The 72089-nt window shown below is 42.6% G+C and overlaps 3 protein-coding genes and 1 long non-coding RNA gene across 5 annotated transcripts; 3 read left to right on the top strand and 1 right to left on the bottom strand.

Annotated features, from left to right (window-relative positions):
* Window positions 1-3394: 3394 nt before the first annotated feature.
* Window positions 3395-4834, top strand: LOC124660975 (small ubiquitin-related modifier 1-like). Its single transcript, XM_047198830.1, has 3 exons — window positions 3395-3561; window positions 4289-4438; window positions 4553-4834. The coding sequence occupies exons 1-3, from the start codon at window positions 3484-3486 to the stop codon at window positions 4622-4624; spliced, it is 300 nt and encodes a 99-aa protein (XP_047054786.1). The 5' UTR covers window positions 3395-3483; the 3' UTR covers window positions 4625-4834.
* Window positions 4835-11226: 6392 nt separating this feature from the next.
* LOC124666781 (small ubiquitin-related modifier 1) lies at window positions 11227-13982 on the top strand. 2 transcript variants are annotated; one of them, XR_006991027.1, is made up of 4 exons: window positions 11227-11332; window positions 13447-13596; window positions 13690-13832; window positions 13882-13982. XR_006991027.1 is itself a non-coding variant. In XM_047204111.1 (3 exons), exons 1-3 carry the CDS (start codon window positions 11249-11251, stop codon window positions 13762-13764), a joined length of 309 nt encoding a protein of 102 aa, XP_047060067.1. In that variant the 5' UTR covers window positions 11227-11248; the 3' UTR covers window positions 13765-13982. The 2 variants fall into 2 exon arrangements, 1 of the variants encoding a protein (XP_047060067.1); XM_047204111.1 differs by having other exon boundaries at window positions 13690-13982.
* Window positions 13983-27949: 13967 nt separating this feature from the next.
* Window positions 27950-31390, top strand: LOC124666923 (protein XRI1-like). The gene is made up of 9 exons (XM_047204254.1): window positions 27950-28100; window positions 29153-29208; window positions 29284-29406; window positions 29935-30023; window positions 30158-30218; window positions 30298-30400; window positions 30516-30556; window positions 30643-30723; window positions 30854-31390. Exons 1-9 carry the CDS (start codon window positions 28066-28068, stop codon window positions 31126-31128), a joined length of 864 nt encoding a protein of 287 aa, XP_047060210.1. The 5' UTR covers window positions 27950-28065; the 3' UTR covers window positions 31129-31390.
* A 21487-nt stretch (window positions 31391-52877) lies between these two features.
* LOC124667065 lies at window positions 52878-56903 on the bottom strand. Its single transcript, XR_006991144.1, has 3 exons — window positions 56361-56903; window positions 54045-54164; window positions 52878-53291 (listed from the first exon to the last, which is right to left on the bottom strand). It is a non-coding gene; the product is annotated as an uncharacterized LOC124667065 (long non-coding RNA).
* Window positions 56904-72089: the final 15186 nt, after the last annotated feature.

The following is a 72089-nucleotide window of genomic DNA, read 5'->3' on the forward strand; positions in this document are numbered from 1 at the left end:
AGTTTTGGACATATATCCTCAATCTCATATGAGAATAATAATTGTTGCCACATGCTTATGCATTAAAGAGGAGTCCATTATCTCGTTGTCCATGTTGTCCCGGTATGGATGTCTAAGTTGAGAATAATCAAAAGCGAGAAATCCAAAATGCGAGCTTTCTCCTTAGACCTTTGTACAGAGCGGCATGGAGGTACCCCATTGTGACACTTGGTTAAAACATGTGCATTGCAAAGATCCGGTAGTCCAAGCTAATTAGGACAAGGTGCGGGCACTATTAGTATACTATGCATGAGACTTGCAACTTGTAAGATATAACTTTCATAACTCATATGCTTTATTACTACCGTTGACAAAATTGTTTCATGTTTTCAAAATAAAAGCTCTAGCACAAATATAGCAATCGATGCTTTCCTCTTTGAAGGACCATTCTTTTTACTTTTATGTTGAGTTAGTTCACCTATTTCTCTCCACCTCAAGAAGCAAACACTTGTGTGAACTGTGCATTGACTCCTACATACTTGCATATTGTACTTGTTATATTACTCTATGTTGACAATTATCCATGAGATATACATGTTACAAGTTGAAAGCAACCGCTGAAACTTTATCTTCCTTTGTGTTGCTTCAATACCTTTACTTTGATTTATTGCTTTATGAGTTAACTCTTATGCAAGACTTATTAATACTTGTCTTGAAGTACTATTAATGAAAAGTCTTTGCTTTATGATTCACTTGTTTACTCATGACATTACCATTGTTTTGATCGCTGCATTCACTACATATGTTTACAAATAGTATGATCAAGGTTATGATGGCATATCACTTCGGAAATTATCTTTGTTATCGTTTTACCCGCTCGGGACGAGCGTAATTAAGCTTGGGGATGCTTGATACGTCTCCGACGTATCGATAATTTCTTATGTTCTATGCCATATTATTGATGATACCTACATGTTTTATGCACACTTTATGTCATATTCGTGCATTTTCCGGAACTAACCTATTAACAAGATGCCGAAGTGCCGCTTCTCGTTTTCTCGCTGTTTTTGGTTTCAGAAATCCTAGTAACGAAATATTCTCGGAATTGGACGAAACGAAGACCCAGGGGCCTATTTTGCCACGAACCTTCCAGAAGACCGAAGAGCATACGAAGTGGGGCCACGAGGTGGTGACACCACATGGCGGCGCGGCCAAGGGGGGGGCCGCGCCGCCCTGTGGTGTGGGCCCCTCGTCAGCCCCCCGACTCTGCCCTTCCGCCTACTTAAAGCCTCCGTCGCGAAACCCCTGAGGCGAAGAACCACGATACGGAAAACCTTCCAGAGCCGCCGCCATCGCGAAGCCAAGATCTGGGGGACAGGAGTCTCTCGTTCCGGCACCCGCCGGAGCGGGGAAGTGCCCCCGAAGGCTTCTCCATCGACACCGCTGCCATCTCCACCGCCATCTTCATCACCGCCGTTGCTCCCATGAGGAGGGAGTAGTTCTCCATCGAGGCTCGGGCTGTACCGGTAGCTATGTGGTTCATCTCTCTCCTATGTACTTCAATACAATAATCTCATGAGCTGCCTTACATGATTGAGATTCATATGATGATGCTTGTAATCTAGATGTCATTGTGCTAGTCAAGTGAGTTTTACTTATGTGATCTCCGGAGACTCCTTGTCCCACGTGTGTAAAGGTGACGAGTGTGTGCATCGTGTGGGTCTCTTAGGCTATATTTCACGAATACTTACTCACCGTTATGAATGGCGTAGTGAAGTGCTTATTTATATCTCTTTATGATTGCAATGTGTTTTGTATCACAATTTATCTATGTGCTACTCTAGTGATGTGTTATTAAAGTAGTTTTATTCCTCCTGCACGGTGTAATGGTGACAGTGTGTGCATCCGTGTTAGTACTTGGCGTATGCTATGATTATGATCTCTTGTAGATTGTGAAGTTAACTATTGCTATGATAGTATTGATATGATCTATTCCTCCTACGTGGCGTGAAGGTGACAAGTGTGCATGCTATGTTAGTACTTGGTTTAGTCGTGTTGATCTTTCTTGCACTCTAAGGTTATTTAAATATGAACATTGAATTGTGGAGCTTGTTAACTCCGACATTGAGGGTTCGTGTAATCCTACGCAATGTGTTCATCATCCAACAAGAGTGTAGAGTATGCATTTATCTATTCTCGTTATGTGATCAATGTTGAGAGTGTCCACTAGTGAAAGTCTAATCCCTAGGCCTTGTTCCTAAATATCGCTATCGCCGCTTGTTTACTCGTTTTATCGCGTTACTACTGCCGTGTTACTACTGCTGCGTTACTATCGCTTGTTTATCGTCCCGGGCAAATCACTTTTCCGGTGCCGTTGCTACTTCTTATTTATACCACCCGTATTTCACTATCTCTTCGCCGAACTAGTGCACCTATTAGGTGTGTTGGGGACACAAGAGACTTCTTGCTTTGTGGTTGCAGTGGTTGCATGAGAGGGATATCTTTGACCTCTTCCTCCCTGAGATCGATAAACCTTGGGTAATCCACTTAAGGGAAACTTGCTGCTGTTCTACAAACCTCTGCTCTTGGAGGCCCAACACTGTCTACAAGAATAGAAGCTCCCGTAGACATCAACGACGAAGAGGCTGAGGACACTGACGAGGAGGAGGACTCAACTTCCTCCGACGAGGAGGTGACGAGCCGGAAGCGTCGCCGCGACGACGATGAGGCGGGGCCACGTAGGAAGAAGAAGTAGTTTAAGTTTGTTTTAAAGTTTTTATATGTAATTTTTATGTTTATTCGAATTATATTCGAAATATATATAATCTATCTATGTTGCACCACTTGAGATTTCAAAGCTTTCGTTCGACGAGGGTATTGCCGTAGATCGGGAAGACGAGGGTATTGCCGTAGATGGCCATTGTCGCCGACAAGTTGGGGCCACGCGCGCTTTCGTTTCGTCCGGAGTCCCGCAGGCGCTCCCGGGGCCGGGGATGGCGTGGGATCGCCGGATGAATTTAGGCCCAAATCCGGACGAAAACGAGGAACCGGGGGCGCGACTGGACCGAATTACGTCGTTCGGATGGAAAAAACGCTCGCCGGGGGCCTGTTCCTGGGGACGAGTGAAGATGCTCTGAACGCAGCATTTGTTCGGACGAGCGGGAGAGCTTTTCAAAACGGAAACGGCCGTGACCAGGTCGGCGTGCAAAATACGCGAGCAATTTACGCGGGCCCACCGCGAACCGCACCGCCACCGCACGCGATCCGTCTCCCGAGCACGCCCGTAGGCCGCTCTCGGTTTTCATGCGGGCCACAGGGTTCCCGCGCAGGGAGGATCCGGACGCCACGCGACTATCCAACCGGGCTCTGGGTCGCCGCGCTATAAGCTTGGGCTGGCCCTCAGGTCCGCAGGGACTACTCGAGTCGTCTTCCTCTCCTCCGCGGCGTCCACAGCACACGGCACAACTCGTCGGATCGCGCTTCGCGGGGGGTCGAGAGTAGGAGATGTCGGGCGTGACGGCGGACGAGGACAAGAAGCCCGCCGACGGCGGCGTCCACATCAACCTCAAGGTCAAGGGACAGGTCCGATCCTTATCTTTCCCCCTATCGCTCTGCAAACTTACTACGGTACTCTTTTGTCTCTTTGCGGCGGAGATTTTGGTTCATCTACCGGTAGTACTGATGTAGTACGATTTGGGGATTGAGATCGCTAGGATTAGGTTCGCACTGATTTGTATTGCTGATTAGAAGTTCGCAGCTTTCTGAGCTGATGCCTAGATTTATTGCGCTCTACTGATTCTCGGCGATTGCTGCGGTAGAGGTGCTGTATTTCTAATGTAGTTTGCTTTACTTTGATGGCTGGAATCACCAACATGGTCGATATAAATTAGCGTCCTTGTTATCTCTGCTCCTGGCATCATAACAAATGTTCAGCTATCAGTTGCCTGTAGGCATGCCTAGATGTTCTTGTCAGGTTTCCCCGTTATGCTTCATCTGTTTGTGTTGCTGCTGGTGATTAATTGCTTGCCAAAACTGATTAATGGGGCGATTTTTTTCATGTCCTAATGTATTTCCTTGTTTGTAGTGTGACTAATTGCTTGGCAAAACTGATTATATGTGGCGATTCTTTATGTGCCCCCAATGTATTGTCTTGTTTGACAGTTCTTATTGTAGTGTGATCTTAAGATAAAAGGTCCCATAAACTTCCCCTGTTAGACATCAAGCTTGAATGTGATGCATGCAGAGTGCCTGCTATTTGTGTGCCTGCTAATGCCTGGTTCTCAAAACACTTTCCCCCTTCGCTTTGCAGGATGGCAACGAGGTTTTCTTCCGCATCAAGAGGTCCACACAGCTCAAGAAGCTGATGAACGCCTACTGCGACCGCCAGTCCGTGGATCTCAATTCCATCGCGTTTCTGTTTGACGGTCGTAGGCTCAGGGGTGATCAGACCCCTGATGAGGTATGTCGGTTTACTTTCCCTTCCAACTTAATCAACCATAGAACCTTTTAGCATTCCTTCAGTACATAAGAAGATTTGTGTTCTGTTCCTCATCCCCTTTGTGAATTCTTTCAGCTTGAGATGGAGGAAGGCGACGAGATCGATGCGATGCTCCATCAGACTGGAGGGTGCCTGCCTCCTCCTTAGGAGCTTCCTGCAGCCTCAAATGTTCTGCGTCTTGCGCTACTACCTAGACTAGAGTTAAATGTAAGAAGTGAAACAACTTGTGAAGCTCTGGTCTTGTGCCATAGCTGAGGGGGTTAGGAGCTCTGCCGCCTGGCTGCATTTCAGAACTGTTACTGTCGTGACTCGGACTATCCATCGCCTAATATATCCATCCTTGTTGTTGCCAGTTCAGTTATTTGCAAACTGTTTTTGGTTGCTCATAGCTAGCCCAAACTGTTTTAGATTGTTCATTTTCTGAAGCTCGTGGTCCTTGTATCACCAAGATGTTCATATCTGTTGCCCAGCCATTGATTTAGCATTCCCAGTTTGTGCAATGGATACATCGCTCAAGCTTCACAAAAATAGTGTTTGTTCTCCAGCCTAAACACTTCGTATCAGTGCCAAAATTTGTTCGGCAACAAGCTAAGAGCATCTCCACAGGGACGTTTGCACTCGTTCCTGCCGTATTAGGAGGAGCTGCCCCTACCTGCGTTCCCAATACTAATCCCAAAAAAACTTCAAGAACTGAATACAAACAAGCTTGAAATTTTTCATTCAACTTAGATCTGGCTAAAGTCTAGGGGCTGTCTGCCACCACCACCATCGTCTCTGCCACTGTCCTAGAAGAACGACGAGAAGACACTCCTGGTTCACTGTCGATGTGGATGATGAAGTTGTTTGGCGACACAAATTAGGCTGGTGCCAATGCACCGCCCCGCTCTAGCCTCGCCACGTCAGCTTTTTCCTCACTCTCACCCCACCTTGCCAATGCATGGGCTATAGTGAGAGCTCTCACTTCTCTCTCCTCCACATCAGCTTTTCTCTCTCCTCGACATTAGCTTTTCTTTTTCAGATTACAACATTAATAATAATGCAAGGAAATTATTTTATTGAACTAAAATTGTTACCGATTACATCATAAAAAGAAATTACATAAAAATTTGAAAAAATTACATAAATAGTTGAAAAAATTACATAATCTAGGCATTATGAGCCCACACATGCTCCATCAAATCATGCTGGAGCTGTGTATACATCGGTGACTCCCTCATTTCGGTGTCCATCTAAATCCTGGCTGCTAGGCTTGGTGGTGCATGGTGGTGTATTGCAGGGCCGACATTTGAAGCAACTGTCTCATAGATGTTGTCCAAATTTTGTCCACGCTCATCGTCGATGATCATGTTGTGCAGAATGACACATGCACGCATGATCAATCCAAGAGTACGCCCGGAGTAGGAGCGTCCCGGAACTCGCTAGAATGTTGAACCTAGCCTTCAACACTCCAAAGGCACACTCAACATCTTTGCGATGCGCCGATTGAGCGAAGTGAACACTCGCCGCTTTTCATTTTGTGGAAGAGTAACACCTTTCATGAACACCGGCCGAGAGGGGTAGATGCCGTCGGCAAGGTAGTAACATAGTGGTACTCGTGTCCATTCACCGTGAAGTTCACTACGGTGCTTCTCCCCTAAGCACATCGCTGAACAACGGCGACCGGTTGAGTACATTGAGGTCGTTGTTGGACCCGGCCACTCCAAAAAGGCATGCCGCATCCAACGATCATACGACGCAACGGCTTCTAAGATTATGGTAGGGTGTTTGATGTCTCCCCTTGTGAATTGGCCAAGCATGAGCCACTCGGCGCTTCCTCCACCGCCAATGCATGCAATCGATGCTCCCTAACATGCCCGGAAAGCCACGCTCCTCGGCTTTCGCTAACGCACCGCCGAGTATCCTCCACAGTTGGGTGACAAGCAAACGTCTCCCCGTAACACTCAATGATGCCTTCACAGAATCTATCTAGACAATCCGATGAAGTTTGTCTAGCTAACTTAAGCCACTCATCTATTGTATCCGCAGCGGCTCCATAAGCTAACAGCGCAAAGCCGCAGTACACTTTTGCGGGGAGAGAAACCAGCACGGTTGAGAGCATCATTTCTTTGGGTGAAATACGGAGAGTATTCACCCAATCTAGCCACAATGGTCGAGAAGAGGGATCGTCTCATCCGATACCTTCGCCGAAAGTAGCTCGGAGGATAGTTGCGGCCGTCGGCGAAGTAGTCCTCGAAGAGCCGATCGTGGGCACCCGGACGATCACGCCCGATGAACTCTCGGCGGCGCCGACGTCTTCGCACCACCTCCTCGGCTTGCATCTCCTCCTCATACTCCTCCCGGAATGCGACGATGAAATCACCCTCCACTCCGTCGCTCGAACTGCTGCTGGACGAAGACATGGTGTAGAGTGGAGTGGAAATGGAGAGTGGAGGTGTGGAATGACTGAAAACATATGTGGGTATTTATAGGGTTTTTTGAACCAGCAACGGCTAGCTGACGTGGCGCGACGCGATTCGCCCGCTCTCGCCCGCTTCTCGCCCGCATAACGCCCGCCTCCCACCCCACTCTCGCCCGCCCTAACGCCCGCCACCCTCTCGCCCCACCCCGCCATCGCGCCGCCCCGCCTCTCGCCCCTCTCCCGCCTCCCTCTCGCCGCCAACGCGGGCGCCAGCCGGGCGGGAGCGGGCGCTAGCGCCGGCGCCCCCGCCGGCGCCCTCCCTCTCGTCCCGCCCGCCTCCCGCCCCTCTCCCGCCCCAAGCCGGGCGGTACCGCCCGCCACCCGCCCGCGTTGGCACCGGCCTTATCCCATTTAGTGAAAATCCTGGCGATTTACACAAAAATAACCCTTTTATGAAACTATAGCACAGACTGACCCTCCGGGCAAACTATTTCACTCATCTAACCCTTTTTTGTGGCGCCTATGCGAGCGGCGCCACACTTCACTGTGTGGCGCCCATGCGATGGGCGCCACACATCTTGCCTGCGTGGCTTGCATGCGCGTGCGTGGCCTATAGCTGCCAACGTGGAAGCATGTGTGGCGCCCATGGCAAAGGCGCCACACTACTCTTTATAAATAAATTTTGTCTAGGGTTGATAGAACATAGTGGTAGCTCAGCTGGGTCAAGCCTTTGGTGCAAATTTGTAGGTCTTGAGTTCAAACCTCCAAAATACATGATTTTATTTTATTTTTTAAAATTGTGCTAGACATTGTAGTATGTTCTAAAATATAGAACCCAGCTCCGTATTGTTTTTAAAACTTTTTATCATTTTTTAAATCATTGTAGGAGTCCAAAATGAAACATACTGCCTCCTATTTGTTTTAATTGATATGCATATACATAGCGTGGCCGATCTGCTTATTATGAAACTACATTTGAGACAAACAATAGTTGATGAGTAGTAACCATGAGTGAGCACTGGTCTGTAGACTGTAGAAGCATCAAAACCTAATCCTACAAAGCATCAAAATACATGATTTTATTTTAATTTTTAAAATTGTGCTAGACATTGTAGTATGTTCTAAAATATAGAACCCAGCTCCGTATTGTTTTTAAAACTTTTTTATCATTTTCTAAATCATTGTAGGAGTCCAAAATGAAACATACTGCCTCCTATTTGTTTTAATTGATACACATATACATAGCGTGGCCAATCTGCTTATTATGAAACTACATTTGAGACAAACAGTAGTTGATGAGTAGTAACCATGAGTGAGCACTGGTCTGTAGACTGTAGAAGCATCAAAACCTAATCCTACAAAGCATCAAAATACATGATTTTATTTTAATTTTTAAAATTGTGCTAGACATTGTAGTATGTTCTAAAATATAGAACCCAGCTCCGTATTGTTTTTAAAACTTTTTATCATTTTTTAAATCATTGTAGGAGTCCAAAATGAAACATACTGCCTCCTATTTGTTTTAATTGATACGCATATACATAGCGTGGCCGATCTGCTTATTATGAAACTACATTTGAGACAAACAATAGTTGATGAGTAGTAACCATGAGTGAGCACTGGTCTGTAGACTGTAGAAGCATCAAAACCTAATCCTACAAAGGCCAGAAGTGGTTGCAATACACTAATCACTGAATTTCCAAGATTGACTGATTCGAGCAATACAGTACTCTGGAGAAGTGATATACCACATTCAAATAATGTCTTAACCGGCGCTGCAAAAAAAATCACCGGGTGACGGTGGTTTCTGCATTGAAATTTGATCTTCCATGTCCTGCACTACAGTAGGATGCAGACTGGCAGACGGTGAATCAACTGATCGATAGTGGCCACCATTTGCTTTCTATTCTCGCTGAATCAAAGCATTTCATGGACCTGTAGAATATATTTGGTTAAGGACTTAATCACTCATGCATTGGAATCTAAATCAATGGCCCCAAAATAAGTCCATTTCATGGGCCTGTAGACTATATTTGGTTAAGGTCTTAATCACTCATGCATTGGAATCTAAATCAATGGCCCCAAAATAAGTCCATGTTTACGTTATTTTTAGAATACAGAAAGTGAGACTATTTTACAACATAAAAGTATACTGCACAATTTATCTAATGTTTAATTATGGGATATCTTTTAGAACAGATGGCAATAAGAACATCTAGTTTAATTGCGGGGTACCATCTAGTTTCTCTAATAAGCAGATCGGCCACGCTATGTACATGCGTATCAATTAAAACAAATAGGAGGCAGTATGTTTCATTTTAGACTCCTACAATGATTTTAAAAATGATAAAAAGTTTTAAAAATAATACGGAGCTGGGTTCTATATTTTAGAACATACTACAATGTCTAGCACAATTTTAAAAAGTAAAAATAAAATCATGTATTTTGGAGGTTTGAACTCAAGACCTACAGATTTGCACCAAAGGATTCACCCAGCTGAGCTACCACTATGTTCTGTCAACTCTAGACAAAGTTTATTTATAAAGCCCAGTGTGGCGCCTTTGCCATGGGCGCCACACATGCTTCCACGTTGGCAGCTGTAGGCCACGCACGCGCATGCATGCCACGCAGGCAAAATGTGTGGCGCCCATCGCATGGGCGCCACACATGGAAGTGTGGCGCCGCTCGCATAGGTGCCACAAAAGGGTTAGATGAGTGAAATAGTTTGCCCGAAGGGTCAGTCTGTGCTATAGTTTCATAAAAGGGTTATTTTTGTGTAAATCGCCGAAAATCCTATCAAAATGTCCCACTGAAGAAAAAGTAATTACCATGGTTTTGCCCCATTTAGCATTCAATACATGGTGTTGGATAAGTTCTACATGTTCAATTGATGGGGCACGACGAAATACGTAAAAATCAGAGGGTTTTGTAGGCGATCATGTCGACTCTTCTCTTCATCATACTCCGTGTCCTGTTCCTCTTTGTTGTTCTAATAATTTTGAGCCTCAATCATCACCTCGCACCTTGCGTAGCTGACTTGAATTAGAAAAGGAGGGTTTTCTAATTATGCATATTTGAAATATCTTGTGTTGCCCACAGTACAAATAGTTTGTGATTGAGATTTTTCATGCTTGCAGGTGCATCATTGACTATATCCTGATCTAATTTAAGATTTTCTGAATTATAACTATGTTTTCTGAATATTTAAGAAGTAAAAAGATCACTTGGCCTTTGGAGGTAAAGACTTTTCGTTCTTCTTGTTGCAAACATAGCAATGCCATTAGATTAGCCCAACACCTCGTATGGCAAGATAGTGTCCGTGAGTCCGGGGAATCTACACTCGTATGATGATTTACATGAAAGAAAAACCATGTATCTAGAATACGGGTTATTCAATGAACTCCAGTCAAATTTCGTGTATAGAAGATAAATGGGGCCACAAATATGTTTTGCTAAAGCTCCACGTAAGTAGAGTACTTTCACATACACTTTGAGATAGTGTCCATCAAATATAGAAGAACTTCCAAATTTGTCAACATTTATCTCATGGATTTTTTTTTGAGAAATTTATCTCATGGACCTATGTAAGTCTATCTCATGGAATAAAACACCTACGCAAAGCCACGGATATTGATTAACCATTACACGTAGGCCAGCATTAAGAAAAGGGAAAAAAGTATCCAAATAAACCGTTTCGAGTTCAGGTTTAAAAGAAGGAGTTGGAATTTGAGTGTGGAATATGAAGCATATATATACACGGCTGCATACGCGCTCCTCGTCTCTGTTCCCGGCAGTAAACCGGATAGGCAGCATAGAGGAGAGGGGAAGTCTCCAAATACACACACACCGTTTCAAGTTCAAATTTGAGTTCATCAAGAGAGACAAAAAAGTTGGGAATTTGATCGTAGAATACGAACCATACACGGCTCGCTCATCGTTTTTTTTTTTTTGAGGGACGGCTCGCTCATCGTTTCTGTTTCACACAAGGCAGGAGGGGGAGGCGACACGGCAGCAAACCGGATAAGCAGAGCCCAAAAGGCACACGGGGGAGGTGGTGGGACCCACCGACGGTATCTGTTCGTTTCCGCGTGCGTCTCACGCACGCCACGGCCCACGAGGAGGCGGATCCGGAGACCGAACCGTCCCGCGCGCGGCCCACTGCCCCACGCTCGCGGACGGACGTGACGCCCCGTTATCAAATCCGGCTCTGGGTAGCCGCCCTATAAGTTCCGCCGGGTCCGCCTCCCCTCCGCCGGCACAAGCGCGACAAACTCCACCCCAGCTGCGATCGATCGCCGGGAAACCCTGCTCGCTCCAGGCGGCGCGCGCTGCGGATTGATCTCTGGCCAGCGAGCTAGCCAGCGCCTGCGGAGATGTCGTCGGCGGGCGGGGAGGAGGACAAGAAGCCGGCCGGCGGCGACGGCGGCATCCACATCAACCTCAAGGTCAAGGGCCAGGTCTGCACCCGCTCCCCACCCTCTCTACCACTTCCAAGGTTGCGCCATCGCCCTTAATCGCCACACCATAATCGTCCAATCAGTGTCTTGTGGCGTCGATTTGACTAGGATGGCCGGCTGCTGTTGTTCTAGGTTTTGATTACTAGATGTTTCATACGCCTACGGGATGACAAGATTAAACTGCGAATAATGTGTACAAAAATCAAGATTTCACCACTTCTCGCATCTGGATGCTGAATTCCTGTTAGAGGTAGACAATGGTGAACATTAGCTGATTAGCAACATAAAACACTGGAATCTGCGTGCTAGCCTCATGCTTTCACTATGCCTTGAAGTACGACGCGCCTGTTGTGCCGACCTTTTGTCTGCTAAACTGTGCCGGAGGCACATTTGGCACAACATGGTGATCCTGCCTGCCAGCACAAGTTCTAATTATCTGAGCTAGTTTTGGCCAGTTAATGTGAGTCGGTTGATCTGTGCGAGGTTCACATGAATCCAACCATTGTAGCTCTCTGTAGGTTGTGTTGCTTATTCATGTATTTGGTTATCGCAAGGTGGGATTTGTTGTTTAGCAATTACGATCTGATGTTTATGTTTTTTATCAATGTCATCAAGTCAAGCATAATTGTAAGTCACGCCGTGCTTTTACTTCCTCGTTGTCAGATAATAAGCCTATTAAATGCAGCATGTGGTCGGGAAAATAGGTCTCATGTGAACAACTTTGTTATTGTGCACATACATGGTACACGGTTAACTGGTCACATAAAAACGAAAGTGATATGTCGTTTGTCACTGTTATTAGTAGCTGTGTATCTTGAAGTCAGACGCAAATTGTGACGAATTGTATTTATTTAACTATTCTGATAATAGTTAGATAAATTTATGGCGCTTCTGTTAACTCAATATCTGCAGTGTTAATTCAGGCACTGGTCAGTACTTGTTGTGACCAAGACTTCCAACCGAAATAGTGAGACTTTTGTTTCAACACAATACCTTATCAGTATGCATGTATAATGATCGAGCCCTCTAAATGAATAATGAGATTGTTTTGTCTGAACTAAGTCTTACTAATATACATAGATATTTGCTGATTTGTCAATGTCCTTGTATATTTACTGATTTTACAGTAGTATTCAGAAACAGAGTTCTTGTAGCGACCTAGCCCTAAAAACAAAGTAATGAGATTGTATGGTTTGAACTATGTACTATCAATATATATTTATATTTGCTGATTTATGAATATGAGTGCATATTTGTTCATCTTTAAGTAGTATTCCCCTCGTCTATAAAAATTACCGAAGGTTTGTCCAAACTTAGATGTATCTGTACACAAAAAAGTGTCTAGATACATCTGACTTTAGACAAACTTTTGACATCCTTTTATGGACAGAAGTAGTATTCAAGAACTGATTGAGTGCTTCTAATGACCAAAACCTCCCAATGAAATAGTGATATTGTATGTTTTGAACTAAGTCTTATCAATATTCATTTATTTTTGCTGATTTCCCAATGTGAGTGCATATTTGCTTATATTTAAGGTAGTATTCAGAAACTGGTTGAGTGGTTGTAGTGACTAAACACGCCAAATGGAACAATGAGATGTATGGTTTGAATTAAGTGTTATGAATATACATTTATATTTTCTTATTTATCAATATGTGTGTATGTTTGCTGATTTTTAGGTTGTATTCTGGAACTGATTGAGTGTTCGTAGTCACCAAACTCTCCAAATGAAAGTCAGATTGTTTGGTTTGAACAATCTCTTGTGAATATGCATGTGCATTTGCTGATTTATCAACAGGTGTTTGTATATTTAGTGATTTTAAGTTATTCATAAACAAAGAACATCATAGTGCTTTTTTTGTTGTATATTGTTTGTTGTAGTGGTACACTTTGAAAACACGCTCTCTTATTATGTTGTAAAAGTTTAGATAAGGTAATGTTGAAGACCCTTGCCCTAGGAATAGTACTGATTGTATGAACTGCTTTCAGTTTGTGAACTTTTTCTTGCTAACAGTTGTGAATTCACCAAGTTATTTTATATGTGTATTTAGTGATTTGCTTAGTTTATTACCTCAATGCCTAGTCTTACATATCTGACCAATTATCTGTAGGATGGCAATGAGGTGTTCTTTCGTATCAAGCGGTCCACCCAGCTAAAGAAGCTGATGAACGCCTACTGCGATCGCCAGTCCGTTGATATGAATGCCATTGCATTCCTGTTTGATGGCCGTAGGCTTCGTGCTGAGCAGACCCCTGATGAGGTATGCGCTATTATTTTCCTGCAAATTCCTGAACTAAAAACGCTGCACTATAACCGAGAGTCCCTATAACTTCTTGCATGTTTGCTGTTTCAGCTTGAGATGGAAGATGGTGACGAGATCGACGCCATGCTTCACCAGACCGGAGGCTGCCTGCCTCTAATTGCGTAAAGAAGATGCCGCAGCCTCTTCATTCTTGGCCTAGGAAGACTCTAATCTATCTTCAGAGCTTATGAATGGAAGTCTAAAAAGAACTTGTGAAGCTTTGGTCCTGTCCCTTAGCTGAAGGACATTAGGGAAGCTTTGTCTTTTTAGTAGTAAGATGATGAGTACTTGAGCCTGTCATGACTTGTTTATCCACCACTTAATATATCCATCCATTTATCCAATGTCTTCCAATCTGTTGGCTTTTTTTTGTCAATCAAAGCTTCTTTGTTTTGTTTCGTGTTGCTTTGTTACCATCCTGTCTGCCCTGAGGATGTTGGGCACATTGGATGTAGCTGATTGAGCCCTTGGCTAGTCACTCAGTGTCCTGTTCCAGGCAAAGAACACACAGCGGTCGTGAAACTGCAATTCAGTGTAGTTATCTGTGCACAGCTTAAGAGCAGAAGAATTTGGTATGTGTATCACAGTGTACAAACTGTACTAGGTGTCTCATTGTCCTGTTCCAGGCGAAGATCACACAGTGGTCGTGAAACTGCAATTCAGTGCAATTAGCAAATCCTGCAGCTTAAGAGCAGAGAATTGTGTATGTGGATCACACAGTGTACAAGGTTTCCATAACTTCAGGAATTGATCTGGTGAAGCAAGGTGCCCAAAGGGACACATTGGGTTCCCAAGATGGAGCTCATTCCCCCATTTTTTTTTTTTTTTTTGGAATATAGCAGACAACTGCTTAAGTTCATTGCTAAAAGAACATACTGGTCACCAAATGAAAAGAGAAAAGGGAGGAAGACCTTGTTCCAGGAAACTACGGCTTACTCTAGCACTAGCAGCATGAAGTGCCTTAGCACTTGCCAGCTTCCAGTCAGCAATCTCATCGTCCACTAGGGTCATCATTGGTGTTCATTGCTCGTTTATCCACCCTCTAATATATCTATCTGCCCAGTGTCTAGATGCTCCCAGTGATCTGAAGATTGTTTTTGTCCATCATGGGTTCTTTGTTTTGTTTTGTATTACTTTGCTTTGTTGACTGTCCGTTCTGCCTGTGAACGTCGAGCACACGGAGATGTACGAGAGTAGTTTCGTGTGGCTGCATTGGAATTCGAGTGGCTACTGTTGAGATTTTGTAGGATAACCCTACTGCCTGGGTTTCTTATTATAAACCTGTAATTATGTTATTGGAATACTTCCTCCTTGTCGAGATGTCTGGATGTAGCTCTATGCCTGTTGCTGCTTTGCAGGCCGCCTGGGGGAATCTCTCATGCGAGTCGTTTAAGAGTGAGCTTGGTTCTTCCTCCGCCTATGGCTGGACAACATATTAGCTGAGACCGTTTTGAATTGAAGGATTTTCGTTTGTCCTTTGGAATCAGATAGATCATAGACGAGACCCCCGAAATTAATGGATTAAACTTTTGCTGTAGTTGGGATAATTATAACGTTGTATTTTTCAATAGGGTGTCAAGGTGGGATCTCACTATTAATGTATTTTATCTTTTCTAGTTTTAAATTTTGTGTCAAAATTTACACTAGAAAAAGCAAAATATACTACAAGTGAGACTTAGTTGGGATTCCACTTAACATCCTATTTTTCAACAATTTCAGAAAATTACAAGTGTTGTACTAGTATTGCAATTTTTACAAAACTTTTCAGCTGAAGGACACCAGGGGAGGTTTGTTTACTAAGATCCGTGTACTTTGGCTCCTGATGATTCACGCATACCTCGCTTACCATGCCCTAACATATCCATCCATCCCATCATCCTCCTGTAACTCTCAATGATCTAACAAGATTGTTTTAGTTCATCGAAGCTTAAGTGCTTTGTTTTGCTTTGGTGACCCTCTATTCTGCCTGTCCTGTCTACGTCGAGGATACGGAGATAGAGACTACTTATTTTGTGTTGTGTTTAAAGGGAAAGTTCTAGATCTAGGTATTCCTGAGCCTGATATTATTTTGTTTGTGATTAATCTTCTCTTTCTTAATAGATGGTTCCATTTTGCTGGTCTCACAGCGAGCCACGTCATCGTTTTTACCCCACGTACATACAACGTTGTAACCCACCACGTCTCCGTCGTTCCCTCCTTGACCCGGGTCAGTGCACGAGTCTAATTCAGTTTTGTTCCGAGCCACCATGGCACCATCAGGTTCACATGCAGCTCATTAATACAACAGCCCATTACTTCCCCCATAATATTTTCTCTTACTAATCTGTATTGACCTAGGCAACATCGCTTTCGTCTTCTCCATAAATCTCTGTAACAACGCAATCTCTTTCTCTTCCCCATGATCTCCACAAACCATTGCCATTCCACCATTCAAGACCTCTAATTTTCCTGGTGGTCTACTTAATCCGTCCACTCCACATCTCCAAATCTCCCACTCCGCCCTCTGCTTCCTCTTCCAAATTTTGATCCATCTCATTACCCCAATTTCATCGGCAGCATGCCCTCTCCCGACAGTTCAGCTGCTCCAGCAAAGAATGTATATGCAGATTTTCCTATCAACGAGGGTGGTTATTCTGACCTTGACCTACTTCGTCTCGGTCCGGGTATGTTTACATGGTATGCAGAATCCCAATGCTCAAGTCTTACAGAAGGGTGAAGATGTTCGGTACTGTTTCGAAAAGCACAAGAGTACCTACTTGCCCATTGTTTTCTATCCTTCTATCCTCATCCAGATATATGAATGCAGGTGATTCTTTTGAATGTTGTGGCGAGATTTTTTTTTCATCTTACACATCTATTCCAGCCATGTACAGATTCACATCCATGCTTCCTACACCATGCCCTGGCATGACCTCATTGTGCTTCTGCTTCTCTGTTGATTTGATTTTCATCTCTTTCTTAATAGATGGTCCCATTTTGCTGGTCTCACAGCGAGCCACGTCATCGTTTTTACCCCACGTACATACAACATTGTAACCCACCACGTCTCTGTCGTTCCCTCCTTGACCCGGGTCAGTGCACGAGTCTAATTCAGTTTTGTTCCGAGCCACCATGGCACCATCAGGTTCACATGCAGCTCATTAATACAGCAGCCCATTACTTCCCCCATAATATTTTCTCTTACTAATCTGTATTGACCTAGGCAACATCGCTTTCGTCTTCTCCATAAATCTCTGTAACAGCGCAATCTCTTTCTCTTCCCCATGATCTCCACAAACCATTGCCATTCCACCATTCAAGACCTCTAATTTTCCTGGTGGTCTACTTAATCCGTCCACACTCCACATCTCCAAATCTCCCACTCCGCCCTCTGCTTCCTCTTCCAAATTTTGATCCATCTCATTACCCCAATTTCATCGGCAGCATGCCCTCTCCCGACAGTTCAGCTGCTCCAGCAAAGAATGTATATGCAGATTTTCCTATCAACGAGGGTGGTTATTCTGACCTTGACCTACTTCGTCAGCTTTCGGTCCGGGTATGTTTACATGGTATGCAGAATCCCAATGGTCAAGTCTTACAGAAGGGTGAAGATGTTCGGTACTGTTTCGAAAAGCACAAGAGTATCTACTTGCCCATTGTTTTCTATCGTTCTATCCTCATCCAGATATATGAATGCAGGTGATTCTTTTGAATGTTGTGGCGAGATTTTTTTTCATCTTACACATCTATTCCAACCATGTACAGATTCTCATCCATGCTTCCTACACCATGCCCTGGCATGACCTCATGGTGCTTCTGCTTCTCTGTAGATTTGATTTTCACAATATGCAGGCTAACGCATGTTCGTGGTGAATTTGTGAGTAGATTTGCAGAGCCAAAGGAATAGGTGCACAACTTCACATCACGTGGGTCAGATTGATATTACTACGCTGCAAACCATTTTACAGTGGAATGGAATATTTTTGTGTGTTCTCGAATGATTGTCATGTAGAAAATTAAATATCCAAATCTTATATGCATCCGAGACTGGAACATGCCCTCATGTAATTGTTGTTATATTGTCTGTTTTTATTGATTTAGAAGTGCTTAGGTCCTAGATCTTTGATCAATTACGTACATTTGGTTTGCATAATCGTTAAGATTCACTTCACTTATCAGCTTCCGTTGTCATAGTGGTAAATGGTTGTCTTTGGGACTGTCTAGCATGTTTTTCGGCAATCTAAGTATTTATACCGTGTTACTGGCAATACAATCATCGTATTATTATACTGGAATTTCAATAATTCATTTAATATTTAGTCAATTTGTATCACTAATTTATTTAATCATGGAAACTTATGGTCGTAGAGTTTGATAGTGGTGGTAAAAGTATGGCAGAGACTCATTTTGTATTCTTTTTTTACGGGTTGGCATGGTTCATAGATAATTGTTGGCAGCACCACTTAATGTTGTGCAATTTTTGGCATCACGTCAGGTCTCTAAGTTGAATATCTAACTCCACTATTGATGATATTTTCATATATTGGATTTAAAAAACAAGGTTGTTAATGCAAGCTCAGTTGATATGTCCATATCTGATGAAGAAAAGTATGCGCTGGATAAATATTATGGGGTCTCATTTGACGCAGTAAATCAACTTCAATGTTGAAATGCTCGATCGCATGTATGAAAAGATTACATGCATCTGTCTTTCTATATTTCTATGGCACACATTTGCACTGCGCCAATGCCTCCAATATTGATGGAGTACATATTTATATTGTTTCATGTATAATTTGTTCTGATCAGTTGGGTTAGTCTACAAATATATGTTGACATTATATTTCCTATTTTTTAGCAAGGCCAAAGGACTTGGCTCAAACATTTATATACGATATGGCACTGATATTGTATTAGAAACACTTCAACATGCAGTGTAGTATTTTTTCTCACCCCTCTCATAAGTCATAAATCCCTTGCATCGGCAATGATCCAATTTGCACACCCGCCATAGCTGTTGATTTGTTCTAATTCCTACTTTTAGTGCACACGCCTTATATTTCTTTCAGATCTTTCATTGATGAATCTCATGAAATATTGTATATTTTGCTAACGATGACCAAGGTATATCATATTCACCCTTTTCTTCCACAAATTCTGCCGCAACGCGCGGGGTATCATCTAGTTTACATAATGTATCAACCCCTAAGTTATATATAGGTCGGGAGCGGAAGCTTCATTCAGACGGTTTATTAGAAGCTTGTTTTTTTGCCTAAGCTAAGTATTTTTAAAATTAGGTATAAAAAATGGCACGCATGAACATGCATGCATCCTTTATATACGAAAATTTTAATTTAGAATTTTTGGAGGCATAGAAATAAGGATTTTAGGCCATTTACCAGGTACACCCAGGACCAAGTACATGTTTTTGTGTTGTGTTGCTCGGACTTTGCGTATTTTACTGCTAAGATTTTCTATGACAATATTGTCTTGTCAATAAGATCAAAGGGGCTATTGGAATATTTCGGTTTTGCTGTGATGCATGTTTTGCTTGGGGAATCTCTAGCGGCTTCACCTATTTCAACATGAGGTGTATTCGTTTTAATTCGTTTGGGTCGGACAACAAATATAAAAAGCTCTCTCGCTACATGTGCCCGTTTGGGTCGGGAGCTGATATGTTTTTCCCCAACTTCACGAAATAGACCAATATGTTGTAAAGAGGCAATGGAAACTAAAAATATACCCAAAAATAGCTACTTCAGAAAATTAAGTAGTTTACTTGCCGAATTCATCAAAAAGGACGCAAGTTGCAACGTAAAATAGACAAAATACGATAGAGATATAGATGTGGGATCACACATCTCGTTGGAGCATGATAGTTCGTTTCTTCTAAAACCAAATCTTTTATCCGGCTTCATGACGCTTAAATCGGAGAGCATGATACGGCTCTTTACAAGCAACTTGTCATAAATCTTGTGAAACTTTGTCATACGCATGCCATAGCTGAAGGACACCAGTGGGGTTTGTTTAGTAAGATATGTGTACTTTGGCTTCTGAAGCACTTTTACCTCGCTTATCCATCCGCTAACATATCCGTCCATCCCATCAACCTCTTGTTACTCCCAATGATCTAAACATGATTGTTTTAGTTCATCGAAGCTTTAGCGCTTTGTTTCACTTTCGTGACCCACCTCTATTCGCCTTGTAACGTCGAGCACACGGAGATGGAGACGACTTGTTTTGTGTTGTGTTGAGGAGCATCGGACTTTGCGGTTTTACTGTTGAGATTTGCTATGAGAAGTTTGTTTTGTCGTTACCGCCCAAGAGGGTATTGAAATATTTCGGCTCTGTCGTGATGTCTGCTCTGTTTAGGTCTTTAGCCGGTAGTGTACTGGTGATGACTGTTAAGCCTGTATGAAGGGAATCGTTGTAGTCTCTATCTGATGAAGTACGAGTCAGTGATTTTGACTTTGCCTACTTCCTGCTTTTGGTTGGTATGGCAAGCCTACTTTTTCCGTTGTTGGACACTTGGACTATTGATGCGAAACAGTATACGATTATTATACGTGCAGCTTATGCCTGATCTGAATGTCGAAAACATTCGAGTAGCTAAAGCTTCCGAAGCTTCAAAATAAATAAATAAACACAATAATATGATAAGAATCCAAAACAAAGGGTTAAGAAAACACAATAATATCTTATACTAAAAAAAACATTGAATCCTAATAAACATGATTAAATTGAAATCAAACCACATGAAAAGCAAATTATAGTTAGAATGCAATATGCCACTAAAGATATCAGTCTTGTTCTTTTTCTTCTTTGCATAAGAATTTCAAAAAAGAAGTCTACATACAACGTTTTCCCTTTCAAACCGAGATTTTTTTCTAAGAACTAATTTGTGATTGGATGGTTAGGACAATGCCCATCAAAGTTCCAATCCCAGGTTTGACACTTTGTTATCCCATAAAGGGGTAATATTCGTTTAGTGAGAGGCGACATTCTCGTAGATATAGCGAGACACATGTGGTGACTTCGGCAATCTTAGGACCGGCCGGATCAGTTTCGGAGGTGCTCATTGGGAGGGTCTACATGTGTGCTTTCATATGAGTGAGCGTATGTACAATTTTGTGATAGTTCTACATGTGAGTAGTTAAAGCTTAAAAACTTTGTACGATCACTCAGAAACGATATGTCCTTTTAGCGCTCTTTAAATTTGAAATCATGAATCTTTTTGCACAGTTTTCTACACCAGTAGTTATTAACTATGTGTAGTCGGCGCGGGTCATGTACATCTCTTCTCCAGAGCTTGTAATCAAAATCGAAGCTATCAGTTTTTTGTGCGAAGGGTCGACCGTTTGGCATGGACCAACGTGGGCTTCACAAGGCCGCCACGGCGAGAACCTCTCAGGTGTGGTCGTTGTTCGATGAAGTCGGAGTCGCTAGCTCGTGGAGGAGTGATGACGATGACATCGGTGGACAACCTTGACGATGGACCTTGTTTTGGAGGTGTTTGTGGTTTGTGCTTGTAGCCAGGTGGCTGGGTGTGCCCTCAAAACAGCCGTTTCTTGATGGCCGGTGAGGGGTAGTTGTGACGTTTTTTGCGTGGTTTATCGCTAATAAACTGGTCAATGTTCTCCTTAATTAACGAGACGAGTCAAAAATTGTTTGCCTCCGTTTAAAAAAAAGCTTCAACACTCTGGACGGTCACACCCAGAGACGACATGTCTTTTCTAGTGCTCTTTAAATTCGAGATCATGAATCATTTTGCGCCCTTTTTGCTGTGCACAGTTTCCACACCAATATAGTTTCTCACGTCCTTCACTCTCGAGTGTAGAACTATCACAAAACGTCCAAGACACGATGTGAGCTACCCGACGTGTCTTTGTCGATGGATAAGATACGTCCGAAACAAAGTGTAAGCTAGTAACTACGTGTAGTCGCCTACTCACACGAATCACGAGGGGGAGTATAAACTACCGGTACAGTGATGCAATGAGGCAGGTCGCGACGAGCATGCTGGTCCAAACTCTAACCGCCTTGCTCTTCACACAGATCTGTAGTTAGCGAGTAGATCAAGATCTAAATCTCACCGGACTGATCGCATCTACTGCAGAGTTTTTTCTTTACAAAGGTCTCCGTCACGACCGCTGAGACGGGTCACCGCTCGGGCTAGTCTTTTAGCTAGACCCAGTGTTAACCATGCTGGCCTCGTCGCGTAAATGAGCATATCCCAATCGGACGAATCAGAAGGCTGACATTCTCTGATTATTTTTTATCTCTTTCTGTCCTCCATGTGGAAGTCTAGCATTTTCCCTGCTGGCCTGGCTTCACCTTCAGTCACCGCTTAAATTTCTATACCTACCTACGCTTGTGGCTTTGGATAAGATACGGGAATCTACCCGACATGTGGGTCACAGCCAAGATTGTGTCCCAGGTGTCAATGGGTGAGGGAGCCTTCACTCAATATGCCACGAGTCACATGAAGCCTCAGGTCCTGTAGTTTATTGATCTCGATGCGTCTACCGAGTTAATGCATTTATTGATCTTCATGTTATTTTCGCTGAACAATTACGCCAATAGATGTTGTATTTCACGCCATTACCAAGCACTCCCGGGAGCAGAGTTTTTCTCAAGACGCAGACGGCGGACTGCAGCTCGGGAGCGTAAGCTCTCGGGAGCACATCCTTATCATTATTCATATTATAGATGAGAAAAATGTTAGGAGCACATACTTCCCAGCTCTGTTTTGCATTTCCGCCACGTCTTTCTTTCTCTTAGAGAAAAGAAAAAAAGTTGACCAAAGTCATTACAACCCAATTTTACTCCATACTACCTCCGTTTCAAGGAATAAGGCGTCCTCGTTTTACGAGCTTTTCGTTTGACCAAGAATTATTTTAAATAGATAAAGATTATTTGTATAAAATTAGTATCATTAAAAAGTGCTTTTCAATACGAATCCAACGATACTATATACATATAATATAATCAAGATTTTGTTGCTTAATTTTAATGGTCAAAGTTCATCTTGGAATACGCGTGCGCCTTATTCCTTGAAATGGAGGTAGTAATTAAATACTCGTTTGTCTGCATATATGCATGGGCAGGCACACATGTACTCATGGGTATTCAGCTGAATACCCATAATTTTTTTACAAAATGTTCAAATTATATGCTATATAACTGATTTCTAGATTAGTTTTTACGAAAACCTGACAAAGTTAAGCTCAAGCATGTGGACTCAAAGGTATTTGCAGGCCAAGGTACCGAATGCTGTTAGCTTCACGTGTTTCTATAGATATTCTGGTGACACATTAATTCTGAATACCCATTATCAAAAGGCTGGGCCTTCCCATGCATATATGTCGATTCTAGCATATTAAAGGAGAACTCAAAAGATGAGTATATTTCTGGTCTATTAAAGGGGAATTTAACGCACCAAGATCGGATGCCGCCCCATAAAATAAATTGAGTCTTTTCCGGTGAAGACATGAATCCTTTTTTATGTGTTTTGACTAATGTACAAGATAACACTTCTTTGTCTGCAAACTTCCCTAGCGACGAACAAATGAGTGGTCACCATAGGGTAGGTTGGGCATAGCTGGCAAAGTAGATCATGTGGCCTCGTTTGCAAACCCATCAAAAATTTAGGATTGTACCACCAAGTGCTAGCTAGAAAAATAACTTGAATTTGGCCATTAGGAACCTCGATTTGTGGCATATTCTTGTCTATGGTCTAGAGTCATTGGGCAGAGTTGTCACACTTAGACTCCATGTGGGCCAACACAAGCAAGACATAGAGATCAAGAAAACTCCATAGACATGGTAAGGTAGATGATCAACAACGACCATCCAATAGGATTCTTGATTTGTGCTCTTTTTGAAAATACAACCATTAAAGGCAGTCGCAAGAATTTGATCAAATGCATTCCATTAGATCGCCAGGGCATGTACCGTAGTTCGAATGTGATATTTGTAGTACACTCCCTCCTTTCCACATACACAAGGACAATTCAATATTGTACTAAGTCTGCGTTTTTTTAGATTTGACAGTCTAGAACACCAAATGAATACATTAGGTACCGAGCTAACACTCGCAGATATCACTACATATAGACATTTGGTATTGAGCTTTATTTTAATTTTTGCCAGGGATATTCTTCTCTTAGAGTCAAAAAACTTTGCAACACAATTTTACTCTGAAATTGCATGCTAGTTTGCAAATGACATTTTCCGATGCATTTAAGAATAATATAAAATATAAGTGTTTCTAGTGTATTTAAGGATAATTCAATGCACCAAAACCTTAGATCACTTATTAAAAGCAAAGTTGGCAACCACCATGTAGGTGAATCCTTTTTCGGGTCAGCTGCATGACGATTACTCTTTATGTATACATCTTGACAGATATCAAGATGAAAAGATCGAGGAAACTCCATTTCTACCCTAGACTCAAAGTGAAAACGGTTATCCTGAATTGTCTAGTATGTTCTGTGAAGTACCTAGTATGTTTTACAATTCATATGCTGAATGAGATGATGCATTCAATCCTTTGGTCTATTTTTTTTTTTAAAAAATTGTTTATATTTGTTCCTTGCGTTTGAACCTACAACTTTTTCACTTCATGATGGTTCTTGAAGGATATGTAACGCACCAAAATATGAGATCGCTCCTGAAATACAAAATTGGCAACTACTTGGTAGGTGAGTATTTTCTGGGACAATTACACGATATTTACTCTTTCTATATGCATCCTAAAAAATCAGGATGGGGAGGTCGAGAAAACTTCATAAGCTATGCTAGGATCAAGGTCGAAGATGGCCTTGAATTGTCTAGCATGTTGTGTGAAATCATTAGTATGCTTTAAAAGTTATCACACTATTGAACTTTGTAACTAGGATCTCTGCAGTACTTATGTTTGGTATTCATCACATTATTCATCCAATTACATAACCCCATTTTCAATTGACATAAATTTTCATGATCAGGAAACCTTAATCATCTATTGACCAATGGACTAGTTGACTAGGGACTTGATTTGTTTACATACCGCGTGCGTACTAATGTTTCGCTTAATACGTTTAGAGCATGTCATGAAACTTATCATGAACATTAGTGATATGACAATAAAAACATCTTTATTATTTGCATGTAGTACACATCTCCAACAACTAGAGCTATGGTGGAGAATTATTTTGCCGATGCGGAATTTTGGTCTGGCTACACTCCGTGCGTAGGTTCCTAGGTTGTGTATTGGTCGTAATAGTTCTGAATAAACCATGGTTTTTATGCTTCAAATACAATTATTCCAATATACTCACATGATATTGGTCGAACATTTCCAGTACATATATATGGCATATATTGTGGTTAAGATGTCAATCTTCATAATAATGTATCCTTCCATATATGCAATGCTAAACACCATTGTATTAACTCTAAGTGGTTTTGAATTGACCATTTTTATAAGATCAATATCTACTATAAGCAATCAAAAGATATCTACTATACCCATTATATTGATTCGGTTATTCTGGGATGGAGGGAGTATTCATTTTTTTTTCATTGCAGAGAGTTACTAGCGTTTTAACCGCGACCAAAAAATATGTCACACACCTGTAGCGCTACCCACCGGCTACGCAGTACCACATACAAATGTACAACACATGTGTGTATTCACTTGGCTTCCTTACGGTGCAAGCCTCTTGACCCGGGGTCCCGGAGAAGCGACGTGCGACACTTTGCCTAGATTCATTGAACCCGTGACAAGCATTTAGGACCAGGGGAGTAATATGTTTGACAACTCACATCCTAAATTGCCACGTAGCCTGCATTCAGATCTTTTGTAATTTGTGTGACATAATCTTTGTTCATATCCGCTAGTGGCATTTAAACTTATAACTTTTTTTTTACTTCATGATGGTTCATGAATGAGAAAATAATGCACCGATGCTGGAGGCCACTCCTTAAAAGCGTATTTGGCATTCACTAGGTAGGTGAGGCTTTAGGGGTCAAATATACGACATTAACTCTTTTGTACATGTTCTGAAAGAAATTAAGACACGACGTAAAGGAAACTCCATAAGCTACGCTAGGTTCAAATTGAAAAACTAATATCCAGTTATATTCGAGCTTCTACCTACCTTTCCTGGTGTAAGGATCTCACTTCTCTATCTGGAGCTTTGGTGGGGAATTGTTTTGCCCCTGTGGAACTTTGGTCTAGCTAGGCCCGGTGCCTAGGTGCCTAGTTTTTTGTTGTTGGTTGTAATATAATAGTTTTGAATAAACCATTATTATTTGTATGGGGTTCGACCTAGTTTTGCTCATAAAACAGGTAAATTCTCTTTTCTAGAATGAATTGCATGTTCTACATGCCCCTTTTCGAGGTGTTCTTCATGAAAAATAAGCATGCTTCAAATACAACCATTTCAATGGAACTCGTGTGAATTTTTCATCGAATATTTCCATTACATTTTTTGCGGTTAAGATATTGATGATAATAATAATGATGTCTCCTTCCATATATGCACTGTTAAACACCATTGTATTAACTCAAATATTTTATTGACCTTTTTTATAAGAAAAATATCAAAAGCTACTGTATCCATTTGTATTGATTTACTATTTACATTTTTTCTACTCACTACGATCCACAATAAGTGTTGGGCAATAGATTTATTTTTAACAAAAATGAAATAAAGTTCCAACACTTATCATGATTGAAGGAAGTAAATAATTTTCTACTATGCTGTGAATACGGCGCACACATGTAGCGCTACCCACGGGCTATGCAGTACCACATACAACACGTGTGTGTATTCACTCCGCTTCCTTACGGTGCAAGCCTCTTGGCCTGGGGTCCCGGAATAGCGGTGTGTGTCGCTTTGCCTAGATTCATTGAACATGTAACAAGTATTTAGGACCAGCGGGAGTTATATGTTTGACAGCTCACATCCTAAGTCGCGATGTAGCCCACATTCATTTCTTTGGTCCTTGATGCGAAATAATATTTGTTTATATTCGCCATATAACTTTTCTCCTTCATAATGGTTCATGAAGGAGAAAGTAACACATAGATAGTTGAGGCCACTCCTTAAAAGCGTATTTGGCATTCGCTAGGTAGGCGAGACTTTGGGGGGTCAAATATACGACATTAACTCTTTTGTACACGTCCTGAAAGAAATTAAAACAAGGAGGTCAAGGAAACTCCATAAGCTACGCTATGTTCTAATTGAAGAACTAATATCCAGTTATATTCCAGCTTCTACCTACCTTCCATGGTGTAAGGATCTCACTTCCCTATCCGACACCGGAGCTCTAGCGTAGAATTGTTTTGTCGCTGTGGAATTTTGGACTAGGTTTCTATTTTTTCTTTGTTGTTGGTTGTAATAGTTTTGAATAAACCATGCGTTCTATGGGGTTCGACCTAGTTTTCTCATAAAGCGGGTAAATTCTGTTTTCTAGAATGAATTGCATGTTCTCCATGCCCCTTTTCGTGGTGCTCCTCATGAAAAATATGCATGCTTGAAATACAACCATTTCAAAGCAACTCACATGAATTTCATCGAACATTTCCATTTCATATCTATGGCATATATTGCGGTTAAGATATTGATGATTATAATAATAATGCCTCCTTCCATATATGCACTGTCAAACACCATTGTATTAAGTCAAAGCTTTTTAAAACCCATTTTACAAGAAAAATACGAGTATCAAAACCTAATGTATCCATTTGTATTGATTCTATATTTATATTTATTCTATACACACTACGATCCATAATAAGTGCTGAAAATTTAGTTTCTTTTTTAACTGAAAATAAATAAATTTTCAACACTTATTATGAATCAGAGGGACTAAATAAATTAGTACCACTATTACAGTAAGCGTTACTAGCGTTTTAACTATGGTAGTACGGAGAATACGGCGCACACCTGTAGCGCTACCCACCGGCTACACTAGGCAGTACCACGTACAGCGCGTGTGTGTATTCACTCCGCTTTCTTCCGGTGGAAGCCTCTTCTTGGCCTGAGCAGCAGCGTGGCTCGCTTTGTCTTCGATCTGCATAACCGCTGGATTAGTTTAGTGGTAACCCAAATTGGCCAATTAGTCGTAGGATAATCATCAAAAGGCCGGTCGTCACCTCTTCTCCTCGGCCTCCGCGCCACGCGCTGTGGCTGTGCCGTGCCGTCACATTGGAGCGTGAGAGTAATAAAAGCGCGAGCTTTCCTTCCTGGGTCCTTTGGCTTTGGCTAGAGAGAGACAGAGATAAACTGCCCACCACCACCACTGCAATTGCAAGCCCACTCTCCGCCCCAGTTCCTCCTCCACCCGCTCCCCACCTCGCCGGCTTCTTTCCTCCTTCGACTTTACCTTTCTCGGTTCGGTAAGTAGCGCCGGGCCGCCGTAGCGCGTCTTGGATCCGCCGCGGAGGCTGTGGCGGGGATGGATTTCGACGGAGGCATTGGTGCCGATCAGAGGTGTGTGTGTGTGTCTGTGACCGGGGTCTCCTCTCCCTCCTCCCCTCCGGCCTACCCCGGTTTTCTCGGTCTGTCACAAGCGACGCGACGGCGGCGCGGGGAGAAAAGGCGCTGGTTTTTTTTTCTCCGTCGCGATTTGTTCCTTGCGTTGTGCGGTGGACTTTTAATCCTGTCGTCGTCCTCGCTTGATTGATCCCTAATTTCGCTTTCGCGGTACGGCGGTTCCGTTGGTTGGGTGCGGCGCCGCCTTTTTTTCTTTTCTTTCCTTCTTCTCTCTTTCGTCCTCGTCGTCTTCGCCTTGATCTTTTCGGCGTCGTATGATGTTGGGACGAGGAAAGACTTCCAATTCTGGGAGGAAAAAGGATCATGTCTTCTTTTGGGGGCGCTTTGCTCTTTTGTGGCGTACTGTCTGTCCCGGCTTAGTTGCGGTTAGGTCTTGTCCTTTGCTGTTAAACCCTAGCTTGATGGCGGCTGCTCATGCCGTGCTCCCGTTCCTTGTGCTCTCGTCTGCCACATGGTTGGCAGGTGTTTGTTTCATGGGACTGCCTTAATCGTCAAACGTTTCCTTTTTAGTTTTACTTATCATTGCGGTTGTTAGTGTCTTCTGCAAATCCTGACCCCTTTGAACCAAATTAACAGGCCCGTACGTTTCTGAACATTCTGGGTTTTTTTCTTAGGAAGAAAAACACTGAAATGTACGCACGATGAAATTAACCCTTCTTTTTAGAAAAGAAAATCACATGAACATTTTACCTTGGATACATGATTCTGCAAATCCCGACCCCTTTGGACCAAAGAGGCCCTCACGTTTCTGAACATTCTGATTCTTCCGTAGGAAGAAACGCTGAAACGTACACAACATGAAAAAAACCTTGTAAATTTGACCTTAGATATTGATTTGCTTTCAGGCGTGCGATGCAATCTACTGTTCAGATTGCAGCTCTTGCTGTATAATAAGCATGTGCAAAGTTGTGAATTCCGCATTGCCACTTGTTGTATTGTGAAGTTTTTACCTGAATAGTCCTTCCCTAACAATGCTCTTCCATGTGCAGTGAGATGTGGGAATGGCAGAGTCCAGAGTTTGATCTGCACAAGGATTTGGTACCAGGTTTGCAACTCCGCCATCCCTTCTGTCCCTAAACTGCATCCAGTGAATTGCTGACCGTTTCTTCTGATTTGGCAGCTCCATCTAGCTCCTTGTGGGCTGAAACAAACAGCAGTGTGATTGATTCTTGGAGCATGTTCGATGAGCAAACTCCAATAAAAGAATGTACAGACATAGATTTGCCCTTCTGTGATATAGGAGGTAAGATTGTAGTACATCATAATGTTTCCTTGCATATCCTGGTTACCTTCACCAGTAGCATACTGTACTATCACAGAAGGATGTTTAGCATGTAGTGTGATGTGAAGTCACTAGTATGTTTTACTACCCATGTTCTGAATTGAACCGTTGTCTGCTGTCTTCGTACACTCTCTCACTCTTTCTTTGGAACCTTCTTCTTTCATAGCCTTGCCTGGTAGTTGATTTGTAAGTTCCTACTTATCTGTACACGCGTCTCTGGTTGCATTTTGTTTGCAAGCAAAACAGTAGATAAGTCATTGGGATAAAATTTGTGAAACACATGTTTTGCCAAGTTGTGTTCTCATATATTTCATTTGGTCCACCACGTAGAATTTTATGAAATGCAATATGGTTTAACCTTGAATCAGAAGTCAGAACATTGGATTTTACATGGAATTTCTGAAAGTAAATCTGCATCCTATCAGGTCTCATGTTTTTTGGTGCATATCGGAAGGCCAAGTTAATTGACCTTATGTATGTACAATGCAGACATTACTATCAAGGACTTCGACGAAGGGAAGGAAACCTTACAAGCTAAAAGAAGACGTATGCTGCAGTTCTGTCCAGAAAATGTTGAGGTATGTGATGTAGATGGATTCTTGATGTCACCTTAAAAATGCAGTTACCTGTGGATTTTGAACTGTGTCCAGTCAATGATTATATGCATTAGAATGGTGTTAAATTCCATCAATATCTATCTTTTTATATGCAGATGGAGTGTCCGATGACAGATGTGCTGTTAGAAAGCCTGCAAGTGGATTTGGATTTCTCTAGTAGGTCTTTCATCATCTCTGCTAGTGTTAATCTGAGTTGGTTCTTCTCCATTTATCCTAATACTAGAGGTGATTTCAGGTGATGAGCATTTGTTACTTGCTGATGGGACAGAGGAACTACCTGAAGAATGGCTGGTGGATTGCTCGCAAGACAGTGTACCTGGTTGCCCTCCTGCAGAAATGTATGTTTTTACTCCTGAGGTCCAACTTGTGCCTGACTTGATAGCATTTCAGTTAAATGCCATCTGTTTAATATTTTTTTGTTTCTCATGCTGTGTTTCTGGTCCTTCTCAACAGGAATAGTCCGCCTAGTGCTTCTGTGCAAGCCAATATCTCCGGTTAGTATAATTGTCCTAGGATACATTTTGGCAGTGATTATCACAATTATAATGCTGCTGACTACAACACTTCGTTTAACCTTCAGCTCTCCAGATTTCTTTAGTCGAGGAGCAGTCTAGCAAAGTTGTGAAGAAACCTCCGCAATCTCGACCTACACCTCTGAAAGGTATATGCTCGACTCTGCTGCAGTTTTATCGAAGCACTATCTGTCATCCATTTTCCACACAAACTTTCTGTTCGCATAATTTGTCCAAGCCATCGATGTTCTGCTCATGCATTGTTGTTCTGACCTGCAGCTGGAAGAAACATTCTGAGAGCAAGGAAGCAGAAAGCAACGGTGGCGTACCCTTTCGAGCTGATCAAGCCGTGCGGTTTCCGCGGCGACACCACTCTAAGGGATATAAACCAGAAAATCCATGCACCGCCTCCGTACAGGATCAGGCACAAGTACGACGATGAGCCAGTCTCGTACGAGGCCTCAGCCATCTCCGGGAAACCCGTGGTGCACAAGACGAAGATCCACACCGAGGGGGGCAAGGGCAGCATCACCATCACAAGAACGAGAGGCTAAGTCTCCCGTGCTGTCTAGGTATAGCTGATTTTGTGGCCAAAGAATTGTGTGTGTTGCTGTTGTTGTTGGATTGTGCTTGCTGCAGCATTTGGCCTGTGTTAGCTTGTTAGTAGAAGAGGGTGGTGTGCTGCAACATTAGAGTGGTGGTAGAGGACTAGAGGGTGTTTGTAGTCAGCGGGTATGGCTAGTCTGATTCTTTCTTTTCTTGGTTGATGAAAGGTGGAAAAGTTGGTGTGATCAGGTAATTATGGACATATTTAGTTTGGTGAGATCATATATATATATTTTGCAGTATACCAGTCTGGTTGCTACATATATCTACTGTATTGCTTGAGCCTGGTCAGGACTGAAACTCTGAATCATGCTCATACCCAGATCCAACTATTAGAGCATAGAGCATGTCTAACAGACCCCCTAAATTTCCGCCCCGTAAAACACGTGTAGAGGGCCCTGTACATAAAACGCGAGTACTTTTAACCGGACAAAAACGCCTCCCGTCTAGCAGTCCCCGTATACGGAAACCGTAAAAGAGGAATATGCTTCTTTTTTCATCTCTTCGCGCTGCAGCCCCGCCGCCGGACCTGCCGCCCCACCGGACCTGCCGCCCCGCACCACCGGACATGCCGCCCCGAGCTGCTGCCACGCGCCGCCCCGCCGCCTCGCCCCGCTTCTCAGGCCGCGGGCGATCCCCGTCGCCTTGCGCCGCCTCGGGCCGCCATGGCCCCGTCGCCTTGTGCCGCCTCGGGCCGCCATGACCCCGTCGCCTTGTGCCGCCTCGAGGCCGCCATGGCCACCACGGCCCTGCCCGTCGCGGCGCCCCCGCCCTGCCGCGCCGGCGCCGGTTCCGCCCCGTCCCCGCCAGCTCCGCCCCGAGTGGAAGAACGCGGAATTTTGCTTCAAAATTCATCTAGTTTTTTCATTATTTGATAGAAATCTTGATGGGTTGAAAGAAATTGGTAGAGATTTGATAGAATTTACAGCTCGTTGGCTGGAATTGGTCGCCGGAGTGGAGTTTGTTTGGCGGCGGCGCGACGAGGTCCGGTGGTGCGAGTGCGGTTTTCACCCCTACAAGCCCCTCCACCCTCTATAAGTAAGGGGCGAGGGAGAAAATTCCCAGGGCCCTGTATATTTTAGATACGGGGTGAACCGTTTAGGGGGCCTGCTAGATGGCCATTTCGCCCGCACCTCGTATACCGCCGGAATTATACAAGTCCGACGTGGTTTAGGGGGTCTGTTAGACCTGCTCTTAGGAAGTGATGGGATCGTCATCAGAGCAGCCCCCACTTCCTGCCGTACTAAGATAACGGTCGGGATCTGCAGTGGTAATTAGCACCAGGATCTTGTCTTGCGTGTTAACATAGTACTGTAGATCCGATGGTCTCGCGTTGCAGGGTACTGGAGTAGCATGTGCATCTCGTACGGTGCAGGAGTCCAGAAGAAGCAGATGCTGGGTGATGATGATGATGGTGTCGTCCTACTGTCCTTGGCTCATCCAAGCGTAAACATCGGTTTCATCAGGACAGAATTAAACCCTCGGGCCGTGCGGATCCCGTGCATTCCCTGTTCCTTCATTTACTCTGATCCGTCCGTATGATGAACTATGCTCTGGTCTGCCATGATCAGGAATGTCGGGCACGGACAATGTGCGGCAGGAGCAACACATACGTGCAGGGATCTCATCTCATGTCATGGAAGTTCTGCACGACCTCTTTGCAAGCCAACAATTTAACACGGAGACAGATTATGTGATGTGATTTTCAGTAGGAACATGATCAAATTTTGGCTCGGCCTTCAATCCCGGGGAATTTCCGGGTAAAGTAGCAACTTTATTAATCCGAGAGGATTACACAACGGTCGAGTTCAAGCATCTAAAGAAGGTCACCAGGCTCGGAACTAAACCAAGTCTCACGTGGCATTCCAGCCTAGCGAGATTCGCTAGATGGTGGCTAACCCTAACCTTGAACAACGTCGAATCTTGATGGAACAACTTGGCGCGCGTCCACCCCGAAAGAAGGAGAGAGATGTCATCCCTCCTCATGCTAGTGCCTTGGAAAATTGAGTTTTCAATAACAAGCAAACCTTGCCTACCGTTGTCATTGAACGCATCAAATCGAAAGCGGGCAACTACGTTCTTGCCGATGCGAATTTTTTTGGTCCTTTCAATTCCGGGAGATTAGGACCTTACCTTCCTTTGTCATAAGCTTTTAGGACATGCCTTTGTGACTCTTCTTCTTATCTAATGAATTAAGGCAAGCTTTTTGCCGGACGTTTCAAAAAAAAAGATACTAACAGGTACATCCTAAGGATAGAGAGGAGGCGATTCAAAGATCATTTCACCGACGGAAGAGTTTCCTAAACGGGTATAGGGTAAGGAGGTACTTATTCTGACCTCTGGACGTAGCCCCCACCTCACCATCGGGAGGGTGAAGCCTTTCAATTCCACCCCTGGACCATTACCCTGCCAAAACCGGCCTGCCGAATGGCCCTGGAGTGCTTTGAAGTGTTTTAGTCAGACCTGAATTTTACACCCGAAAACTCTACAAAACCCCAACAAAACAGTTGCACCGAACAAGGCCTCGGCGTGCTCTAGTGCGTGTAGCTTTTGCTCAATGGGTGAAGAACCTATTTGTAATGTGCAGAGCTTTTAAAAACTATGATATGTGGGTGGATTTTTTCGAGGATAAATAATCTAACACGAAGGACCCGACAGGCGCAGTGACCACTGGATCGTGTAGGCATCGAAGCGACGCCGCTGCACCGGTGGCCGGATCTTGGTCTTGATAGCTGATCCAGTACTCCAGAACGTGTACTCTCTCCCGTCGCACGAGGCTGGACGACGGCCCTACTCCGGGTCTCCGGCGTCCAAACCCCGGCGCGACATGCATGGTACGTAGAGTGACAACAAACCAACACAATAACCCACATACTCCGTATGTACGTACGCGGAGCATGATGATGCCGATCGATCGAGCCGTCCAGCCAGAATTATTGTTGGTGTCGCGTCTTCTTCCTGGGCCACCCGATTATTCCGGCTCGATCACGGGGCACGCAAGTCGCGCTCATTCGCTCCTCTACCTCCTGGGCCTGGGGAGGACGACCGCGGCAGTGCCAGATAATGCTGCCCTACCATGCCGCACTTGGCGTCGATCCGTCCCCGTCCCCGTCGGCCGTGGACTCGTCCGTTCCTGATGCCACGTCGCCTCCGTTTCCTTGCCTTCAGGTACACTACAACTACCTACGTGAAATGGAAAAAGTAGAATACTCATGGGGCTCCATCTGAGACTGTGCCATCTCACCCAATTTTCCTTCTCTGCAATGCGCTGGCGCATGTTTACCTCAGCTTAGACTAGCTTTAGCGCATCTCCAACGCGCCGACGCATTTTGGATATCTAAATTATCCGTGTGCCTACATTTTCGTTGGCCCGCGGACGCCATACGGGCCTAGACGACCATTTACGTCGGGTATCCCAGCGGTGCGAATGTATTTTTTTAGCACATACACTCGTTAATGGCGGTTTAACGTCCCGTCGAGGCCTGCCACCGGCGATTACCGGTTCCCGCACGACGACGATTGTTCCCGCGCCTGCCCAACAGATTGGCGCGTTTCACCGTTTTATGATAATGTATCATATGAAATATATAACGGCGTTTTTGTTGGATTCTATATGTTAATAAAGGTATTTAATAAACAGCTTGGTCAAACTATACTGTCGGTAAAATACAAGCATTAATATTCGGAACGTATGTAGTGCATTAATTTGTAGATAATTTTTTTATTTTATCTTTGGAGAAGAGAGGCATTTCGTCACACCTAGAGATGGGGATGATCGATTGTCTCAGTACGCTTATCACAAAGATTGATGAACATGTGCGATACTAATGGTTGTTGTAGTAGATAGGACATGAAATATCTTTTATCCATGTACACATTTTGTGTTTAAGTACTTTGAATAATGCACATCAAAAGTTGTATGAACAATGTAATCTTCAATTCCTAAATAGAAGCACCCCACTACAGGGATTTTGCTGCGATTTGGTGAAGCCACGTCACCACAATTTATTTTCTTTGAGAGCGTTGTGCAATTCTCGGACCTGGTGTCTCCCTCGACTCCACTAAATTTTCCGCTTCGTCTTCTCTGTTATTACTCTTCCTCTTGATCTTTCAGGTTTTACAACTGCCCTATTTAAAAGGCACGATGTATTTTCTCCCTCAACAATTCCTCTTCGTCTCCCCCCACAATCCCTCCACCACCACACACACACAAGGAGCAGATGATCTCTCATGATAAAGCCATGATGTGCTCCTCAATTCCTCTCCGGTGACACCTAAACGTCCCTAGGCTATTTTTCCTCCACCAACTCATATAAACATTGACGGCTGAACCAAGAACACCGACATTGAGGACCATGTTTTGAGAAATGGCTCCCCTCGCGTCGTCTCCTCTGGGCAACGGGAGGGGCGAAACCCTAACCCCTCGCCACCGCCGCTTCCCACACCCTTCCCGCTTCTCCTCGTCGTCCTCTAAGGCAGCCGCCAACGAAGCCCTGTAGCACAGGTGATGGGGATGGCGGGGATCTGCTCGCGGGAGCCCCTACGCATCGGTATTAAGGCAACCCGCTGTGTGGCGGGTTGGCCTCTGCCGATGGCTAATCGGCGGCCCTCCTCCCTCCCACCTCTGCTCGGCCTCGCCGGTGCTAGGGTGGCCAGGTGGGGGTGCTGCCCGTCGCAACCCTGGCAGGGTCCTGGAAGCCAGGGCGCTGGCCCTGGATGGCAGAGACGGCGTCAACCTAGCCGCGAGTGGCGAGCATCGGTGCTGGAAACTGTGTCCTTCGGCCACGTGGGCGCTTGATACGTTTCCGACGTATCGATAATTTCTTATGTTCCATGCCATATTATTGATGATATCTACATGTTTTATGCACACTTTATGTCATATTCGTGCATTTTACGGAACTAACCTATTAACAAGATGCCGAAAGAGCCGATTCTTTGTTTCTAGCTGTTTTTGGTTTCGAAATCCTAGTAACGAAATATTCTCGGAATTGGACGAAATCAAGACCCAGGGTCCTATTTTGCCACGAAGCTTCCGGAAGACCGAAGAGGAGTCGAAGTGGGGCCACGAGGGGTCGCCACCATAGGGCGGCGCGGCCCAAGCCTTGGCCGCGCCGACCTGTGGTGTGGGGCCCTCGTGTGGCCCCCCACGTTGCCCTTCCGCCTACTTAAAGCCTCCGTCGCGAAACCCCTGAGGCGAAAAACCACGATACGGAAAACCTTACTAAGACGCCGCCGCCGCCAATCCCATCTCGGGGGATTACGGAGATCTCCTCCGGCACCTCGCCGGAGAGGGATTCATCTCCCGGAGGACTCTTCACCGCCATGGTCGCCTCCGGAGTGATGAGTGAGTAGTTCACCCCTGGACTATGGATCCATAGCGGTAGCTAGATGGTTGTCTTCTCCTCATTGTGCTTCATTGTTGGATCTTGTGAGCTGCCTAACATGATCAAGATCATCTATCTGTAATACTATATGTTGTGTTTGTCGGGATCCGATGGATAGAGAATACCATGTTATGTTAATTATCAAGTTATTACATATGTGTTGTTTATGATCTTGCATGCTCTCAGTTATTAGTAGAGGCTCGGCCAAGTTTTTGCTCTTAACTCCAAGAGGGAGTATTTATGCTCGATAGTGGGTTCATGCCCGCATTGACACCAGGACGATGACGAGAAAGTTCTAAGGTTGTGTTGTCTTGTTGCCACTAGGGATAAAACATTGATGCTATGTCTAAGGATGTAGTTATTGATTACATTACGCACCATACTTAATGCAATTGTCTCGTTGCTTTGCAAGTTAATGCTTGGAAGGGGTTCGGATGATAACCTTGAAGGTGGACTTTTTAGGCATAGATGCGAGTTGGATGGCGGTCTATGTACTTTGTCGTAATGCTCGATGGCGTGTAACTCACACGTTCGTTGGGAACCCCAAGAGGAAGGTATGATGCGCACGGCGAGCAATTTTTCCCTCGGAAAGAAACCAAGGTTTATCGAACCGGGAGGAGCCAAGAAGCACGTTGAAGGTTGATGGCGGCGGGATGTAGTGCGGCGCAACACCGGAGATTCCGGCGCCAACGTGGAACCTGCACAACACAACCAAAGTACTTTGCCCCAACGAAACGGTGAGGTTGTCAATCTCACCGGCTTGCTGTAACAAAGGATTAACCGTATTGTGTGGAAGATGATTGTTTGCGAAGAAAACGAGTAGAAACAAGTATTGCAGAAGATTTGTATTTCGGTATTAAAGAATGGACCGGGGTCCACAGTTCACTAGAGGTGTCTCTCCCATAAGATAAAAGCATGTTGGGTGAACAAATTACGGTCGGGCAATTGACAAATAGAGAGAGCATAACAATGCACATACATGTCATGATAAGTATAGTGAGATTTAATTGGGCATTACGACAAAGTACATAGACCGCCATCCAACTGCATCTATGCCTAAAAAGTCCACCTTCGAGGTTATCATCCGAACCCCTCCAGTATTAAGTTGCTAACAACAGACAATTGCATTAAGTATGGTGCGTAATGTAATCAACAACTACATCCTCGGACATAGCGCCAATGTTTTATCCCTAGTGGCAACATCACAACACAACCTTAGAACTTTATGTCACTGTCCCAGGTGTCAATGCAGGCATGAACCCACTATCGAGCATAAATACTCCCTCTTGGAGTTAAGACCAAAAACTTGGCCAGAGCCTCTACTAATAACGGAGAGCATGCAAGATCATAAACAACACATATGCAATAACTTGATAATTAACATAACATGGTATTCTCTATCCATCGGATCCCGACAAACACAACATAGAGTATTACGGATAGATGATCTTGATCATGTTAGGCAGCTCACAAGATCCAACAATGAAGCACAATGAGGAGAAGACAACCATCTAGCTACTGCTATGGACCCATAGTCCGGGGGTGAACTACTCACTCATCACTCGGGAGGCGACCATGGCGGTGTAGAGTCCTCGGAAGATGAATCCCCTCTCGGCGAGGTGCGGAGGAGATCTCGAGAATCCCCCGAGATGGGATTGGCGGCGGCGTCTCGGTAAGGTTTTCCGTATCGTGGTTTTTCGCATCGGGGTTTCGCGACGGAGGCTTTAAGTAGGCGGAAGAGGCGAGTCGGAGGGCGACGAGGGGCCCACACCATAGGGCGGCGCGGGCCCCCTGCGGCCGCGCGGCCCTATGGTGGCGGCGCCTCGTCGCCCCATTTCGTATCCCTTTCGGTCCTCCGGAAGGTTCGTGGCAAAATAGGACCCCGGGTCTTGATTTCGTCCAATTCGAGAATATTTCGTTACTAGGATTTACGAAACCAAAAACAAGCAGAAAACGACAAGCGGCTCTACGGCATCTTGTTAATAGATTAGTTCCAGAAAATGCACGAATATGATATAAAGTGTGCATAAAACATGTAGGTATCATCAATAATATGGCATGGAACATAAGAAATTATCGATACGTCGGAGGCGTATCAGCATCCCCAAGCTTAGTTTTGCTCGTCCCGAGCAGGTAAAACGATAACAAAGATAATTTACGAAGTGACATGCCATCATAACCTTGATCATACTATTTGTAAACATATGTAATGAATGCAGCGATCAAAACAATGGTAATGACATGAGTAAACAAGTGAATCATAAAGCAAAGACTTTTCATGAATAGTACTTCAAGACAAGCATCAATAAGTCTTGCATAAGAGTTAACTCATAAAGCAATAAATCAAAGTAAAGGTATTGAAGCAACACAAAGGAAGATTAAGTTTCAGCGGTTGCTTTCAACTTGTAACATGTATATCTCATGGATAATTGTCAACATAGAGTAATATAACAAGTACAATATGCAAGTATGTAGGAATCAATGCACGATTCACACAAGTGTTTGCTTCTTGAGGTGGAGAGAGTTAGGTGAGCTGACTCAACATAAAAGTAAAAAGAATGGTCCTTCAAAGAGGAAAGCATCGATTGCTATATTTGTGCTAGAGCTTTTATTTTGAAAACATGAAACAATTTTGTCAACGGTAGTAATAAAGCATATGAGTTATGTAAATTATATCTTACAAGTTGCAAGCCTCATGCATAGTATACTAATAGTGCCCGCACCTTGTCCTAATTAGCTTGGACTACCGGATCTTTGCAATGCACATGTTTTAACCAAGTGTCACAATGGGGTACCTCCATGCCGCTTTGTACAAAGGTCTAAGGAGAAAGCTCGCATTTTGGATTTCTCGCTTTTGATTATTCTCAACTTAGACATCCATACCGGGACAACATGGACAACGGATAATGGACTCCTATTTAATGCATAAGCATGTGGCAACAATTATTATTCTCATATGAGATTGAGGATATATGTCCAAAGCTGAAACTTCCACCATGAATCATGGCTTTAGTTAGCGGCCCAATGTTCTTCTCTAACAATATACATGCTCCAACCATTAAGGTGGTAGATCTCTCTTACTTCAGACAAGATGGACATGCATAGCAACTCACATGATATTCAACAAAGAATAGTTGATGGCGTCCCCAGAAACATGGTTATCGCACAACAAGCAACTTAATAAGAGATAAAGTGCATAAGTACATATTCAATACCACAATAGTTTTTAAGCTATTTGTCCCATGAGCTATATATTGCAAAGGTGAATGATGGAATTTTAAAGGTAGCACTCAAGCAATTTACTTTGGAATGGCGGATAAATACCATGTAGTAGGTAGGTTTGGTGGACACAAATGGCATAGTGGTTGGCTCAAGGATTTTGGATGCATGAGAAGTATTCCCTCTCGATACAAGGTTTAGGCTAGCAAGGTTATTTGAAACAAACACAAGGATGAACGGTGCAGCAAAACTCACATAAAATACATATTGTAAACATTATAAGATTCTATACCGTCTTCCTTGTTGTTCAAAACTCAATACTAGATGTTATCTAGACTCTAGAGAAACCAAATATGCAAACCAAATTAGCAAGCTCTAAGTGTTTCTTCATTAATGGGTGCAAAGTATATGATGCAAGATCTTAAACATGAGCACAACAATTGCCAAGTATCAAATTATCCAAGACATTTTAGAGTTACTACATGTAGTATTTTCCAATTCCAACCATATAACAATTTAACGAAGAAGAAACTTCGCCATGAATACTATGAGTAGAGCCTAAGGACATACTTGTCCATATGCTACAGCGCAGCGTGTCTCTCTCCCACAAAGTGAATGCTAGGATCCATTTTATTCAAACAAAACAAAAAACAAAAACAAACCGACGCTCCAAGCAAAGTGCATAAGATGTGACGGAATAAAAATATAGTTTCAGGGGAGGAACTCTGATAATGTTGTCGATGAAGAAGGGGATGCCTTGGGCATCCCCAAGCTTAGACGCTTGAGTCTTCTTAGAATATGCAGGGGTGAACCACCGGGGCATCCCCAAGCTTAGAGCTTTCACTCTCCTTGATCATATTGCATCATACTCCTCTCTTGATCCTTGAAAACTTCCTCCACACCAAACTCGAAACAACTCATTAGAGGGTTAGTGCACAAAAAAATTAACATGTTCGAGAGGTGACACAATCATTCTTAACACTTCTGGACATTATATAAAGCTACTTGGACATTAATGGATCAAAGAAATTCATCCAACATAGCAAAAGAGGCAATGCGAAATAAAAGGCAGAATCTGTCAAAACAGAACAGTCCGTAAAGATAGATTTTATTAGGCCACCAGACTTGCTCAAATGAAAATACCCAAATTGAATGAAAGTTGCGTACATATCTGTGGATCATGCACGTAAATTGGCTTAATTTTCTGAGCTACCTACAGGGAGGTAGACCCAGATTCGTGACAGCAAAGAAATGCTGGAACTGCGCAGTAATCCAAATCTAGTATTTACTTTACTATCAAAGACTTTACTTGGCACAACAAAACATAAAACTAAGATAAGGAGAGGTTGCTACAGTAGTAAACAACTTCCAAGACTCAAATATAAAACAAAAATACTTTAGTAAAAACATGGGTTGTCTCCCATAAGCGCTTTTCTTTAACGCCTTTCAGCTAGGCGCGAAAGTGTAACTCAAGTGTTATCAAAGGGTGGTGCATCTACAGCGGGGTTTGGAGTTTTCTCAACCATGCATAGTATATTGGATACATAAGTTTCAGCGTCTCCCTTCTCATTAGTCTTGGGCTTGCTACTCTCATCGAACAAATTTTCGAGGAACAAGCCAAGCATAGTTATTTTCTAGCGCATCGTTCATAGCTAGGAGTTTACATGGTATTGGTGCTTTGATCTCCCCACCATCATTAGCATTATTAGTGTACCTTATCCTATCCATGTCCATTTTTTCAAGGAGACTAACAAAATTAGTATGAGAACCAAGCATATTAAATTTAGCGAAGACCTTTCTAGCCTCTCTTGCTAGACCACCAAATTCTCTAAGAAGGGTTTCTAAAACAAAATCTTTCTTTTCCCCCTCTTCCGAATCACCAAGTGTAAGAAACATGTGTTGGATTATAGGATTGAGATTAACAAATTTAGTTTCCAACATGCGAACTAAAGCAGCAGCAGCAATTTCATAAGTAGGAGCAAGTTCTACCAAGTGTCTATCTTCAAAATCTTCAATGGTACTAACATGACTAAAGAATTCTTCTATATTGTTTCTCCCAATGATAGACCCGCGTCCTACCGGTATGTTTTTTGTGGTAAAATTAAAAGGAAACATGATGAATCAAGTAAAGTAAATGCAAGTAACTAATTTTTTTGTGTTTTTGATATAGCAAACAAGATAGTAAATAAAGTAAAACTAGCAACTAATTTTTTTGTGTTTTGATATAATGCAGCCAACAAAGTAGTAAATAAAATAAAGCAAGACAAAAACAAAGTAAAGAGATTGAGAAGTGGAGACTCCCCTTGCAGCGTGTCTTGATCTCCCCGGCAACGGCGCCGAGAAAGAGCTTGATGGCGTGTAACTCACACGTTCGTTGGGAACCCCAAGAGGAAGGTATGATGCGCACAGCGGCAAGTTTTCCCTCGAGAAAGAAACCAAGGTTTATCGAACCGAGGAGGAGCCAAGAAGCACGTTGAAGGTTGATGGCGGCGGGATGTAGTGCGGCGCAACACCGGAGATTCCGGCGCCAACGTGGAACCTGCACAACACAACCAAAGTACTTTTCCCCAACGAAACGGTGAGGTTGTCAATCTCACCGGCTTGTCTGTAACAAAGGATTAACCGTATTGTGTGGAAGATGATTGTTTGCGGAGAAAACAGTAGAAACAAGTATTGCAGCAGATTTGTATTTCAGTATTAAAGAATGGACCGGGGTCCACAGTTCACTAGAGGTGTCTCTCCCATAAGATAAAAGCATGTTGGGTGAACAAATTACAGTCGGGCAATTGACAAATAGAGAGAGCATAACAATGCACATACATGTCATGATAAGTATAGTGAGATTTAATTGGGCATTACGACAAAGTACATAGACCGCCATCCAACCGCATCTATGCCTAAAAAGTCCACCTTCGAGTTATCATCCGAACCCCTCCGGTATTAAGTTGCTAACAACCAGACAATTGCATTAAGTATGGTGCGTAATGTAATCAACAACTACATCCTCGGACATAGCGCCAATGTTTTATCCCTAGTGGCAACAGCACAACACAACCTTAGAACTTTCTGTCACTGTTCCAGGTGTCAATGCAGGCATGAACCCACTATCGAGCATAAATACTCCCTCTTGGAGTTAAGAGCAAAAACTTTGCCAGAGCCTCTACTAATAACGGAGAGCATGCAAGATCATAAACAACACATATGCAATAACTTGATAATTAACATAACATGGTATTCTCTATCCATCGGATCCCGACAAACACAACATAGAGTATTACGGATAGATGATCTTGATCATGTTAGACAGCTCACAAGATCCAACAATGAAGCACAATGAGGAGAAGACAACCATCTAGCTACTGCTATGGACCCATAGTCCAGGGGTGAACTACTCACTCATCACTCCGGAGGCGACCATGGCGGTGTAGAGTCCTCCGGGAGATGAATCCCCTCTCCGGCAGGGTGCCGGAGGAGATCTCCAGAATCCCACGAGATGGGATTGGCGGCGGCGGCGTCTCTGGAAGGTTTTCCGTATCGTGGTTTTTCGCATCAGGGTTTCGCGACGGAGGCTTTAAGTAGGCGGAAGGGCAGAGTCGGAGGGCTGACGAGGGGCCCACACCATAGGGCGGCGCGGGCCCCCCTCTGGCCGCGCGGCCCTATGGTGGCGGCGCCTCGTCACCCCACTTCGTATCCCTTTCGGTCCTCTGGAAGGTTCGTGGCAAAATAGGACACTGGGTCTTGATTTCGTCCAATTCCGAGAATATTTCGTTACTAGGATTTCGAAACCAAAAACAGCGAAAACAACGAATCGGCTCTTCGGCATCTTGTTAATAGGTTAGTTCCAGAAAATGCACAAATATGACATAAAGTGTGCATAAAACATGTAGGTATCATCAATAATATGGCATGGAACATAAGAAATTATCGATACGTCGGAGGCGTATCAATGTCCAATTAAATCTCACTGTACTTATCATGACATGTATGTGCATTGTTATGCCCTCTCTATTTGTCAATTGCCCGACTGTAATTTGTTCACCCAACATGCTTTTATCTTATGGGAGAGACACCTCTAGTGAACTGTGGACCCCGGTCCATTCTTTAATAGTGAAATACAAATCTGGTGCAATACTTGTTTTATTGTTTTCTCTCGCAAACAATCATCTTCCACACAATACGGTTAATCCTTTGTTACAGACAAGCCGGTGAGATTGACAACCTCACCGTTTCGTTGGGGCAAAGTACTTTGGATTGTGTTGTGCAGGTTCCACGTTGGCGCCGGAATCCCTGGTGTTGCGCCGCACTACATCCCGCCGCCATCAACCTTCAACGTGCTTCTTGGCTCCTCCTGGTTCGATAAACCTTGGTTTCTTTCTGAGGGAAAACTTGCTGCTGTGCGCATCATACCTTCCTCTTGGGGTTCCCAACGAACGTGTGAGTTACACGCCATCAAGCTCTTTTCCTGGCGCCGTTGCCGGGGAGATCAAGACACGCTGCAAGGGGAGTCTCCACTTCCCAATCTCTTTACTTTGTTTTTGTCTTGCTTTATTTTATTTACTACTTTGTTTGCTGCATTATATCAAAACACAAAAAAATTAGTTGCTAGCTTTACTTTATTTACTGTCTTGCACTCTATATCAAAAACACAAAAAATTAGTTACTTGCATTTACTTTACTTGATTCATCATGTTTCCTTTTAATTTTACCACAAAAGACATACCGGTAGGACGCGGGTCTATCATTGGGAGAAACAATATAGAAGAATTTTTCAGTCATGTTAGTACCATTGAAGACTTTGAAGATAGACACTTGGTAGAACTTGCTCCTACTTATGAAATTGCTGCTGCTGCTTTAGTTCGCATGTTGGAAACTAAATTTGTTAATCTCAATCCTATAATCCAACACATGTTTCTTACACTCGGTGATATGGAAGAGGGGGAAAACAAAGATTTTGTTTTAGAAACCCTTCTTAGAGAATTTGGTGGTCTAGCAAGAGAGGCTAGAAAGGTCTTTGATAAATTTAATATGCTTGGTTCTCATACTAATTTTGTTGGTCTCCTTGAAAAAATGGACATGGATAGAATAAGGTACACTAATAATACTAATTATGGTGGGGAGATCAAAGCACCAATACCATGTAAACTCCTAGCTATGAATGATGCACTGGAAAACAACTATGCTTGGCTTGTTCCTGAAAATTTGTTCGATGAGAGTAGCAAGCCCAAGACTAATGAAAAGGGAGACGCTGAAACTTATGTATCCAATATACTATGCATGGTTGAGAAAACTCCAAACCCCGCTGTAGATGCACCACCCTTTGATAATACTTGAGATACACTTTCTGCGCCTAGCTGAAAGGCGTTAAAGAAAAGCGCTTATGGGAGACAACCCATGTTTTTACTACAGTATTTTTGTTTTATATTTGTGTCTTGGAAGTTGTTTACTACTGTAGCAACCTCTCCTTATCTTAGTTTTATGTTTTGTTGTGCCAAGTAAAGTCTTTGATAGTAAAGTAAATACTAGATTTGGATTATTGCGCAGAAACAGATTTCTTTGCTGTCACGAATCTGGGTCTAATTCTCTGTAGGTAACTCAGAAAATTAAGCCAATTTACGTGAGTGATCCACAGATATATACGCAACTTTCATTAAATTTGGGCATTTTCATTTGAGCAAGTCTGGTGCCCTAATAAAATCCATCTTTACGGACTGTTCTGTTTTGACAGATTCTGCCTTTTATTTCGCATTGCCTCTTTTGCTATGTTGGATGAATTTCTTTGATCCATTAATGTCCAGTAGCTTTATGCAATGTCCGGAAGTGTTAAGAATGATTGTGTCACCTCTGAACATGTTAATTTTTATTGTGCACTAACCCTCTAATGAGTTGTTTCGAGTTTGGTGTGGAGGAAGTTTTCAAGGATCAAGAGAGGAGTATGATACAATATGATCAAGGAGAGTGAAAGCTCTAAGCTTGGGGATGCCCCGGTGGTTCACCCCTGCATATTCTAAGAAGACTCAAGCGTCTAAGCTTGAGGATGCCCAAGGCATCCTCTTCTTCATCGACAACATTATCAGGTTCCTCCCCAGAAACTATATTTTTATTCCGTCACATCTTATGCACTTTGCTTGGAGCGTCGGTTTGTTTTTTGTTTTTGTTTTGTTTGAGTAAAATGGATCCTAGCATTCACTTTGTGGGAGAGAGACACGCTCCGCTGTACCATATGGACAAGTATGTCCTTAGGCTCTACTCATAGTATTCATGGCGAAGTTTCTTCTTCGTTAAATTGTTATATGGTTGGAATTGGAAAATGCTACATGTAGTAACTCTAAAATGTCTTGGATAATTTGATACTTGGCAATTGTTGTGCTCATGTTTAAGCTTTTGCATCATATATTTTGCACCCATTAATGAAGAAACACTTAGAGCTTGCTAATTTGGTTTGCATATTTGGTTTCTCTAAAGTCTAGATAACATCTAGTATTGAGTTTTGAACAACAAGGAAGACGGTGTAGAGTCTTATAAGGTTTACAATATGTCTTTTATGTGAGTTTTGCTGTACCGTTCATCCTTGTGTTTGTTTCAAATAACCTTGCTAGCCTAAACCTTGTATCGGGAGGGAATATTTCTCATGCATCCAAAATCCTTGAGCCAACCACTATGCCATTTGTGTCCACCATACCTACCTACTACATGGTATTTATCCGCCATTCCAAAGTAAATTGCTTGAGTGCTACCTTTAAAATTCCATCATTCACCTTTGCAATATATAGCTCATGGGACAAATAGCTTAAAAACTATTGTGGTATTGAATATGTACTTATGCACTTTATCTCTTATTAAGTTGCTTGTTGTGCGATAACCATGCTTCGGGGACGCCATCAACTATTCTTTGTTGAATATCATGTGAGTTGCTATGCATGTCCGTCTTGTCCGAAGTAAGAGAGATCTACCACCTTAATGGTTGGAGCATGCATATTGTTAGAGAAGAACATTGGGCCGCTAACTAAAGCCATGATTCATGGTGGAAGTTTCAGTTTTGGACATATATCCTCAATCTCATATGAGAATAATAATTGTTGCCACATGCTTATGCATTAAAGAGGAGTCCATTATCTGTTGTCCATGTTGTCCCGGTATGGATGTCTAAGTTGAGAATAATCAAAAGCGAGAAATCCAAAATGCGAGCTTTCTCCTTAGACCTTTGTACAGGCGGCATGGAGGTACCCCATTGTGACACTTGGTTAAAACATGTGTATTGCAAAGATCCGGTAGTCCAAGCTAATTAGGACAAGGTGCGGGCACTATTAGTATACTATGCATGAGGCTTGCAACTTGTAAGATATAATTTTCATAACTCATATGCTTTATTACTACCGTTGACAAAATTGTTTCATGTTTTCAAAATAAAAGTTCTAGCACAAATATAGCAATCGATGCTTTCCTCTTTGAAGGACCATTCTTTTACTTTTATGTTGAGTCAGTTCACCTATCTCTCTCCACCTCAAGAAGCAAACACTTGTGTGAACTGTGCATTGATTCCTACATACTTGCATATTGCACTTGTTATATTACTCTATGTTGACAATTATCCATGAGATATACATGTTACAAGTTGAAAGCAACCGCTGAAACTTAATCTTCCTTTGTGTTGCTTCAATACCTTTACTTTGATTTATTGCTTTATGAGTTAACTCTTATGCAAGACTTATTGATGCTTGTCTTGAAGTATTATTCATGAAAAGTCTTTGCTTTATGATTCACTTGTTTACTCATGTCATTACCATTGTTTTGATCGCTGCATTCATTACATATGTTTACAAATAGTATGATCAAGGTTATGATGGCATGTCACTTCAGAAATTATCTTTGTTATCGTTTTACCTGCTCGGGACGAGCAGAACTAAGCTTGGGGATGCTGATACGTCTCCGACGTATTGATAATTTCTTACGTTCCATGCCATATTATTGATGATATCTACATGTTTTATGCACACTTTATGTCATATTCGTGCATTTTCTGGAACTAACCTATTAACAAGATGCCGAAGAGCCGATTCTTTGTTCTAGCTGTTTTTGGTTTCGGAAATCCTAGTAACGAAATATTCTCGGAATTGGACGAAATCAAGACCCAGGGTCCTATTTTGCCACGAAGCTTCCGGAAGACCGAAGAGGAGTCGAAGTGGGGCCACGAGGGGCCGCCACCATAGGGCGGCGCGGCCCAAGCCTTGGCCGCGCCGACCTTTGGTGTGGGGCCCTCGTGTGGCCCCCCACGTTGCCCTTCCGCCTACTTAAAGCCTCCGTCGCGAAACCCCTGAGGCGTAAAACCACGATACGGAAACCTTACTGAGACGCTGCCGCCGCCAATCCCATCTCGGGGGATTCTAGAGATCTCCTCCGGCACCCTGCCGGAGAGGGGATTCATCTCCCGGAGGACTCTTCACCGCCATGGTCGCCTCCGGAGTGATGAGTGAGTAGTTCACCCCTGGACTATGGGTCCATAGCAGTAGCTAGATGGTTGTCTTCTCCTCATTGTGCTTCATTGTTGGATCTTGTGAGCTGCCTAACATGATCAAGATCATCTATCCGTAATACTATATGTTGTGTTTGTCGGGATCCGATGGATAGAGAATACCATGTTATGTTAATTATCAAGTTATTACATATGTGTTGTTTATGATCTTGCATGCTCTCCGTTATTAGTAGAGGCTCTGGCCAAGTTTTTGCTCTTAACTCCAAGAGGGAGTATTTATGCTCGATAGTGGGTTCATGCCCGCATTGACACTGGGACAGTGACGGAAAGTTCTAAGGTTGTGTTGTGATGTTGCCACTAGGGATAAAACATTGATGCTATGTCTAAGGATGTAGTTATTGATTACATTACGCACCATACTTAATGCAATTGTCCGTTGCTTTGCAACTTAATACCGGAAGGGGTTCGGATGATAACCTCGAAGGTGGACTTTTTAGGCATAGATGCGGTTGGATGGCGGTCTATGTACTTTGTCGTAATGCCCAATTAAATCTCACCGTACTTATCATGACATGTATGTGCATTGTTATGCCCTCTCTATTTGTCAATTGCCCGACTGTAATTTGTTCACCCAACATGCTTTTATCTTATGGGAGAGACACCTCTAGTGAACTGTGGACCCCGGTCCATTCTTTAATACTGAAATATAAATCTGCTGCAATACTTGTTTTATTGTTTTCTCTGCAAACAATCATCTTCCACACAATACGGTTAATCCTTTGTTACAGCAAGTCGGTGAGATTGACAACCTCACTGTTTCGTTGGGGCAAAGTACTTTGGATTGTGTTGTGCGAGGTTCCACGTTGGCGCCGGAATCCCTGGTGTTGCGCCGCACTACATCCCGCCGCCATCAACCTTCAACGTGCTTCTTGGCTCCTCCTGGTTCGATAAACCTTGGTTTCTTTCTGAGGGAAAACTTGCTGCTGGCGCATCATACCTTCCTCTTGGGGTTCCCAACGAACGTGTGAGTTACACGCCATCAGCGCTCACAAGGGGGCGGTGGGCGTGGGCGTGGTGCGAATGTCTCCCAGTTGGGCATGGGGCTCTAGATCTGAAGGTGACTGCCCCTCGCTTTGGTTGCTCGGTCCACCTCCCCGCACTCGGATCTCGTTCCGGTGGCTTTTGGGTGTGGGGTGGCCAGAGGTGGATGGATTGGGGGAAACCCTTGGCCGACGGTGGCAGCCACGACGTCGATGACGCTCCCGGCGCCATTCTCCTTCTTGAAGGGGATATCAAGGTCTATTCCCTCCTTCCTTGTCCTTACTATCTCGGGTGAAAGCTCAAGCTTCGGTTTGGGCCGCGGTGGCGGCGTTCTGGCGCCGTTCCCTTGTTGGAGGCGCCACCTTGAGATAGCGGGGTGTGTGGACGAGCGCGGCGGTGCTGGGTTGCTTATTCAGTGTCTTCTCCCGACAGCTTGGTACGGTGTCGTGGTTGGTGCTGCGAGCGGCGGTGATGTTTGTGGGTGGCGGTGTGGTGTGGCGAGTGCTCGGAGTTTTCCTCTCCGACAGCAGGCTTCCATTGCCATACGTGCTCAGAGAGAGCGGTCTACCTCCAGACAGGTGCGACGCCCCCCGATCCAGGGCGAGAAAGTAGGGAGCTTTCTTTCGGAGGTGGAAACGGATGGCGCTGGGTGTTACATGGCCTCTGGAGGTTGACGATGGTGCGAGCCCTCAATGGCGTTCTTCTTCACCAACTTTGCTTCCTCTACAGCCGGGCTGCAAGGCTGGACAATGGACACGAAGCTCAAGCTGTTCTTCATTTCTTTTTTTCTTTGTATGCTTGTTGTTTTCATTTCCTGTTAGCTAGTTTTTAGCTCTTTGTATCAGTGTGCCGACAATAGTCTTATTAATTTAAGGCAGGGCTACGACCTCGAGTTTCGGTTCCAGAATCTGGAGGAATGGGACGGAACCGTTCCGCACCTGGAGCCCGTTCTCGTGTTCGGTTCGGCAAAGGAACGGAACGAAGTGGTTCCCCGAAAGAGAATATTCCTCAAATATGCGGAACGGCCTCGTCCGGCCGAATCGGTGGAATCGCGAGGAACGGCTCGCTAATGCCGAAACTAATCTCTCTCTCACGCTCCCTCACGTAACCTCTCTCCCCTCTCTCTCCTGTGGTTCTTCTCCAAGGTCAACACCGACGCCGCCGCCGTCCATCTCCTCCTCCTCCGTGCTCGCCGCCGTCCATCTCCCTCAGCCAGGCGCGGTGGCCGGCCAGCACGAGACGACGGCCAGTGCGTGGCGGGAGCCCAGCCCGTGGCGGCAAGCTCGCGGCGGCGCCCAGCTCGCGGCGGCGCCCAGCACGACCGGCGAGGGCCAGCACGCGGCAGCCAGCCTGCGGGAGGCCAGGCACGAGCGGCGGCCAGGCAGGGCACGCCGTGCTCCTCCTCCGTTCATGTTAATTTTGGCCTGAGTTGACTTTGGTTTGCAAAAAAAATCATGTTTAGCTCATGTTAATTTTGATTTGGACAAATAAAATCATATTTAGGCCGTTCCGTTCCGCCGTGGGATTCCTGAACCGAACAGAAAACGGAACCATTCCGTTCCTCGACTTTTTCTGAACCGAACACGGGGTCGGAACCATCCCATACCGTCGGAATGGAACCATTCCGTTCCATTCCTTCCGGTTCTCAAACCGAACGCACCATAAAAGAACACCAACATGTGGGCGCAAGCATCCCCTCTCTCAATTCCCATATGGCAACCAGAGCATGATAATTGTTTCGGCTGCCAGTCTCCCGTCCGTATCCTCTGTCCCTTGGATTTTACGGGCCATCGCCCGACCTTTAAGGTATTGACAAGAAACCTGCACCTTTATTGTTTTGTTGTTGCCGCTCTTGATGTTTCTATTTTCTTTTTAGATCTGACGAGTGGAAAATGGGGAACCAAATCCTCTATCATGGTTATTATCAAGGTTTAAAATAGCGCGCTATTTCTCCGCTAATACCACGCAATAGCATATTTGGAGGGTCTACGCTAATTTTTTGTAATTTTGCTCGCTATGGCGCTATTTATGAAATAGCATGATATATCGTGCTAAAACTTCATAGCGTTAGCGCGCTATTTTTTCAAGCAAAGTTACTTTCACTTTTTCGTGGTGATGAAGTGCAATATGTTGGTTCCTCTCCTAGATTAGAACTTAATATCGCTAATGCTGATGATTCTTAATAAATAATGTATACTATGATGTTGTCTTGTGGAATACTGATGTTAGCTAGCCTTATGAAAATTCGAGATCTATTTGTTGTATGTGGCTATGTATGTATGATTCAGCCATTTTTTGGACTAAATATCCAACCTTTTTAGCGAAATTCTTTATTTTTGGACTATATTTAATATTTTTTTCAAAACGCTATTTGAAATATAGCACGCAATTAGCGTGATATAGCGTCCATAGTGTTTGAAGGAGACTGACGCTATTTCATTTAGCACGCTATTTTAAACCTTGGTTATTATAGCACAACCTCGTAGGGACGTGCACGTTTGGAACCTGGGTACGCGTGTACCCAGTTTTCTACAAAATAAAAAAATGCTATTTAAAAGTTTCAGAAAAATGTGAAGTAAATTTTTACATGTACATATTATGTTGATACTTACTCGTGTGCGTTTTTACGAAAAAATATCATTATATGTGGTCTACACAAAAATGACAAAATGGCCAAATGACAATAGTGAATAGGAATTTGTACTATTCACAGGATCCGAAAATTGCATTTTGTCATTTTTGTGTAGGCCACATACAATGGTATTTTTTCGTGAAAACGCACACGAGTAGGTATCAACATAATATGAACATGCAAAAATTTACTTCACATTTTTTTAAAACTTTTAAATACTATTTTTTTGAATTATTCATAACTGGGTGCGCGCGTACCCAGGTTCCGTTTGGCATTTTCGAACCTTGTAGTTGCAAAATCACAACCCTGCTTCCGTTTGAGTGGCTCTTATCTTTTCCTTTGGACGCGGCTAGCCAGCATCCGGTGCTGGTTTGTCCACCCAAGCATCCGGATGCTGGTTTGTCCCTTCCAGCATCTGGATACTAGTTTGACGATATTAGCACTCGATCAGAAAAAGGTAGCACAACCATTCCAAAACATGTCAGAAAAAGTGGCAGACCACCCTGTGCAGGATGAGCTTAGCACTGATGTAACCAACATACCTATAACCACCACTCTATGGCCAGATAAAAGTAGCTCTATTGTAGATCTAATGAAGAACGTATAAAAACACATCCTAGGAACAAAATGGCAAATCAACCTGGAACTTGGAGCCCATCAAAACAAATTCTTACACAAGTAAAGCCATCGTTCTCTGAGTTCTTACATACCCTGAAACAACAATTACTTAAAAAAATGCTAACAAGCTAGCCTGTATAGGGTACAAACACATGTCTTTGAGTGAAGCAACTAGTTTTATTCTAGATCCCCCCATGTAAGCAACGGAACAGAAAAGTTGCAACAGCTTAGATCATGCAAGAAAAAATGGGTAGGGGAAATTCCATGTCCAAGCATATCATGTGGACCCAAGTACCTAGCAATTTATTTGTACCAACCCATTGAGTCCCATGAAAAAATACAACAAACCTGGAAGGTCAAAAGGCAACTAAGAAGTTATACTGAGGGTTACAAGTAAGTAGCATACCTGGGGTCAACTAGTAAGATGAAGTTGCATATACATTTGTACACTGGCCTCATGTAAGTGTAGCAAAAGATACCCGATTATTTGATTACAAACTTCAGCCTCCCATGTTCCCAACATGTTTAAAAGAAATTCAGCGATACAGTTTGCGCAACGAATGATTAACATGGTATTGAATTTCAAGGTGCAACTACTAGTAGTTCTCGAACACAAAAGTATCTATCTAATCTGCATTTGTACATTGTTGACTTTGAACATAGTGTCGTAGCGTTCGAGATAGGGACAAAATTTGCTATGTTGATCATGATAAGGCCCCGTGCACTTCTTCACGTCAAATTAATCTGAAAATTTTGCAACCACATTAGAAAAATAAGTATACAAATTTGCATGTGTATGTAAAATGCATATCAATTAATATAGTATAATACTTGATTGGTTGAAAAGTAAAATTTTACCAAGGTTGAATTTAAGCAACACAACAAAAACCAGAATGCAACTTAAAAGGGATGTTGCTTAGAACATGCTAGCAAAAAAAGGTAGATGATGCGCTAGCTGCGGGCACCAACTTACTAGTGTTTAGTACTCGACTTGAACATGGTGATCAAACAACTAATCCATGTATAGTACACAACTTAATTAGATCCAGTGTCCAACTTTACCATGTTCGTTGTTAAAAAAATGTGAATAAACCATAATAAACCTTTCTCATGTTGCAGATCTGAGGTTTGGATCTGAATGCTACCCCTACTGAAGATGATGCTAACAACAACATGGAGCCACATTATTTCACTCAATCTGCGACAAAGGAGATGGTCAAAGAATCTCCGACCCAATGGTTCAAGACCAAAGAAGATGTTGGTGGTGGTTCTGATGAAAACAAAAAAATTAGAAAGATTGTAGATACCACACAACTTATGCATATTCACGAAGCAGCTTAATTTAGTTCAGAACACAACTTAAGCACAATGATAAAACAACTTAATCGCTAGAAAACTTATCCATATAGCTAGAAAAGGAAGCCACTCTATTCCATTCTTGCTTCAGTCGCAACAGTTAAGAGTCCCCATAATTCTCGCTCATCCTTAAACACATACCTGCTGACAAGTTTTCGGACGAGGCAGTGGATGGTTCCCTGCTACTGCATCAACTTTAAACACAAATAAGAACTCGTATGTGTCTCTTGTCAATTTTTCGTCCCAAGAATTCAAGCTTGTCTGCAAGAAAAGCAAGTTTGTTTTTAAAAGTCATTGTTAAGCCCAGGATTGTCATTGGTTGTTTAACTAAAAATAATAATGCATGCTAGAATGCAACTTAGTTATGTGATATAATCATACAAAACAACTTAGCTAGTCCAACAAAGCAACTTAGCCAGATGAAAATAAGCAACTTAATTATATTGGTACACTATTGTGGGGAATTTTGGTGTAACTCAAAAACTTAAAGCAACTTAATCAAATGATGGAAACAACTTAAGCATGTTGATAAAAGCAAGTTAATTAAATCACTATGCAACTTCGTACATTGCTTATACACCAATTTGGTCAGATGATAAAATACAACTTAGTTAGATGATGTAAACATCTTAGGCATGTTGTCAAAGCAACTTAATAATGTGCAAAACCAACTTAATTGTAACCTAGAAAATAACTTCACTAAATGTGATAATAAACAACACCTTAAATTAAGCCCCCACACCCCATGAAAAGTCAGTGTGCAAACTAAACCTCTAACACAAGCTATGAAACAAACTTGTTTACAATAGTGTAAGCAATTTACTTATGGAGGCAAAGTGACTTAGTTTTATGCTAAGTTGAAGTATGCAAATATGCAGACAAAAAACAACCAGTATCATGTGTAAAATCAACTTCGAAAAATAACTTAACTAAATGTGACAACCAACAACACCTTATTTGAGCCCCCACACACCGCAAAAATCAGCGTGCAAAACTAAACCCCTAAGACAAGCTATGAAACCAACTTAGTTACTATGGTGTAAGCAATTTACCTATGGAGACAAAGCAACTTAGTTGTATGTAAAAATGAACGCAAAATACGCAACTATGTTGACAAAAATAGCTAGTATTAGCTACAAAAACAACTTAATTACGTGGTGAAAAACAACTTAATTATGATACCAAAAACAACCACTTAATTTAGAAAGCCAGCTTAGTTACATTCGGAAAACCAACTAAACTAGAAGATGAAAACACAAAGTAACAAAAAGTTATAGGTTGGGAAGGCGACTTAGTTATATTTAGTAAACAAGTTAACTGGTGTTCATGACCCAACTTAGTTTGATTCGGTAACCAAATAAGATAGAAGATGAAACACAAAGTAAATCTAACGGGTCATGAATGTGAGTTCAAAATCAATGGATTCAATGTAAGACAATTCAGACATTTCAAAGTGGACTAGGTACGGACCATAATAAGTGAATCAACACACTAGACTAGATATGGACCAAAACGAGTGAATCTAAAAAAGCTAAAAGGTCTTACATTAGTGAATAGATGGAGTATTGGTATGTTAATTCATACTAGCTGCGAATAGAAATTTAGAAATTAAATGAAGTATGTACCAAATCTGAAACCCATCTGGGAGAAAGACTGGGTTTGGTAAGGTTCATGCTTATGGCCTCACATATTTGGGATGTTATAAAAAATTGGAGATTAAACTAACCAATTTAAACGGTTCTTTGAAGATTGTGAGGGGTCCATTAAGATGAATATGCACAAAGCCCAATTACTCTGATTTGCTCCCTAGTATGATCTTTTCGCCAAAATAGAAAAGCATTGATATGTCGTTGTGTGCTAAATGACTCTTAAGGATCACATTAATGAGCATAAAATAGGGTACATAACTTACTTCTTTTTTCTAGTAGTTCAGGCACCCGAGTTTAAACTTACACAAAATCTAATAACTCCATCATAGTATCTAAGGACTAAATTAGTTTTCTCAGGTTCGTGTGTATTGCCTCACATATATATTGTATATCAAACATTACTGGAGTTCCCGACCCAGTTGAATTGAAGGATTCTTTCAGGGTCACAAGAGATGCTTGAAGCCTATTGTTATTTGCTCCCTAGTTAGATTCAATTAATTGCCGATACATAGAAACATTTGAATGACACTACATGTAGTTAGATTACAAGAACCACATGTATGAGCTATATATTCTATATACAAGGTCACGGTACCTATCTAACTTGTACTAGTAATTTAGGCACCACATCATAAGCCCACATGAAGTCCATTTCTATTTCAGGGATACCAAAACAAACCCATTCCATCACGAACATGACACAAATGGTCTACTACTGTCCTAAATAGCAGCAGGAACCAGAGCGGGATTAACGAATAGCTCAGCATATGCAGTGAGTACTAGCAGAGAATCGTGCAGATGGACGCACCTCGTGTCTGTCAGAGATGGAGCATTGTGGAAGCTGGTCCCGAGCATGTTGAGCCCATAGAACACCACGGCGGTGATTCCACTGAAATAGGCCAAGGACATCACGCGCTGGTCGCTGAGACGGAACGCCGCTGAGTCCTCTCCCACAAGGACTCCCGCTCCCTTGTCTGACTCCTCCTCCTAGGCGCCGCCGATGGAGGCCCGGAGCGGGGCGGAGGAGAGGAGGCAGCGCAGAGCAAAGGATGTTCGGGCTGGAGAATTCAGGAGAGGCTGTTTTAGTGGAAGGGGAGACGGATGTGGTGCTACTGGAGGAGAATGGGCGGGGTGGGGCGCGAGGTGGAGGCGGAGGTCAGGTAGGACGCCATGGACAACCGATCTTCTTGCTCCTTGACACAGAGCTTGCCGCACAGCCGTGCGGCCCGCCGTTCGCCGACGAGCACGCCTCCTTCTAGCGCGCACTCGCGCTCCGTCGACGAACTCAGCGCCTACTCCCTCGCACGCCGCTCACTGCGCCCACGAAATCGCCCGCCGCCGACGAAACCCTAGTTTTACCTTGGACAGAGAAATGGGGAAAGATTTGGGGGAGGGAGAAGGGGTGCTCTGCCACGTAGGACCCAGGTGGGGTTTGGTCGGGCCAGATTATTTCGGTCGGGACGTTGGGCAGGACGCGGCGCGCGATCATCTGGTTCAGTACACATCCAACGGTCCATAGCCGAGTGCTCGGTTGGACACATAGCATCCAAACACTTTTTAGCATTTAGGTTTCCTTTTGCTCCGCGCTATCTGGACGAAGCGTGAGCATGTCTTCACATCGGTATCCGACTGAGCTCGTGACGAGGGCACAAACAACTTTGAAGCTTCGGCGCTGGGAATTTCCATAGCCGCATGTTGTACTCGCAGCAGTGGCAGCTTGTTGTGTCTGCGTGAGCGATTAAACATGGGGGCTAGGCAGCTAGCAAATACGATGGTTGTGATTAATTATTGCGGCCACGAACGTGCTTTACTGCCGGTTCCACAACATTATTCGCCAACGAGTAATCCTGATTTGGACTAATGGGATCTTTTTTTATTGGGCTGCAGATAGTCACAACGTCACAGGTGGTTTTATAATCCTACGGAAACTTTAGATATTCTCTAGAGAGAGAGGGGACCCAGCGGCACCTCCGCTGTCGATCTGTAAGGTATTTCCCTTTTTGCGAATATACTCATGTTAGTTCAGTTTTGGATGACCGATTCTGGTTTTCAGGCGGATTGAACTTTATACTGAATTGTTTTATTAGTAATACAAGGACTACAACAGTGCAAATGCCAACTTTTGACTATTCTGATTTTGAGTAGATGATTTGAATTGATACAACCGAACTTGACACAACACTATTTATTGATGTTACTGTAATCTGGTTGGATCAAATAAAAGAAAACCAGTCCGGTTCTGTAATAGCAGGTATGTTGGCCTGCGGCAGCTTCAACTAAATGTCTTCGAGCGTGTTCTATTTATCATATCTCCTCTTATTTGTTTGATGGCTTCATTTTTAGCCAGCTATATGTAGTTTAGTGATCTAGGGTTGATCATGTTATGCTTATCCTAAGCTAATCCTCGGAATCAGTACAAAGCCATCAGTACAAGTAATCCATATGTATTTCTGTTCTTATTTTAGGGTCTTAATATCGTCGCTATGCATAAAAGTACTGCTATTGGAAGTATGAAAAGTTATGTCTCCCATCGACTTGATGCCCATATTTCTTCATATAAATTATCTAAGCTCTGTTCATCTTCAGGAAGTGTCCATCATAATGTATAAGACAATTAAGCCACTTCTTGACCGCTGGTACAAACAATATCTTATCGTTATTATATTCAATTTGCTAAAATAAACTGTGCATAATGCATAATGATATTTCTTGAATAGTTGTAAGAGGCCATTCTTCAATGTTTTGCATGATTTATGCTGCTTAACTGTGAAGGTGATTTGATGATTTTTTTAAACAGCTTTTTACCTTGGTGTAACTGTGTAAGTCACACATGTGCTTACGGTACCCATCAGTTTGGTACGTGTGAGATTTGACTTCATGACGTGCTAAAATATGTCACTTTCACGAGTATCCACGATACATCATAATCACATTCTTTATTTTTACATGTTTCTAATAGGTTTGATGAAATTTCCGCATCAACGCGCGGGATATCATCTAGTTGTATTAGTTTTGCAAGCCAATTGTGTACCAGTTTTCATATGTATCCCTTTGGAACAACAAATCATTTTCAAATTAATTACATATCTAGTCTAGTCACTATGATTTCCCTTAACATTTATTCTGTAATTTTGTTTTTATAAGAATTACTCGTCATTTAATACTATTATTGATTCTTTTTAACATAGATAAATTTTGGGGACTATCTCCAACCGTGTATTCATCCTATTTTTATGATGGTTGTCAGAGTCTTTTATCCTATTTTAAATTCTGACCACTCATCTCTTAAGTGTGGCACAGTCTTGCGAGAGAGAGAGGTTACTAATAATAGATACACTGTTTGTGTTTGCTTCTGGCCACACAATTACTACTAACAATAGATACTACTCTAACTATAAATATCACTACATGGTAGATATGCATACAACATCATAGTCATCTCGTCATTCAAAGTCATCCTTCCTTGGCTGTGTGTTTTTTGTGAGTAATTTCCGTGTTCTTAACTTCCTAAATTTTAATCTATTTTTTATATGATCTTCATCTTAAGATTTTTCATTATTTTTTATGTAGTCTTGTTTTCAACGTTTGTTGCTACGCTAAAGTTTTGGCTGGAGTAACGCCCCTGGCCCCATTTATTCACAATCGACTAACCTATGCCTATGTTCTACAAGATCTTCCAAAGAATTTTGCGTCAAAATGATGCCAAGAGTGTTCGAAGATTACTATGTATGTCACTTTTTTATCATAGTTGACATAATTTTCTTTAATAAATAGTTTCTTATGTATGTAATTCTTTTTTTGTTCATTTCAAAAACAATTTATGCAGAATATTCCTTGTTGTTACAAAGCAAGACTCGAAAACATCTGCACATCAAAGTTTATGAAAGAAATAAGTCGGCTGGCCAGCTACTTACATGCTGATGACGATGACTATATTACACATCACATCCAACTGGATGAATATAGTTCTCATTTTTCCATGCATGGGCCATATTACATATCTTTGCTGACAACCTTTCAAGTGAATGTTGGGGATACAATTACATTTTCTTGGGATGAAGATGATAAAATATTTAATGTCTTTGTCCTTTCTTGAACCTATGGAGAAAAATTCTGGGTTAGATTTGCAGGTACTTTTATTGATTTTTTTTTACTTATTACTTTTTTTTACTTTTTATTACTAAACAGCATAATTTAATGGAGAGCAACGGTCTACCTAAAGAGTGTGAATAAGCTTTCAACAATTTCTACTTCATGGATGCCATGGTTGTTTCAGAACAAGAAATGAATGGGACACGATTTGGGACGATTCCGTTCATTTGTTATTCTGAAACATCCATAGCATCGGTGAAGTAACAATTGTTGAAAGCTTCTTCGCAATCTTTAGGTAGATTGTCCTACTCTATTAAATTATGGGGTATAATTAGTAATAAAAAAGCAAAATATTTTAAAGTAATAAGTAAAAAAATCAATACAAAATGTGAGGAAATCCAACCCATAATTTTGCTGCATAGGTTGAAGCAAGCACAAAGACATTAAATATTTTATCATCTTCATCCCAAGAAAAAATAATTGTATCCCCAAGGTTCACTTGAAAGGTTGTCAGCAAATATCTGTAGTATGGTCCATGCATGGCAAAATGAGAACCACAATCATCCATTTGGATGTGATGTGTACTGTAGTCATCGTCATCAGCATGCAAGTAGCTAGCTGACCGACCTATTGCTTTCATAACCTTTGATGGGCAGATGTTTTTGAGCCTTTATTTGTAACAATAAGGAATATTCTGCATAATATGTTTTTGAAATGAACAAGAAAATAATTACATACATGAGAAGCTATTTATTAAAGGAAATTATGTCAATTATGATAAAAAAGTGACATACAAAATAATCTTCGAACACTCTTGGAATCATTTTGACGCAAAATTCTGTGGAAGATCTTGTAGAACGTTGGCACAGGTTAGTAAAAATGGGAAAAGGCGTTACTCCAGCCATAACTTTAGCATAGTAACAAAATTTGAAAACAAGACTACATGAAAAAATAATGAAAAATATTAAGATGAAGATCATATACAAGATATATTAAACTTTAGAAAGTTAAGAACACATAAATTACTTACAAAAAACACGTCATGCACACACAACCAAGGAAGGACGAACTAATGACGAGATGACTATGATGTTGTATGCATATCTACCATGTAGTGATATTTATAGTTAGAATAGTATCTATTATTAGTAATAATTGTGTGGCTAGAAGCAAACACAAACAATGTATCTATTATTAGTAACCTCTCCCTCTCTCGCAAGAACAATTATCCACTGAGACTGTGCCACACTTAAGAGATGAGTAGCCAGAATTTGAAATAGGATAAAAGACTCTGGCAAGCATCCTAAAAATAGGATGAATGCACGGTTGGAGATAGTCCCCAAAAATTATCTACGTTAAAAGAATCAGTTATAATATTAAATGACAAGTAATTCTTATAAAAACATAATTACATAATAAATCTTAGGGGAAATCACAATGCCTAGAGTAGATATGTAATTAATTTGAAAATGATTTGTTGTTCAAAAGGGATACATATGAAAACTGGTACACAGTTGGATTGCAAAAATAATACAATTACATTGTTCAGACATCATTTGATGTGCACTGTTCAAAGTACTTAAACACAAAATGTGTATATGGATAAAGGATATTTCATGTCCTATCTACTACAACAAGCATTAGTATGGCACATGTTCATCAATCTTTGTGATAAGCGTACTAAGAAAATCGATCATCCCCATCTCTAGGTGTGAAGAAATGCCTCTCTTCTTGAAAGATAAAATAAAAAATATTATCTACAAATTAATGCACTACTTACGTTACGATTATTAATGCTTGTATTTTTACCGACATTATAGTTTGACCATGCTGTTTATTTTAATAAATCATTAACATATAGAATCCAACAAAAACACTGATATATAGTTCATGTGATACATTATCACAAAAAAGGGTAACATAAAATGATTTCACAACTAGTGTGTGAACTTAGGGGAGTAAGCTTGTTAATTCACTTATGGGGGGAAACATTTAGTACATTTTGGAATGCAGAAAACTGATCCAGATTTATTAATACAAGTCTCAAATTAAAAATAAAAACAAACAAATACAAAGGTTCATACAAGCCATTATGTTGTTCGGAAACATACTTGATGTGCTAACACAACCAGTACAGTTGATACAACATGTATATAAACTAGATGTTCAGACCACTAATACATGCCAGTACACTTAATACACCAAAGGTTCATACAAGCGAGTACATTGTTCAGAAACATACTTGATGCGGAGACCACTAATACAACCAATACACTTTGTACACCAGGTACATAAACTTCATGTTCAGAGTCATTCATAAATCTTTCGTTTGAAAAAAGCCTTGTCATCTTTAGGAAAGGAAAAATTCCTCTCATCACTAAAGCTACAAGAACAGATGTCCCCCTCTTCAAATTATATTCCTTCATTGCTTTTGTTAATATAGATGTTATCGTAGCTTTCCTAGATGAACCAAAAATCATCCAAGCATACATTTCATTATTGCTATATGAGCAATTGACAACCACTTGTAGAGGCTCATATATAAGGAAACCCACGAGGAAATCCTTGGTGAAACTTTCAGAGAATTCCTGGATAAAAAATAGAACATATGAAAATTTTAACTTATGTACATTGTAAGGGATAAGATGTGTCAAACTAATTCTAACAGAACTTACAATCTTGCACTTCTTAGGGGTAACTGATAATTTAGTCATTTTGAAAACATATTCGTTAATATATTTACTTTTAGATATTTAGGTAACGGATGAAGCTCGCTACCCACGGGGGTAGCTGCACACCCCTCCACTAGCCAACACGTGTACACTCGGTCAAAGGTGATTAAGAGCTCCCACCGTTTACTGTACCCCCTCTTATTTCCTAGATGGTAGTTAGCACTCATTTGAAAGCAAACAAGGGCCCCGCTGAGGGCTAGGATGCTGGTATATATACCAGCTGATTCAAATATTGAAATGGCATTGCAACCTCCTTTTTCATCCACCGTGCAATCTTCTTCTATCATGACACCGCATTTGCAACCCAATGCTACGCATTGCAAGTTTCTTCTACCATGAGAGTGAATTTGCTACCCAAGCAAGCTTCTTCTATCACGTGCTTAGGAATGTTTGATGAATGTTGAGGTTGTCATGCACATTGGACCGATTAGGTTGAGCGGACGCGAGCCTCCAACAATGGCTTCCACGTGTTCATCTTCTTTGCCGCGTGGATTGATGAACCATTTGGATATGTTTAGTGTGGACATCGGCAAATCATCATCGTATAGAAGTTCGTCCAGCAGCTTGAGAGTGTGTTGTCGGCTGTCATATAGATACCGTCTTGAAGAGGATCACATAGGGCAGCAGCTTGAAGACGATTGTTTATAGAGGGCAAACAGAGGGCTGGAGCTAGAAGAAGCACAACAGTGTCGGAGAGATTATCTGACTTCACGCTGCAGCGCACAATAATTGGGCAGCGTTGTTCACTTAGGCATTGCGCTGTACCCACGCGCGTAGTACTGTAGGTCACAAAGAAACACTGTGTTGTATCGATAAACCTAACCAAGAGGGCTGCACAGTTCTTGAGGTACTGTTTTATGTACAGTGTAGTGTGCTCCAATACAGTAATATGATACTTCACCTAACTAGCTAGGCCACAGACGGTAACAAATACCAGCTCACTTAACCAGGTCACGGGCGTTGTACAATACATGACCGCATTGGTTTTCATTGACATAACACTTCATCATCTACGTATAATGCGCGGTATAGTAAACCGTAGGTACTATGACAAGAACAACTCGATGATGGACATATCTACACGAATGTAAGATGGATGCATAAAAGTACTAGAAATGGTTGACGAAACCATATAACGTGTAGCATCATGGCTCCTCCCATGGAATCTGCTGGCGGAGATGATCAATAATTTTTTCGTTCTACTGTTGAGCGCGCAAAAGCACTGTACAGGGCGCGCGCGAAAGCACTGCACATGCCGCGCGCTGCTGGGCTCCATCTTCACTCGTCCGGCCGCGGGAAGGGCAAACGGCTGCCGCCAATAATTTGGAACTCCCTCCACGCGTAACCCACTTCGAAAAACGTTTACTGTACAAAGCGTTTAAGCTGGTCAAAGGGGAGGCAGCCTGGGTTCCAATCTTAGCGTGGATCTAACGCCCGCGAGCACGTGCGTAGCTACCTCCGTGGGCAGCAAATTCACTCTCATTTAGGTAATAGAGTTTAATTGAATCATTTGCTTGAAGTTCAACTTCATTAAGTCTGCAAATACATGCATTGTCAAACAATTCGAAGCCATGGTAACCAGGACCAACAGGAAAACACAAACAAACAAAAAAATGTAGTCATTCCAAAAAAAAATTATTTATAAAAACATAGATTGACATCAGAAAAACAAAAAAAGGGTTGGAACAAAACCTCTAGTTTCAATCTTTTCCATTTCAGTTGAGTACATAGCATATGCACGATCAAAATTATTAGTGATGGGGATTCTAGGGCTGCTGCCAGCACCAGATATGTTCTTGCCTGCCATAATACATCTGAAAAATAATAATACATCACATGAAAAACAACAGAAAAAACTCTACACATATCAGATAGAGTATGATCATCTACAAAATTCTCTGAAGCACATCGACGCACAACACAACTTTTTTTTATCTAAAGCACGTCGGAGAACAACACAAGACATATGAGATACTGCTAAAAAAAGTGCCTACAAACAAAAAAAAGTGTACTTGTAGTGCATCTGTCAGCACTACTTTAAAAGTCAACTACTCCGCTAACTAGGAGTATGGCGTACAAAGAATCTATTGCCACGTGTACGTCCAACTTCCTAAAAAACCTATTCCTGCAGAAAATAGAACGATTCATATCTACAACTAAATTATCCTATTGCATGATACAAACGTATGAGTGTCACCATACTACTCACTAAAGTCACCAAACACTTCAACTTGGTTGATAGCCCAATTACATGTGTGACTGCATCTTCAGCTTAGTCGGTATGTCTCAGTCCATGAAATGTATCACAATTAGCAACTGGTAAAATACTTTAGAGGCGTAAATATCATACGGTATGTCGCGACGTGCGTAGCATATGGAACTCTATATATGATTAATTACATTCAATGCAACACATATCAAAAGCTACTACCATGTTCTCCCATCGAGCAAATTACACTGTTCGTCCCAATTCTTGTTCTTTAGGTGCAGTTTCGTCCCAATTCTTGCAAACTGTGGTGGAGTAGTCCCAATAGTTGTGTCAAGGAGCATAGGTAGTCCCATTTAGTCTGAATCACAAGTTTGGCCTCTTAGATGGTGCCACGTGGCAGTTTGGACTCTGTTTTGTGATCTTGCTTATAACCCCCTGTCCTTCGTTACGTGGAGCAAAGAAGCCCTCCCGCAAACCAGGCCAGAAAATAAATGCCAGGAGATATTCAGTTTCGTGCGGCCGCCAGTTTCGTTGGAATAGAAGGAAGGCGCCGTGACGGTGTGGTTGTCGCCGCAGTCGTCGTCCGTGCCGACGATTTCGCCGCGTAGATCATGGAGCCGTCGTACCGAGGGTGGCAGGACCAGCCGCCGGACTACGGTACGTCGTCAGTTTCCTCGATTTCGCTATGAATTTCGCTTCTGCCTTGGTGCTGTAACCGTGGGGTTAGTGGTTCGTCGGCGGCGATGATGTCGAGCGATTTATTGGTTGTAATGGATGAAACGGACATGGATTAGGTAGTCTGTAGTTGTATGAAGAGCCTGTTTTAGAGAAAAACTTCTAAGCAGATTTGGTCCAAGAAAGGGCTTTGCTTTGGTTCTTGGCGGCACGGATTTGTACAAAGAAGTTACCTTCATGTTGTTCTATGATAATAGCTTTGATGTACGTAGTAGATATAGTGGTTTAGGGTGATTTGTTCATATGCCCTGTTCCTTGCTGTGAAGTTGGTCCAAGAAAAGGTCGTGCTTTGGTTCTTGGCAGCACGGATTTCATGAATTTGTCCAAAGAAGTTAACTTTATGTTGTCCCGTGATAATATCGACGATATATATACTTGATGTAGTGGTTTAGGGTGATTTTTACTGATATATATACATGCCCTGTTCCTTGCTCTAATTATTCAGTTAAAAATTCAGTTATCTGCTGTACATTTGACATATTTTTTGCTTACAATTGTGTTCAGGAAATGATCCTCATTTGTTTACTGTCGAGATTGAGCATAATGGGTTTTTTTTGTGGTTTGAGGGACAATCTCACATACACAAGTGGAACTATTGATTACTTTGACTACCGTCACACTGAAACCTTTTATATGTTGTGGCTTGAAGAATTTCTGCATCACTTCGATTACCAATTTGATGGTAGGCTGCACTTGTACTGGATGAAGCCAGGGCAGGATATAATGGATGGAGTTCAAGAGTTGAGGGAAGAGAAGGATGTTCTTCATATGATGTCCTTTCTGAACCAGAGCAAGACTGTGTGTGTGATAGTTGATCACACAAATTTTCTCTGTAATTTGAGGCCTGACATGATTAACATATCTGATATTCAAATTGAAGAGGGTCAAGGCAATACTTCTCCTGCTGCTGATCAAGGACAAGGCAATACTTCTGATGTTGCTGATCAAGGACAAGGCAATACTTCTGCTGGTGAAGATGACACTGATAGTGATTCAGATTTTGTTGACAGTGACAATGAAATCGAAGAGGGTGACGATGATTTATTTCTTGATAATGTGGACAGAGATGTGGACGATAACAATAATGTGCACTGTTGAAATTGAAAATGAACATGCTTTAGATGACACTGACCTACACTTGAGAGAAGAAGATGAGAAGCAGTTGCAGTCCACATTCAAAGTATTCAATCCTGCTGTCGATATGGATAATCCAATATTCAAACCAGGAATGGTTTTTGGTACTGTGAAGATGCTGAGGGAAGCACTAGCAGCATATAGTGTCAGGAACAGAGTTAAGGTGGTCAAGGTGAAGAATGACCAGAGAAGAATTGATGCAATTTGCAAGCCTGGGTGCACTTGGTTTCTGAAAGCTACAAAAGACAGTAGGAAAGAAGGTGCTTTTACAGTGAGGAAATATTGTGGGAAGCACACATGCAAGGCACAATGGGAAATACAGGCACTCACTGCTCCCTTTCTTGCCAGAAAATTTCTTGATGAAGTCAGCGACAACCAGAAGATTGACTTAGCTACATTTGCAGCAAAAGTACAGAGAGAATATAACTTGTGCCCAAATAGATGGAAATTGGGCAGGGCAAGGAAACTACCCTTGAATATTATCCATGGAGATGAGGATGACCAGTTTGCTCAGTTATGGGACTATGGGCAAGAGCTTAGAAGAAGCAATCCTGGTTCTACATTTTTCTTGTCAACAAATAGAGTACGTGCCAGGTATTGGAGCAGAGCCAGCACAAGAACACTTGTCAACTCTGTATTGGTCATATGGTCCTGTAAAAATGGGTTTCCTAAGAGGTTGTCGGCCATTCATTTGTGTGGATGGTTGCCACATCAAGACAAAGTACAAAGGGATTCTGCTAACAGCTGTAGGGATTGATCCCAACAATTGCATTTACCTAATAGCTATGGGATTGGTAGAAGTTGAGTGCACAAGCTCGTGGGAGTGGTTTCTTACCACTCTGAAAGAGGATCTTAACATCACAAACACCTCCTCCTTCACAATAATGAGTGATAAACAGAAGGGATTGATCAATGCAGTGCAAAAAAAATTGGCCAGATGCAGAGCACAGATTTTGTGTGAGGCATTTATATCAAAATTTCCAGAAAGCAGGCCATAGAGGTGAGGTGTTGAAGAATCATCTCTGGACAATTGCAAGGTCAACAAATATTGCTAGATGGCAGATAAACCTTGATAAAATGCAAGTGGACAGCAACCTTGCATATGAGTGGGTCCAGAATCTTGTACCAAACACCTGGATAAAGGATTTTTTTTAATGAATTCCCTAAGTGTGATATGCTGCTAAACAATCACTGTGAAGTGTATAATAGCTACATCTTGGAGGCCAGAGAGATGCCAGTTCTTTCCATGCTTGATACAATTTTCTACAAGACAATGCAGAGAGTTGATACAAAGCAGAAGGAGGCACAGAAAATGACAGGAACAATATGTCCCAAAATTTAGAAGATTATTGACAAATATACTAAGTGGAGTGTGGGATCAGTTGTCAAATCATCTGGCAATGGGGTTTATCATGTAAGAACAGGTGAGCTAGAAAGACACTACACTGTTGATTTCCCAAGCAGATCTTGTGATTGTAGGAGATGGCAACTCAGTGGCATCCCATGCCACCATGCTATTGCATGTTGTAGAGAAGATAGGTTAGATGTGGATGAATATGTACACAGCTGCTATCACATCAACACCTACAAGGAAGCATATGCATACAATTTGTTCCCACTAAGAGCGGGGTCATGTGGGAGAAGATGAATGTTGTCCAAGTACTACCTCCCTTGTACACAAAAGTGATGGGAAGACCAAGGAAAAATAGGAAGAAAGCACCAGAGGAGAAGGAGAAAAATGGAGGCAAATATGTTACAAGAGGTGGTTTGACCATGCATTGCTCTATCTGTGGAAAGGCTAACCACAACAAGAAAGGGCACTACAAGTATGCACAGTCAAATGAAGCACAAGAAGAAGAAGCAGCTAGAGAGCAAGAGGAAGTTGGTGCAGACTATGATGATCCTTTGATAATGCATAACATTATACACCAGAGTGTTGATCCAAGCAGGGACCCAACTCATGTGGTGGAATCCATGATGTACATAATGGGACAAGAGGTAAATTATATTTTCATGTATTGATTTGTATTACTGTCTACTAAATTTCAATGCTTGCACTAAATCATTGACATGGCACAGGAGAGGGCTCATGTTGCTACAAATAGATCACATGGTTCAGTTCCAGAAGAAAGTTCATTTGTTGTTGCAGCTAGAGCTACAATTCCAGCAGCTAGAGTTAGAGCTACAACTGCTACTACCAGGGGAAGAGGAGGAGCATCAACTGCTAGGGGAAGAGGAAGAACATCAACAGCAGGGCAAGCCAGAGGGAGAGGAAGAGAATCAACAACAGGGCAAGCAAGAGGGAGAGGAAGAAAATCAAGAACAGGGCAAGCCAGAGGGAGAGGAAGAAAAAGAAGCTACAACAGTGCAAATGTTCCTGGCAGCCCCTCACTTCCTGATCTGAATGCAACTGCTGCACAAGAGGAGATTCCAATAACACAAAATGCACCAACCAATTCAAGTTACATGCCATGTTGCGACTTTGAGTGCACAAGTTACTCAGATAAATGCATGTTTTCCTTGTAGCTTGTTCTCTGTCAACCATACTTGTTTATTGCCAAGATTTGGTCTATATCAGTACATGTTGAAACTATTCAGTGAATTATGAAGAATAATTTGGTCTATGTCAGTACATGTTGAAACTATTCCAGTACAATCAATAATTCCTTGCAATTTATTACAGTGGAAGCAACAATGTTGTCCAGTATTTCAGTTTATTCTAGTACAAGAGTATTTCATCATTTTATTCATCTCCTTCCAACAGATTGTCACAGAAAGACATTGTTCCAGTAAAAGCAACAATGCTGGCAACATTCCAGTAGAAGAAAAATTGTTGCAGTTGGACATTTGTACATACAAGAGAAGCAATAATTTTATTCATCATATTCCAACACATTGTCACAGAAAGGCATTGCACATTACAGAATCTGATACACACATTTCCACTGGCACTACACATTGTCACTAACCATCAAAGCAACTACACCATAGATGATTGCACATATAGCTACAACTATGACAATGCCTACTTCCTTCTTATCCCTTGCTCTCATCTCAATTCTGTGAAGCTTCTCCATCCTTTTCCTCTCCTTGATCATTTGCTTGACCTGCAGCTCCAATTCTACCACTCTCCTTTGAAGAAATTCATCTCCTTGATCTGTTGTGCCTCCTCCAGCATGTGTGTGCAGCTCCAATTCTACCACATTCTTCTTCCCAGCTTGAATCATCGATTCCTTCCTCGCAACATCGCCATCGACAGTGGCATTGATACGTCCCAAACGTATCTATAATTTCTTATGTTCCATGCTACTTTATTGATGATACTCACATGTTTTATACACATTATATGTCGTTTTTAAGCGTTTTCCGGAACTAACCTATTGACGAGATGCCGAAGGGCCAGCTGTCGTTTCTCGCTGTTTTTGGTTCCGTAAATCCTAGTAAGGAAATATTCTCGGAATCGGACGAAATCAATGCCCAGCATCCTATTTTTCCACGAAGCTTCCAGAACACCCAAGAGCCAGCAGAGGAGGGCCACAGGGCCACCAGATGACAGGGTGGCGCGGCTAGGGCCTGGGCCGCGCCCCCCTATTGTGTCACCGCCTCGTTAGCCTTCCGACTCCGCCTCTTCACCTATTTAAAGGTCCCTGACCTAAAACTTCGACACGGAAAAGCCACGGTACGAGAAACCTTCCAGAGCCGCCGCCATCGCGAAGCCAAGATCTGGGGGACAGGAGTCTCTGTTCCGGCACGCCGCCGGGATGGGGAATTGCCCCCGGAGTCGTCTCCACCGCCATCTCCATCGCCATCTTCACCGCCATCGCTGTCTCCATGATGAGGAGGGAGTAATTCACCCCCGGGGCTGAGGGCTCTGCTGTAGCTATGTGGTTCATCTCTCTCTTTGTGATCTAGTTGAATATCATCTATGTGCTACTCTAGTGATGTTATTAAAGTAGACTATTCCTCGTCCATGGTGTAAAGGTGACGAGTGTGTGCATCGTGTAGTACTTGGCGTAGTTTATGATTGTGATCTCTTGTAGATTATGAAGTTAACTATTACTATGATGGTATTGATGCAATTTATTCCCCCTTTCATAGTCTCGTCGGTGACGGTGTGCATGCTATGTTAGTTCTCGGTGTGATTGCGTTGGTCTATCATGCACTCTAAGGTTATTTAAATATGAATATCGAATGTTGTGGAGCTTGTTAACTCCGGCATTGAGGTGCTCTTGTAGCCCTACACAATTAGTGGTGTTCATCATCCAACAAGAGAGTGTAGAGTGGTTTTATTATGTGATCAATGTTGAGAGTGTCTGATACGTCTCCGACGTATCGATAATTTCTTATGTTCCATGCCACATTATTGATGGTATCTACATGTTTTATGCATACTTTATGTCATTATTATGCGTTTTCCGGAACTAACCTATTGACGAGATGCCGAAGGGCCAGTTCCTGTTTTCTGCTGTTTTTGGTTTCAGAAATCCTAGTAAGGAAATATTCTCGGAATCGGACGAAATCAACACCGAAGATCTTAGAATCCCCGGGAGCTTCCGGAACACCCGAGAACCGCCGGAGAGGGGCCACGGGGGCCCACAGATGGTGGCGGCGCGGCCCAGAGAGGGCGCGCCGCCCTAGTGTCTGGTGGCCCCAGACCCCCTCCGACCTTGCCCTTCCGCCTATTTAAAGCCTCCGTCGCGAAAACCCTGACACGTTCGACGAAACCAGAGAAAACCTTCCGGAGCCGCCGCCATCGCGAAGCCAAGATCCGGGGGACAGGAGTCTCCGTTCCGGCACGCCGCCGGGACGGGGAAGTGCCCCCGAAGGCTTCTCCATCAACACCACCGCCATCTTCATCAACGCCGTTGTCTCCCATGAGGAGGGAGTAGTTCTCCATCGAGGCTCGGGGCTGTACCGGTAGCTATGTGGTTAATCTCTCTCCTATGTGCTTCAATACAATAATCTCATGAGTTGCCTTACATGATTGAGATTCATACGATGATGCTTGTAATCTAGATGTCATTGTGCTAGTCAAGTGGATTTTACTTATGTGATCTCCGGAGACTCCTTGTCCCACGTGTGTAAAGGTGACGAGTGTGTGCACCGTGTGGGTCTCTTAGGCTATATTTCACGGAATACTTATTCACTGTTATGAATGGCATAGTGAAGTGCTTATTTATATCTCTTTATGATTGCAATGTGTTTTGTATCACAATATATCCGTGTGCTACTCTAGTGATGTTATTAAAGTAGTTTATTCCTCCCGCACGGTGTAATGGTGACAGTGTGTGCATCGTGTAGTACTTGGCGTAGGCTATGATTGTGATCTCTTGTAGATTATGAAGTTAACTATTGCTATGATAGTATTGATGTGATCTATTCCTCCTTTCGTAGTGTGAAGGTGACAGTAGTGCATGCTATGTTAGTACTTGGTTTGGTTATGTTGATCTGTTATGCACTCTAAGGTTATTTAAATATGAACATTGAATATTGTGGAGCTTGTTAACTCCGGCATTGAGGGTTCGTGTAATCCTACACAGTTAGTGGTGTTCATCATCCAACAAGAGAGTGTAGAGTCTAGCATCTATCTATTTATTCTGTTATGTGATCAATGTTGAGAGTGTCCACTAGTGAA

This window comes from Lolium rigidum, chromosome 6 (genome assembly GCF_022539505.1).
Source record: "Lolium rigidum isolate FL_2022 chromosome 6, APGP_CSIRO_Lrig_0.1, whole genome shotgun sequence".
In the NCBI taxonomy this organism is placed as follows: domain Eukaryota; kingdom Viridiplantae; phylum Streptophyta; class Magnoliopsida; order Poales; family Poaceae; genus Lolium; species Lolium rigidum.

Excerpts from the sequence above, each read along its gene's own strand:
- LOC124660975 (XM_047198830.1), top strand. The coding sequence starts at position 3,484 with ATGTCGGGCGTGACGGCGGACGAGGACAAGAAGCCCGCCGACGGCGGC. Across the intron at positions 3,562-4,288 it reads ACCTCAAGGTCAAGGGACAG|GATGGCAACGAGGTTTTCTT; the intron begins GTCCGATCCTTA and ends TTCGCTTTGCAG. Across the intron at positions 4,439-4,552 it reads GTGATCAGACCCCTGATGAG|CTTGAGATGGAGGAAGGCGA; the intron begins GTATGTCGGTTT and ends GAATTCTTTCAG.
- LOC124666781 (XM_047204111.1), top strand. The coding sequence starts at position 11,249 with ATGTCGTCGGCGGGCGGGGAGGAGGACAAGAAGCCGGCCGGCGGCGAC. Across the intron at positions 11,333-13,446 it reads ACCTCAAGGTCAAGGGCCAG|GATGGCAATGAGGTGTTCTT; the intron begins GTCTGCACCCGC and ends AATTATCTGTAG. Across the intron at positions 13,597-13,689 it reads CTGAGCAGACCCCTGATGAG|CTTGAGATGGAAGATGGTGA; the intron begins GTATGCGCTATT and ends TTGCTGTTTCAG.
- LOC124666923 (XM_047204254.1), top strand. The coding sequence starts at position 28,066 with ATGGATTTCGACGGAGGCATTGGTGCCGATCAGAG. Across the intron at positions 30,219-30,297 it reads AGTGGATTTGGATTTCTCTA|GTGATGAGCATTTGTTACTT; the intron begins GTAGGTCTTTCA and ends AGGTGATTTCAG. Across the intron at positions 30,724-30,853 it reads TCGACCTACACCTCTGAAAG|CTGGAAGAAACATTCTGAGA; the intron begins GTATATGCTCGA and ends TCTGACCTGCAG.